This window comes from Vombatus ursinus, unplaced genomic scaffold, assembly GCF_900497805.2.
Source record: "Vombatus ursinus unplaced genomic scaffold, bare-nosed wombat genome assembly UNPS02014820.1, whole genome shotgun sequence".
In the NCBI taxonomy this organism is placed as follows: Eukaryota; Metazoa; Chordata; class Mammalia; order Diprotodontia; family Vombatidae; genus Vombatus; species Vombatus ursinus.
Window position 1 is genome coordinate 23,661,718 of NW_020954598.1, and position 60,948 is coordinate 23,722,665.

The 60,948-nt window shown below is 45.0% G+C and overlaps 2 protein-coding genes across 2 annotated transcripts; both read left to right on the forward strand.

The window, feature by feature from the left end:
* The first annotated feature begins 25,448 nt into the window (after positions 1-25,448).
* Positions 25,449-27,794, forward strand: LOC114024062 (actin-3-like). Its single transcript, XM_027836898.1, has 2 exons — positions 25,449-25,736; positions 26,403-27,794. The coding sequence occupies exons 1-2, from the start codon at positions 25,449-25,451 to the stop codon at positions 27,792-27,794; spliced, it is 1,680 nt and encodes a 559-aa protein (XP_027692699.1).
* Positions 27,795-36,219: 8,425 nt separating this feature from the next.
* CAMKV (CaM kinase like vesicle associated) lies at positions 36,220-60,468 on the forward strand. Its single transcript, XM_027837203.1, has 11 exons — positions 36,220-36,303; positions 54,059-54,166; positions 54,567-54,698; positions 55,302-55,376; positions 55,996-56,134; positions 56,951-57,071; positions 57,422-57,497; positions 57,610-57,746; positions 58,015-58,093; positions 59,480-59,567; positions 59,881-60,468. The coding sequence occupies exons 2-11, from the start codon at positions 54,072-54,074 to the stop codon at positions 60,466-60,468; spliced, it is 1,530 nt and encodes a 509-aa protein (XP_027693004.1). The 5' UTR covers positions 36,220-36,303; positions 54,059-54,071.
* The last annotated feature ends 480 nt before the right edge of the window (positions 60,469-60,948 follow it).

A 60,948-nucleotide genomic window follows, 5' to 3' on the forward strand; every position in this document is an offset into this window, starting at 1 on the left:
GTCTGAAGCCGGATTTGAACTCAGGTGCTCTATCCACTGCACCACCTAGCTGCCCCCCCAGATCTTTAAATTACTACCAGCTCAGGCTTTGCAGAGTGCCTTGCACATAGTAGGTGCTTAATAAATTAAATGCTTGCTGGCTTGATTGTCAACTGGAAGAGGACCTAAGCCCTTGGGCCTTAAAAATAAAGAGTTTATCTTGCAGTCTACAAAACAGTTGTCTCACAAGAACCCTGTGAGGTGGATTGTGCAAAGATTATTACCCTCATTTTATACATGAGGAAACTGAGGTTAAGATTGAGATTTTGGCTACTTAAATGCTGGAAATGCAATTAAAATTGAAGTCTACCCAGATTCCAAGTCTAATGCTCTTTTTACAGCACCATTTCCTTCTCCACTTCTAATACCTCTCTGCCTAAAACCAGACCTTCCCCTTTCCCTTCACAATATAACCCTAACCTGACTCCATTCTTCCCCACCCCCAACTTGCTTACCTTCTCTAGCCAGACAGCTTTTTTCACTATCCCCCACTGACTTTAGGTTTATTTCTGGTTCAATGACTTTGCTTTCTGTTCCCCCTGCTGAAATACCATCTTCCTACTTTCCATAAATTCAAATATTACTCTTAGGTCCCAGCTGAGGTTTCAAAAGTCTTCTCCCACTTTTCCAGCACACAGTTTTGTGTCCTCAGCCATATGAGGAGTTCCCAAAGGGCAGGACCTGAGTCTATCAGGACCCTTGGTCTTCCATGGGATGGGATGGGGGTGGGAGGTAGAAATCAGAAACGACTTGCATTTGGACCTTTTATGGATTTGGCCCTGCACCAAAACAATGTAGGCATTTGACATCAAAAGAAATAATTTTCTTTCTTTGGATCTCAGTTTCCTCATCTATAGAGTGAGTGGGTTAGACAACTTTCTAAGGAAACTTCCAGTTCTAACAGTCTATGTTCTAAGGTCCTTTCCTGCTCTGAAATTCTATGTTCTAAGGGCTCTTCTAGCTTTCAATCTTTTGATCCTATAAAAATTCTTTCCTCCATTTTTGGGTTTTCTAAACCTCTCCTTCCCCCTCCCTAACACTCACACGAATGCCTCAGGCTAAGCTCTGGGACTCAGCTAGAACTGGGAGCTGGAGCCCCAGGGGTATTGAGAGTAGAGGGGGAAAGCAGAAGGGGAATTGAGGGGCCGTCATGGAGTGCCATTGTTAGCTAAATAAATTTGCCTGTCAGTCAAGTGGAGATGACAAGCCATTCAGTTAATGGGGAACCATACTGAAAACTAGGGAGGGAGCTGTGCTTAGGGACAGGGTTCCCTGGTGGCAGTCTGTCCCATCCGGTCTTGTCCTTCTGCTTGGATACCCATACTTTACCACAGGACCTCACTGTTAGCTCAAGTAGGGTAGGGGAAGATGAGGCTGAGCTCCTGACCCTCCATCTTTGTTGTTGCGGTTGATCACTGTTTCAGTCGTATCCTGCTCTTTGGGACCTCATTTGGGGTTTTCTTGGCAGAGATACTGCAGTGGTTTGCCATTTCTTTCTCCAGATCATCATGGCAAACAGAGTTAAGTGACTTACCTAGGGTCACAAGGATAGTAAGTGTCTGAGGCCAGATTAGAACTCAAGAAGATGAGTCTGCCTGACTCATCTTCTATCCACTTCATCCACTTTGCCACCTACCTGACCTTTGATCATAGTTCACCATTTATAATGCTTCTGCCTAGCACTGCAGATTCCCCATAATTTATGTACTCTGCTTCTCCACTTCTCTCCCCAACACCCTACCTAAAGTTCAACCAGGTGGACTGTGCTACCCCCCTTCTTACATGCTAACAGGAAGGAAAGAAGGAAACAAACATTTATTAAGTCCCCCTACTATGTTCCAGGTACTGTACTAAATACTTTACAAGTATTATCTTATTTCTTACAGCCATCTTGGAAGGTAGATGCTATTATTATTATTATTATTATTATTATTATTATTAGGTGAGGCAATTGGGGTTAAGTGACTTGCCTAGAGTCACACAGCCAGTAAGTTTTACGTGTCTGAGGCCAGATTTGAACTCAGGTCCTCCTGACTCCAGGGCTGGTGCTCTATCCATTATGCCACCTAGCTGCCCCAGTAGGTGCTATTATTATCCTCTTATTATAGTTGAGGAAACTGAGGCAGAGGTTAAGTGACTTACCCAAGGTCACACATTTAGTTAAGTATTTGAGGCCAAATTTGAATTCAAGTCTTCCTGACTCCAGGTCTAGTATCCTACAAACTAACTGCTTCTGATGGGGTCATAAATCTGTGATTTAAACACGGGAAAGCTGGTTTTAGGGAGTCAGGAGATATGATTCCAATCCCAGCTCTAACATTTAGCTAGCTGTATGACCATGGACATGTCACTTAACCTCAATGATCCTCAGTTTCCTCACCTGTAAAATGGGATTAATAATACACTATTTAACTCATGGACTTGCAGTGGGGAAAGTACTTCAATAATCACCTTACAGCACTATAGAAGCTATTATCATGATTTGGTCCTTCACAGATTAGGGACCCATCTTTAGGACCTGGCTATATCACAGCACACCAAGATCCCTTGCTCAATTCCTTTCCCTTGTCTGGGAGTCAGTTTGTCCTTCCATAAAGTAGAGAGCATCTCAGTATACTTACCCTTCTACTGAGGGGGAATGGAATTTAGAGTGTGTGAGGTGTGCAGGGCTAGAACCGTGAAGAAACTGACTTGGGACACTATCAGCTCTGCCTCCTGAGCTGAACTAAAAATATTCCCTGCATTTGGGAAGCCAGCTCCCCAGGGAGCAGCTGGGGGGCTCCAGAGCCTGAGGCTGAAATTGAGGTTTGCTATGAAGGGCTTGGAAGGATTCACACTGGAAATGCCACACTTCACCTGATCTGTGGGCAGGGCATGGGGGAGAGACTGGACCAGGCACCCTTCATTCAGAACATGGGGAACATTTAGAGGAAGCCCTGGGCTGGGAGTCAAGAGACCTGGGTTTATAGGATTCTAGGATGTGAATTAGAAGGGATCTCAGGGATCATGTAACCAAATCCCTTTTTTTATAATCCAACAAGCTTTTTTATGTGCCTACTACATGCAAGACACTGTGCTAGGCACTGGGAATATAAAGACAGAACAAAGTACAGTCTGTGCTCTCAAGAGGCTTACACTCTACTTGGATATGACGTATAAACAGACAAATATGTAGATGATAATTTGAGGAGGAATGAGATCATACTAATAGCCAAGGAAATTAGGAAAGGCTCTTTCCCCTAGTGAAACTAGGAATTCCAAGAATCAGCATCCAAAAGGGGATGGAGTCCAAGCATGAGGAATGGTCTGTATAAATATGCAGAAGCAGAAGATGGTGTCAATTTCAGGGAACTGTCAATTTCAGGTCTATTTATTAATAGATCACTTTGGCTGGAATATAGAAACAGAGTTATATGCAATAAACCCGGGAAGGTCAATTGGAGCCAATCTTGGAAGGGCTTTCCATTGGAGGGAGGAAAAACCAGAAACCAGAAGTCTAATTAGGAGGTATGTGGAGCAAGAAGGAAAGAGAACCTGAAGGAGGATATTGGTCATTTTAGAAGAGAGAAGTGCATGGATGTGAAAGGGGTTGTGGAAGTAAAATTAACCAGACTTGGCAACTTATTGGATATGGGGGCAAGTGGGATGAGGGAGAGGGAAGAATCTAGATGCAGATATTGAGGAGCAGAAAGATTAAGTGACTTTCCAAAGGCCATGCAGGTAGTGAGCAGCAAAGTGGGAGCCCAAACCTAGGTCCTCTGTCTCCAAATCCATCCTATCAAACTGTCTTCAAGTCCTGGCTTTGCCACTAACTCTATAATCTAGAGCAAGTTCCTATCCCTTATTAGGTCTTCTTCATTCTCTGTAAAATGAGGGACCTCGAAATCACAAATAATTAAAGAATTGGAAACAAAACCAACTCTGAGGCTCAACCTCACACCCTCACAACCTCAACTTGGCAAAGTTGACAAAAAAAGAAAATGGCAAATGCTGGCGGGGCTATGGGAAAACAGGTACAGTTATCTCTTCCACATCACAACTTTCCCCATTGATGTTTAAATAAACCACAGTTCAGCATAAGAATTAAATGGGAATTTGGGGTGAGTTTTGTGGAAGCTGCAGACAACACACAAAGCCCAGTGGAAGAGCCTATCACCAAATACTTAACCAAATTTTACAATAAGGTACTATATATACCCCACAAAAGAAAAAGACAACATTCAGACTTCTCTGGTACAAAGAGAGGGCCAAAAAATTGTTTTACAGAGATTTACCAGATTACAGAGGCACTGCTCCTGTAAGCCAGGAGATGTGGAAGCGATAACTCTATATTGAAGCATTATTGGTGGAGCTGTGAACTGGTTTGGCCAATCTGGAAAGCAATTTGGAATAATGCCTAAAAAGCTATTAAACTGTGCATATCCTTTGACCCAGCAATACGACTGCTAGGTCTATACCCCAAAAGTGTATATATAAAAAAGAGGAAAATGACCAGCTCTATTTGTGGTGGCAAAGAATTGGAAATTGAAGAAAATGCCCATCAAAAAGGAATGATCAAACAAGTTATGGTATACAAATTTTATGGAATCCTATTGTGCTGTAAGAAATGATGAATGGATGGTGTCAGAGAAACCTAAGATTTTTATGAACTGATGGAGAGGGAAGTGAACAGAACTAGGGAAACAATTTATAAAATAATAATATGGTAAAGATAAATAACTTTGAAAGACTTAGGAACTCCGATCAGCATTATGACCAGCCATGATTCTAGAGGACTCATGATGATGAAACATGCTACCCACCTCCGGAGAGAGAGCTGAAGCACTCAGAGTGCAGATTGAACCATATGTTTCGGGGACATGGTCAATGCAGGAATTTGTTTTGCTTGACTATGCATGTTTGTAAGGTGTTTTGTTTTTCTTGTTTTCTCATTTGAAGGGTAGAAAGTGGGAGGGAGAGATGGTGGATCTTTATCTGAAAAAAGAATTTTTAAAAATGAGTGGTCCCTAAAAGCTCTGACATTCTATGACTTTATGGTTCCACTTCTCCTCTCTCCCCTAAAACTCCAAGAACAGATCTGAGCATGTAAGTAGTGATCAAGGAAGGATGGAGGTGGTAGATATGAGAAAATGAATGGGAGGGCAAGGATGTTGACCTAAAATGACTTCCCTGTGAAGTAGAAACCAACTGAGATAGACTCAGACAGATTAGGAGTATCCTCTGATATGTCCCCAATAGCCTGCTATTAGCATCTTTAGGACATTTATTCTCTTAAAGATAATGAGCACTATCTTTCCTTTAATACACATTTATTAAGCACCTACTGTTTGCAGAATTGGGTGCTAGATGTTCCAGAGACACAAAGATAATCCCTGTCCTCAAGCACTGTAGATAATAGGATTCAGAAGAGACTTTAAAGATTATTTAATCTTCCCTGTTCATTTTACACAGGAAGAAACTGAGGCCCAGGAAAGTTAAGGCATTTCAAGTCAATCAATCAATAAACATTTATTAAGGACATACCATGTGCCCGACACTGCACTGAGCACTGGGGATAGAAAAGAGGCAAAAGACAGTACTTGACCTCAAGGAGCTTACAATCTAATGGCAGAGACAACATGCAAACATATGTATACCAACAAGTTATATACAGGATAAATAGGAAAATTGAGTTCTGTTTTGGACATATTGAGTTTAAGATGTTTACTAGACATCCAATTCCAGATGTCTCAAAGGCAGTTGGAGATGTGAGATTGGAGGTCAGCAGAGAGATTGAGGCAGGAAAGGTAGATTTGAGAATTATCATCAGAGAGATAGTAATTAAATCCATGGAAGCTGATGAGATCATTAAGTGAAGTAGTATATAGCAGGAGAAGAGAAGAGGGCCCAGGACAGAACTCTGTGGGACACCTATGGTTAGTTAGAGGGCATGATCCAGGAGGAGAATTCATTAAAGGAGACCAAGAGGGGTTAGTCAGATAGGTAGGAGTAGAACCAGGAGAGACTATCAAGAAGGAAAGAATATTAAAGCCTGCAAAGAGGTCATGGAGAGGTCAAGGAGAAAGAGGATTAAGGAAAAGCCATTGGCTTTGCCAACTAAGAGATCATTGGTAACTCTGGAGATAGTTTGGGTAGAGTGATGCAGTTAAAAGTCAAATTGCAAGGGGTTAAGAAGAGAGAGAGAGAAGAGAAAATGGAGATATCTATTGCAGATGGACATTTCAGTGAGTTTAGTTACAAAAGGCAGAAGAGATATAGGATAATAAGTAGCAGGGATAGAATGATGAAGTAAAGGTTTTTTTCAGGATAGGGGAAACATGGCCTTGTTTATGTTGTCATTTAGTCATTTCAGTCGTGTTCAACTCTTCGTGACTTTCTTTGGGGTTTTCTTGGCAGAGATGCTGGAATGGTTTGCCATTTCTTTCTCCAGCTCATTTTACAGATGAGGAACTGAGGCAAACAGTTAAGTGACTTGCCCAGGGTTACCCAGCTAGTAGTGTCTAAGGCCAGATTTGATCTCAGGAAGATGTGTCTTCTTCCTGACTCCAGACCTGGCACTCTATCCTGTACCCCCTATCTACCTGGGCATGTTTGTAGGCAGTAGGAAAGGATCCAGTAGAGAGGGAGAGATTGAAAATAAGTGAAAGAGTGAGGATGACAGGGGACAATCTGTTGGAGGAGAGAAGATAACTTGAGCAGGACGAGGGGTTAGCCTTGGAAAAGAGTAAGGCCACATTATCACATGAGACAGGGGTAAAGGAAGAGAAAGTGACAGAAAGGCACCTGAGTTATAGGAGATAAGGAAGAGAGAGAGAGCTCACGATGAATAGCCTCAATTATTTTTCTGTAAAATATGAGGCAAAGTTCTCAGCTGTGAGGGGTGAGGGAGGGGAGCCATGGGAGATTTGAGGAGGGGTGAAAAGGTTTGGAAGAGCTGCTGTGGGGGGGTGGGCTAGGGAGTTGATAAGGGGGGTCTAGTAGGATTGCTTAGCAGCAGTGAGGACCCAGTTGAAGTTTCTTAAGTAGCAAATCAAGGATTCAAATTCAGTTCTTCTGCCTCCAGATCTAATTGGGAATGGGAGCATCAAGTCCTCACAGTAACAGGTGGCCTGCTTGGGAATAGAAGAAGACAAAAGGAAATAAGCATTTATTAAGCTCCTACTATGTGCCAGGCACTGTGCTAAGCACTTTATAAATCCTCCCAACAACCCTGGGAGACAGGTGCTATTATTATCCCCATTTTATAGTTGAGGAAACTGAGACAAACAGAGGTTAAATGACTTGTCTAGGGTCACCCAGCTAGGAATTGTCTGAGACTGGATTTGAACTCTGATCTTCCTGATTGCTGGCTCACTTAGTCACAAAGGGAATCAGTTTTCAAATCAAGAAGGGAAAGGAAGGAGTTAGTACAGAGGAATCTACCCATTCATTCCCCAAACTAACAGCTAGAGTGTTCTGTGAGAGATGCCATGTGACTCTTAACTTTCCCAAGTGTGTTATTTATTTTAGGCAGTCTGTTTCCTGGTCCTTAGGAACAGTAAAAACACTGTGATACGCTCCCCAGGGAGAGTAGGGGAGAAGAGAGCCAGGAGACTTCATCTTGTTGTAGGATGCAGCAGTGGACAAGGAGCCAGTGAGCCAAACCCTACCTGGAGCCAAGGGGAGAGAAGAGCAGTTGCTCAAGAGCTAGTTCAGGAATTAAGAAGCATCTTCTTTCAGGGCTGGTACCATCAACAGACCCCAGGTTGAGCTTGGCAAAAAAGCTTGAGGATGGTCCAGGAGGCTCCAGTGGGAGAAGGCCAGGACTGGAGCTGGGATGCCATGGGATCTAATCACATTGGGGCCTGGAGCTTGAGGGGAGATTAGAGAAGGTACAAGCTCTACTGGGAATACGTATGGGGAGGGGGAGGAATGAGCTTGCTTAGAAATCTACTTCTCTTCCTTCCTCTTCAGAGGAAAGGACCTAATCTGGATAGAAAGGGGATTCACACTCAAGCACGCTCAATTCCTGCCAAAGGGAGCTTAGACCTGGAAATGGGAGGGGATGGAGGAATGGGTGGGAGATGAGGAATGGAGCTGGGAAACATAAGGAGCTATTGTTTTCTGGAGATGGGGGAGGGGAGGCAAAGGGAGGGCTCTGCCCCTGCTGGGGACTGAGGGGGACTGAGGAGGCCTGAGGGCTCCCTGGGAGAGGAAGCCACTGAGCCAGTGTGGTGTGGTATGCTACCGAGAAAGGAGTACTGGGCCAGGGATGGGAAGACCTAGTTTACAATCCTGACCGTTCGTATTAGCTAGGTAACCATGGGCAATCTTCTATTCACCTCTTTCTGGGCCTTAGTTTCCCCATCTGTAAATTAAGGGGGTTGGAGTAGGTGGTCTTTGAGATCATTTTCATCCTTGATTCATTAGGATTATCCTGACAATAATGGGGCCCCACTCTCCCTGCAGCTGGGTGGGCCAGGACCCAGGCTGTCCTCTCTGCCGGCCTTCCTCTCCCCTTAATCTCTCCGTTACCCAGAAGCTGGGTTTGGCTGAGGAAGTTGGTTTGCTCTGTGTGTGTGTCTGTGTGTGTGTGTGTGTTGGGGGAGAGTTGGGGGGACAAGAAAAAAAAAAACTCTGAAGTTACCATGGGAACGGGCAGGACTTGCGCAGTCCTGGTTCCTTAACTCCCTTGAATCATAAATAGAAATGCAATTCGGGCTCATTGGGGAGATAATGTAAACAAAGCTGATTGGAGGAAAGGTCCATAGGCTAGGGTCTCTCCACCCCTCTTCTCCAGAGGCACTGAAGTTGGGGGTAGGCAAGGGAGTCTGTTGATTTAGGGGCCTTCTAAGTCCACCCTGACCCCAGGCAGGAGAGCTGCCTCCACCGATTCTCTCCTCCAGAAGTCAGATCCAGGGGGGCTCTGGGTCACCCTGGAGATTCAAATCTGATCTCTGTTGGTGTTAACTCTAACCCCAACCTGAACCTCCCTACTTTCCTATTCCTGTCTACAAAGGGTGTTTTTTTTCAAATGTCATTTACTCCTTTGTCAGTCTGGTGAAGCCTATAGACCCTTTCTCAGAATAATATTTTTAAATAATCAAAGGCAATACTAAATTTCAGTTAAAGATTAATGAAAATAAGGATGTAATTTTTTATTTATAGTCCAAGTTCACAGATCCCCTGAAACTGATCCTCTCTTGTAGAAGGTAAAGCAAGCACGTTCATGGCTGCTGTAACAAATTACTGATGTAATGATAGGAAGTAAGGACTGGGGCAGATGGGGATAGGGTGGGTGAAGGGGCAGAACACAAGTTTAAATCGTCACGTTTACCCTGAAAAAACTACTATGTCCAGACCTTGGCTCCAGTGGATTGTGGGGAAAACTGAAGAAAAGAATCTGAGGGAGTCAGAGAGGAATCAGACCCAGGCTCTGATTTGAGAGGGCACACAGTCTAGGAGCAGAGTGGACGGTAGCAGCGGGTCGGAAATGCCCTCCAAGGGCTCAGAAGAGGATCACACCTGTTCTTTATCCTCAGGGACTGCTCAGTCTTCTGCGGAGACAGAGGAGCAGACCTGTTCCTTGCCCTCAGGGAGCTCCCAGTCTGGGGAGGCAGAGGAGGCTCAGGAGAAAAAGTTTAGAATTGGGGAGATTCTGAACATAGGCTCAGATAAAATAGACCATGCTTGATTTGAAATGATGACCTTCCAACCTTAGGGTTTCTGAGACATGTCCCCTGAAATGGGGAAGGACTGAGCTTGCTCTATAGTTTGCTTTGGGACTATAGGTATGTGTTTATTAAATGTTCACATCAAGCCTGCAATTGAGATAAGCACTTAGCCTGTTTCCTTCCTTTTGCTTCTACTCAAGTTATCTTTCTCTCAGGCTCTAGGGGCCAACCTCACAGATTCTTTCCTCCCTCACTTTCTGCCCCTGACATGAGTTCTCAGTCCTTAGCAAGCTGCTCCAAACAACAAGAAAACAGATGGGGTAAAATAACAGTAAGAAGAATTTTTACCAAGTCACAGGTCAGTCCAACAAGTCCTCCTTGGTGTGTGTTGCAATGTCAATCACTGGAACTTGGTCTCATATCACTAGTTGCTTCATTTCAATTTAATTCTATTAAATGGTAGTAGTAGTAGTAGTAGTAGTAGTAGTAGTAGCAGCAGCAGCAGCAATAGTAAGAATAATTCAAAGCCCAACCAATTGTTCATGTAAGGGGAGGGTAATGGGAAAATTAGCCAGCAGGATGATGTACACTGGGGTCTCTGAGTGCCCCTAGACCACTCACTATAGTAGTTATGATGGCCTGGCAGGAAACCTAAAACTATGGCCAATTGGGCTCTAGTGATGCCACTAATTGGGTTAGCACCCCAAGCCTTGCAGGTTGGCCCAACTTGGAACCATCTTGAAGATCACTTTGACACCAAGAAGAGTAGAGCATGTGGTACTTTTTTGTATTCTGGTTCCACCTCAGGAGAAGGCAAAATACTTGGAATGAATCAGAAATACTAATAACCCACTTGCAGGAAATGTTTCAGGACAGATGGTACTGGCCACTAAAACAGGCAAACCACAGGTGGGCAGGAAATGAATTGAAGATGTGAATGTTTCTGGAGTATTATGAGCCATTACTACATCATAACAAACTTGGAAATAATCTTACCAGTTACAGACAATGACTTTGTATCACTTTTTGTCAACAATACCCTTAGCTCCGAGTCACACAGCAATATATTGCAGATCTATGCAGGCCAAGTAGAAGAAATAACTTCATTCCTAAACCTGAATTAGATGAAATGAGTATTCGCTCATTGACTTGTTACTTAAATCCAAAGAAGGAAAATTTGAAGCGTCTGAAGCCACTAAAAACTTACACTTAACACAAAGTACCAAAAATCTTGCCCAATGGTGAAATGAATAGCCAGAATAACGCCTATGTCTCAAATAATTTTGAAAAGGGGATGGACATATTAAGACTGAAATTTTGAAAAGCCCTTTTTTGAGTTTAATACTGTGAAGCCACCTAATAGCTCAGCTATGCTAAAACAGTTATTTTTGAAAATCCATTATCAGCTATAGCCAGAATGCATTTCCCCACAATATTTGACAGAGTGTAAAAACATTTCATGACCTGCACACAAGAGTACACAGTACAGTAAGAGCCATAGGATAAAAGGGCAGAGTTATATAGAAATAATCCTAAGTCCAAGAATCAAATACCACATAATGGCAATTCGATGATTATTGAACAAGCCACCTGAAAGCGCCATAACATTCACACTACCTTTTTTGATCATCGAAAAGCCTTCGACTCAGTTCTACACTCATGGCTTAGTCATCAACTGCAAATACATAAAAATTGCAGGGCTGGCAAGAATCCTAGAGTATTTGATGTTCATAAGGAAAATTGGTCTCTATTTAAAACATACCACACTAATAATACAGTAATGTTAAGAACAACTCATATAAAATGTGGTAAAATCTTCCACGGAGACAATCTGAGCCAAGTAGGGCTCTACTTAGACTTAAATCTGTTATTAATTATCCCTCTTGACTAGAAATGATTATTGATTTCGCGACAAAGAAGGAATTGTACCAAAATATCTTTTTAATCACTTGAAGTACATGGATGACTCCACTAAAAAGCATATTAAACAGCTTCATCTCATGAAAGCTCTCTTCAATGATATAAAAATATCATTTGCACTTGATAAGTACAAAATTGTTCATCTACACCAAGGAGTGATAGAGACTGAAGGCTTTGAATATGAATTCAGAGACCAAATCGAACTAATGGATGAAGTATCATGTCTATAAATACCATGGTCTTCAAGCAAAACACATCAAGGGGCAGCTAGGTAGCGCAGTGGATAGAGCACCAGTCCTGGAGTCAGGAGGACCTGAGTTCAAATCCAACCTCAGACATGTAACACTTACTAGTTGCATGACTCTGGGCACTTAACCCCAATTGCCTCACCAAAAAAAAGAAAAAAGACACATCAAGTATAAGTCTGTCAAGGAGAAAGCTAAGGCTGTATATGTAAAGAAACTGAGAGGCATTTTGAAGGCAATGTGTAATGGGAAATGCACATTTAATGCAATTAGCCTGTGCAAAACCAGCCAGCAGATGCTTTTGGCACAGTAAAATGGAAGACAATAACTTTAAAGGATATTAAAAAAAAACCCACTCCCTACAATGCTAATGAAACACGAGACATCCTAAGTGCTGGGGCCTGGCACACAGTGCTTAATAAATGTCTGTTGACTGATTAATACTTCAAAAAGGAAGACGATGATTCATGAATGTTCTCAGAACACATAATAAATAGGTTAAAAAATAAACAAAATACTTTTGGGACAAACCCTACTTCATGAAACATTAGTAAAGTATATGCACTTAATTTAAAAACACATATGCATGTATACATGTATGTGTATATATGTATACACATAAAACATGTGGTTATATACCAATAAATCCAGTGGCCTGTGTAACATGTATGCATATATACATTTATGTAGTGTATGTGTGTACATACACGTGTGTCATATGTACATACATACATATACACCCCCCCCACTGGATTTTTTATTTTGGAGTAAGGCAACTGGGGTTAAGTGACTTGCCCAGGGTCACACAGCTAGTAAGCATCAAATGTCTGGTCTGAGACAGCATTTGAACTCAGGTCCTCCTGACTCCAGGGTTGGTGCTCTATCCACTGTGCCACCTAGCTGCCCCCGGATTTTTTTTAATATAACCGAAAGTGTTTTATCTCTAGTCAGTGCCTATGAAATATCTAAGATCCAAAAGCAGAATGGAATGGTATTCCACAGATGATATCTGTATGAATGCAAACAACATGTTGCAACAGATTTTGTTGTTATTCAGTCATTTCAGTTGTGTCTGACTCCATGACCCTGTTTTGGGTTTTCTTGGCAAAGAAACTGGAGTGGTTTGCTATTTCCTTCTCCAGCTCATTTTATAGATGAGGAAACTGAGGCAACCAGGGTTGAGTGACTTGCCCAGCGTCACACAGCTAGTAAGTGTCTGAGGCTAGATTTGAACTCAGGAGGATGACTCTATCCACCAGCACCACCTAGCTGTCCCAGAAGCATGAAATAAATGACTCGGTCATACAAATTTATTTATAGAAATGGAGAAGTTTATGCTAATAATTTAGGATCATTTGTCACTGCCATCAGAAATGACAGAAAAGTTATCCATAAGGAAACCAGATTCATTGATTACTAAAGATCTTGTAATGAAATGGGTGAAATTGTACATTTCATTGCAGGTTGCAAAAATAGAGCACCCCGAGGATACCTAAAAAGTAACCATTTGATCGAATGGCTAGGGCTATACAATTGAAGTTTGATATCCTATATAGACTAACAGATGACAGATCCCTGTACTACAAACACAAACCCCAAGATATCCTTGAGAATTCAGGAAATAAACAATCCTAGAATTTGAGCATCATTTAAAGACAGAACTGTTGCTCACAACTGCCTAGACATGACATTGGCTGGATCACAGAACTTTAAGTAAGGAAGACCTGAGTTCAAATTCCTTCTCAGATACTTTGAAGCTTATGGCTCTGGGAAAATCACTTAGCTTCTCCCAGGATTCGGCTACCTCTTTTATGACCTCTATGGTCCCTTCTACTTCTAAATCTGTGATCCTATGAAAACTCATATGATCTCTAAGTGACAGTACATGGAAGGAAAAATTTTCAAAACATAGAGATGTAGCAGAAGAAATTAAAATCATGTAGGAAAAAGACAAAGTCTATTATGCGGTCTACCATTGGATTTTCCTCAGATACTTTCAGTGAATCTACAGAAGATGAGCTTACATTCCAATACTCTTGTTTAGTTACAACAAAGTCATTTATCTACCTATGCCATTATCTACAAAACATTAAATATAAAAGAATAATAGCAATGTAGCAACCAATTCTCAGACCATTTATATCCATATCTAATTTCTTAAAATATGAGGATAAGGTAATAGTTATAGTAATAATAATGACTATTTTCTATATTTCATTACATGATCTGTGTGAAATCAATGAGTTTGGATTCTTTAACAATTATTATTGTTATATAACTATTACCTTGTCTTATTATTATTATTATTATTATTATTATTATTATCAATACCTCAAGGACTAAGCTCTTATTGTATATTTTAAGAGACTTATTGGCATTCTGCAGTTAAAGCCAAATAGGAACAACACATTTAGAGCCATTAATAACTTCACAATAACATATACTTTTGAAACAGTAAAGTGGGCTACAGATTTAGAAAGTATCCATACAATATTAATGAAAAAAAGGGCCCATCACCCCAAGAAAGCATAGAAAGCATAATACTTTGTCTTCAAAAGGAAGAGAACTATTCTCAGATTACATAATAAACAGGTAGAAGTTTAAGGAATACTGGAATTTGCCATTTCACAGAGATCAATAGTTAAGGCTGAAAATAGGGATGTGTCATTGGACTTACCAAATATGACTTATCTATGTTGGTTTACCTCCAGATGGAACCTACGAGACCTCTTCGTTTTCAAAGAGGATCAGTGACATCACGGAGTCATGTCTTGAGTTGCATGTGAATTGGATTTAAGTGAGGCAGAGTTGCACAAAGTCATCAGCCTCACTCTCTCATCCTGAGTAGTCAAAGTCCAGCAGCAAAAGAAAAGTCAGAATGACTGGCAAGGGCCCAGCATGCAGTAGATGACCTTGGCATCTTCAGTGTCTGACCAGGCTCTAAGTGCTCTATAACGCCTACTTTAGCTACCTTCATGGCCATTGGAACAAATTGTTGTTATCATCCATTATGCCAAGGGAAGTCTTTGTATGTTTGGGGTTCACATCTTCCTAACTCAGTAATGGGGTTGAGGTCTATCAGTTACTTGAAACCTGGTTTAGCCCATCTGCCAAGATGGTTTTACCATCTTTACATATGCCACAGCTTCTTGGAGCAACAAAACCTCTAAGATCAAAGAGTAGAGCCAAAAGGCTGACCATAGGTGACATTTACATGAACTCAACCAACAAAATGTCAACAAAGAATGGAACAAAAGGTGGAGTCTTGTGTATTTAGTTACAGAAACAGAGGGGTTTATTATAGCCTTTGGGCTATACCATCCTCCCCAGCTAGCATTCACAAGTTGGGTTCCCTGGAGTTAAATACTCCAGGTTCCAAATACTCTATTTCTGTCCTCCTAGCTCTCAACCTCTCACCAATGTATTTCACTTTGGATAGTCAGAGGACACAGTTAACTCAAAACAAAGGCATTTTATGAATGACAAAGTCAGAAAAGTAGCAACAAAACACCTCCCCCATAAACCCATGGTGTGATGTCCTACAAATACACAGAGTGTTAGTGGGAAAAGTGGATGCCCAAGGAGTTCACAAATGGAGAAGCACATATGTTGGGAATACGTATGGCCTAAGCAATTTAGAGCTCGAGTGCTCCTGTTTTTCCCATGTGTTCTCAGGGTGTCTTCCAGTTGCTCCTTGTAGAGGGTGTGGCATCTTTGCTGAGTGAATCACTAGATGCCTCTCCTTAGGCGGGCATGTAGCATCAACACTGGGTCATAATTGAGCTTTAGCTTCAGGTTCAGCTAAAATCCTGGCCCAGGATTCCAGCCATGTTCTCTTAAAGAATTAGAATCCATCCCATCCTAGGGCCAGTAGACTCTGGGACCTGACATCTCCTGAGGAGGATTGTAGCTCCAGTTGCTGACTCTCGACTCCCCTTGCCAACTTGTAACATATGGTGCATGTATAAAACCAATCTACCATTAGGTAAGCTTATTAGGACTGACAATACATTACTAAGACTCACACTCATGAATGCATCCAGTGAAACTGTATTGACTTTTCCATAATACAAACATCAGACCCTCTGGGAACAGACCACCAACTTGATTCCTAAAGGTCCTAGTAAGCATTTCTTAAATCAGTGCTCATGACAAGGTTCCCACTCTTCCCACTCAGAGGAAATATGGCAAGGCTCTGTTGATCAGAATTGCCCTCATGCTTACATTTCCAAGTTCAGGGAAAGCAGGAGTTTGTGGTAGTTACGACACAGGAGTAGGTTGACGTCTGAGATCTCCTGTGGGCTTTTCTGTTCTAGCTAAGAGCATTTACAAATTATATCTAAGTTCTGATTGATGACCTTTACCTAAGCTTATGAAAAATGGAAACTCTTGATAAAAGCTAAAGTCATTAGCAGGTGTTTATCTGTGCTTTTCAAGATTTGGGAGGGACACATGCCATTAGTAATTGTTTGCCAATTTTGGTGGACGTAGATCACTGCCAAACTGTACAGCTTATCTTGATAGAGAAAAATACCTTACGTAACAAGTACTTAGTCACAAAATGGAGTTGTTCATTCTATGTTATTCCGACTAGACAACTACATTCAACATGACTCCACAGCTGGATTCTCTCCACTGGATGCTGCCATATATTTCTGCTTCAAGATACCATCACCAATGGTGGAGGAGAGGAGAGAAAAACCCCCTCTTCCCTTGTTAGACCTTCCAAGAGGCACAAGGGGAAAAGTGAAGAACAAATAAATTCTCAGCAGCTGAGGTCTTTTTCCATAGCTGGAATTTTTCCCTCAACTCTGCCAGGGCTGGGTCTCCCCTTTTTATATCCTCATACCAAAGCTTTGTCCACCCCATGGGCAAATCCATTGTCTCTGTCAATCTTTAGCCACATTTTCTGATCCTTTCACATGCAAATGACCCACTCGAAGTCTGAAAGTGACCCATCCTTACCCCTGCCCCTTACATCCTCAAAGTCTGAAAGATTCTTTAATTTTGGAAATGCCATTTGAGGTTTACAAGGCTCTTTTTCATCCAACAGCTCTAGCAGATAACATGTAGTATCCTACCCATTTTACAGATTTTCATGCACTTTTACGGGGCTTATAGAAAGATACTAGGATTTTAGATTTGGAAGGGACCTTAAAGATCGTTTAGTCCAACCTTCTCCTTTCACACATAAGGAAGCAGAGGCCCTGAAGTGGGAAGGGATTTACCTAAGATCACACAGAAAGTGAGTTACAGATCCAGAACTCGAACATAGGTCTTCTGACTCTTAAGTCCAACGTACCTCCCACTACACAACAATTACGCATTACGATATTCAAGCTGACTCAATTCAACTAACTCAGTGACCTACGGACTACACCTTTGTTGGGGGTGGAGTGTTACAGAGATAATAATAGCAACGTTACATAGAATTTAAGGTTTTCAAAACAGTTTACAAATACTACCTCATTTGATCCTCACAAGTCAGCCCTAGGAGGTAGATGCTATTATATTTAAGGAAAACGAGGCAGAGAGAAGTTAAGTGACTTGTCTAGGGTCACCCAGCTTGTAATTGTCTGAGGCTGGATTTGAACTCAGGTCTTCTTGACTTCAGGTCCAGCATTTAATCCATTCTTACATCTTCTTTCTTATTTTGAAAGTCTGGGCCAGCCTTTGGTTCTTTTTTGATGACCCAGGAAGTGACTCTTGGATTCTCCCCTGACATCCACGCTGATTCTTGGCCCTGAAGGATAATACTACTGAAATACCATCTTCCACAGGAAACCTTCCCTAACCTCTCTTAATTCCCATGCTTTCCCCTATTTAATTATTTTCTATTTATCCAGTATATAGCTTGCTTTGTATATGTTTGTTTTCATGTGGTTTTCTCCATTAGAATGTAAGCTCCTTGAGGGCAGGGACTGTCTTTTGCCTCTTTTTGCATCCCTAGTTCTTAGTACAGTGTCTAACACATTGTAGGCACTTAATAAATGTTTATTGACTAGAATAATACAAAGGGAAGGCTAAGAGAAAGGCTCACAAAAGCCAGTGCTATGGTAGGGTGTTGGTGATACTTGGGCTTCATGGGAGATGCTGCATTGATAATTCTTCACAAAGAAAGAACTCTAGTAGAGTAGACACGGGGTCAGGAAATCCGGGGTCAAACCTTTACTCCAACACTTGTTATTATGGGACCATGGGCAAATGACTTCACTTCTCTTAGGTTCTTCATCTGTAAAATGGGGATAATTATATTTGTACTCACTCTTTCCCTCACAAGATATTGAAAGTATCTCAACCAGACTCCAGGTTCTCTGATTCAAAAACCAGTGCTTATAGTGGACTATATCATAGGGTTCTAATTTTGGCTAGACACATAGGTCCTGCTTTCAGGGGGACCACCTGGGTGGCACAGACTGGGGAGAATAGGGATGTAATGGACTCCATTAGGCAGGGATGGAGGGAGCCTGAGGAGTCAACTGAATTTGCTTCAATTCCTCTGTATTTCCATGCTGGTAGACGTCTGACTTTCTCCTCTGCTTAAAGGATGCTCTTTTCACACACTGATGGGGCTGGTGGAATCTGTTCACCAACAAAGTTTCTGACCTGGGACAGAGATAACCCCAGGCCCTCCTTTGGAAATCAGGCCAGGATAGACACAAAGACATGCAGTGAATATGAACTGGGAGAGCTGACCAGGAGAAAGCTTTTTATAGTGGAAAATTCATTTCCTCCTAGCCCTAAGATGTATAGGTTACCATACCTCTGGAATGATCAAAAAGAACTCCACTGTCCTCTTGGAGGCTTACTGACTGGAAAAGTGGGTAACAAGCCCCCCATAAATGACCTGAGAATCCTAGACCACTGGCCACACCATTTTGTGTTCCCTTGCTTGTGAGCCCAGGTGTTGGGGCTGGCTGAAAACACAGGGGTTGGTGCATAAGAGACAGTGGTCAAGGAAGGGTGGGAAGAAGAACGGCAAGCAGAAATTTGATAGGCACATGGCTGGTGGGCAAAGAATGGGCAGATTGGGGCAGCTAGGTGGATAGAGTACTGGCCCAGGAGTCAAGAGGACCTGAGTTCAAATCTGGCCTCAGACAAATAACACTCACTGGCTGTGTGACTCTGGGCATCACTTAACCCCAATTGCTTCAGAAAAAAAAGGGGCAGACGGAGGTCTGGTGGATCTGGCAGACAGAGGTCTTTTCAGGAAGGGACCAATGGTCAGGGAGCCGGGAATCAGGTTGGCGATGAGTCTGGTAGGTAAGGAAATAGCAGGCTGTGGGTATGGGGTAAAGGGGCGGGTGGACAGAGGAGCTGCTCAGGAAGGAGACCTAGAGACAGGGGGCAGGTAGATAGGGGTATGGCAATGAAGTTGGTTGGTGAGGAAGAGGCTAGAAAACAAGGGGTTGTGCGAGAAATGGACTTGCAATGCAAAGGGAAGAGGGTGACCAGGGAGGTGGCTGGGCACAAATCGAGCAGGCAGGTGGCAAATAGGGTTGGCTGGTCAAGGAAGAACTGGGCATCTCGTCCTCTCTTGATTCCTCTGGGCTAAGCCTTTAAAATGGCTTAAACAGATATGACACAGAGTCCTGAACTGTCCCAGTTTTCTGCTTAAAGAAAAATCCAGCGAGAAGCTGGAGAGACAAGAAGGGCCAAGCTAAAAAGGAGGAGAGGAGAGGAGGCTGAATCAGGGATTAGCTAAATTGCTCCAATTATGCAGATGTGAATTCAACATCTCTTCTGCTGGTGCTAGTCCCCTGGTATCCCTGGATGTTGGGATGACTAGTCTCTATTTTTAGCCTTCATGTAAATACCACTTTGGAGTCGAACTGGACTTGGCCTTGGGAAAAAAAAATCAAACAGAAACAACCCTGTTTCCAGAGTAGAAATACTGAGGCCTGGGAGAAGAGCAGGGCCCTGGAAAGAGAGGGAAAAGACCAGCGGATTTAAAGCTGGAATGGGTTTTGAGAATCATCTAGTTCCACCTCTCACACTACAAATGGGGAAATTGAGGCTCTGAAAGGTTAAGTGGCTTGTAAAGGTCATCAAAGGGGAATAAGTAGCATAAAAACTGGAATTTGAGATCTGGGTCTCTGACTCCAAGTCCAGTACTCACTGCACTATGCCATAAGACAAAACAACACCACCACCTCTCTCTTTAGTATTTTGAGATTTATCGCGTTCTCTTCACAACAGCTCTGGGAAAAGTCAATAAAAATTTTGAAAATGAGGAAAGTGAAGTTTACACAATTTACTTGGTCATACAATTAAGAAATATCAGAGTCAAGATCTGAACCTCAAAGGGACCCTCCTTCCCATTCCCCTCATCAGTACTTGAGGATCCTTTGGAAGGAAAGAAACAAGTATTTATTAAGTGCCATGCACCATACTAAGCACTGGAGATACAAAAATAAGCAAAAGAAAAGTCCCACCCATTAATTTTGCTCATGCTTTCAACTATACAGTTGTTTGTCGGGCATATTAATACCCATCAGAGATTTCATCTGCATTCTCCAACCTGCTGGACTGAAAAATCTGGTTGATGAACTTATGAGAATGGCAGAGATTGAGTCCATCATCAGTATGGATGTGGGGGTCATGATGGTACATCAATGGCATGGAACCATGATTCTGTAAAGATGCTCCTTTTGGCAGCTGGAACATCTGCCTTTGGAAGCTCAGTACAACATGATCTTCTTCTTGACTGGCCTCCAATTTGTAAACTGATTATATTGGCCCTCTTCCCCCATCTCAGGGTGAGAGGTTTACCTCAACAGCTTTTGTCGTGATTCAGTTGTTTCAGTCATGTCTGACTCTTTGTGACCCCATTTGGAGTTTTCTTGGCAAAGATATTGGAGCGCTTTGCCATTTCCTTCTCCAGCTTATTTCACAGGTGAGGAAACTGAGGCAAAGAGGGTAAAGTAACTTGCCCAGGGTCATGTAAATGTCTGAGGCAGGATTTGAACTTAGGTCTTCCTGACTCTAGACCTAGCATTCTAGCTACTGAACCACCTAGCTGCCCTGCCTTAACAACTGGGGATCTTATTGAGGACACAGGATTGCAGTGCCAGTTAAGTCTGCCACCAGGCCAACCACCACAAAGCTCTTACAGAATAAAACTGTCTTCCTTGTGCCTTTCTCTGCCCACCCTGTACCGAGCATCCATTTTACCATGAAGAAGACATGAGACTAGGCCCACCACCATCATATTATCTGGATCTTCCATCTTCTAAACTCTCCCCGTGCAGCTGGAATCATTGAACGCTGCAGTGAACTCTTTAAAGTGCACACTCCTCCATCATCACACCCTTGATTTTGAGGGGTAAGTAGCTTACCTCCCAGATGCTGTTTTTGATAAATCAGCATTGCCCCAAGAAGAGGTAGGGCTCTCCAGCCCACTGGTTTCTCTCAGCCCCCATGAAAGCATTCAGGCTAACAAAACGCCAAACACGTGATGGGCTTTGGTTAACGTGACAAAAATAAACAACGAAGAACTAGCACTCAAGTCCTCAAATAGTCATGACAACTTTGCTCCCTGGCCCCCCACATCCCTTTCAGTAAGTCTTTGTCTCTTAGGGACATTTACAAGTGTCTAGACTTATAGGACTACCCTAGGTAGGTCTCTTCTCCCCTCCCACCCTAAAAAGCCAAAAGCACCCAGAACCAATAAAGGTGTTGCCTTACCTTTCCATGTGCAGTGCTCATAACTCGCAAGGTCCAGGTTGGCTGCTCTGCATTGTGGCTCCAGGCCCTTACTTCCCTGTTTCAGTTCTTTTTTGGTCCAGAAACTTGGTCCAGAAACTCTCCCTCTAAGTCCTCCTCACCTGACATTGGCAGGTGGTGGTGCAGTGCAGCACGCTATCAAGTGCTGGACCTGGAGTCAAGAAGAGCTGAGTTCAAATTCAGACTCAGGTACTTACTAGCTGTGTGACCCTGGGCAAGTCATTTGACTTCTGTCCACCTTAGTTTCTTCAACTGTAAAATGAGGATAATAATAGTACTTACCTCTCCAGGTGATAAGGATCCAGTGAGATAATATTTATAAAGTACTTAGGCAGTGCCTAGCACATAATAGGCACTTAATAGTCTCCCTTCCCACTTCTTCAATTCACATGGTTCCTTAGATATATGCCTGTTTTTCTCCAGGAAACCCAGTCTGAATCTGCAAGTAGCCTTTCCTCTCTCTCTATATATATATGTCTTCAATTCTCTGATATTTCTAGGTTCTATTATTATTTTTTTATTTTATTTTTAGGCAATTGGGGTTAAACGACTTGCCCAGGGTCACACAGCCAGTAAGTGTCAAGTGTTTGGTCTGAGGCCAGATTTGAACTCAGGTCCTCCTGACTTCAGGGCTGGTGCTCTATCCATTGTGCCACCTAGCTGCCCCTTATTTCTAGGTTCTGGACCACATTTGAAGACCAAGCCCAAGCTTACACAGTTCAAGTATATGAAATCATCCTAAATTAGCAAACAACTCTTTTCCAGCTTAGGACAATGCAAGTTTACACCTTGTCAAAGAGTTAACCTTATGAGGAGGGGATCTCACCCTTTGGGAAGGAGCCGGTAGAGAGAATCAGAATTCTCTTTTCTTGCTCTTCAATTCGTCAAATATTAATGGATCTACATGTTACATGAGGAAGCGGGACACTTTGAAAAGAATTCTAGCAAAGGTACCTTATTCAACATACTCTCTTGGCCATACCTCACCTTTATTGGGTGAGTACTGATATTTGGGTTTGAAGCCTGGATTCAGGACCAGCTCCCAGGCTTTGTGAATGAACAAGTCATTTCATTTTCCTCCTTACTTTCACATCCTATCTCACAGGGTCATTGTTGAAGAAAGTAAACCTTAAAATAACAAGAAAAATAGAGGCCATTATCATATTTTTCTTGGTGGGGTGTTGAAGGTTGGAGAAGGGACAGAGAGAGATGCTTTGGGAGTCTTGCCACTGGAATCTCAGTAGATCAGAGAGTCATATACATGGCACCCTACTCTTTGCTCTTCCTTCCTTTTCCCTGGGTTATAATTGAAACAGGGAACACAAACTGCTGGGCCATTGCAAGGACCTACTGAAGGTTGCATTCTCACCCACTCCCACCGATCTGCCACACGAGGTCTTTCCTCTCCCAAGAAGCTATCCCTGGGTTCTGCCACATGCATTATCTCGGGAAAGAAAAATTTGGGTTCTCCAATACCTCCAGCTGGACACTTGGTCCCTAGGAGCTGTTGCCCTCATCCGCCCTAAGGCTGTGATGTGAAATATTGCCAGGGTTGTGTTGGATAGGGCAGCCATAAAGAGAGGGATCCTGAGTTTTCAGATGAAGAAATCAAAGCTATCTATAGTCATATGAAAAAAATGCTCTAAATCACTATTAACTAGAGAAATGCACATTAGAACAATTCTGAGGTACCACCTCACATCTATCAGATTGACCAATATGACAGAAAAGGAAAAAGACAAATGTTGGAGGGAATGTGGAAAAAAGTGGGACACTAATACATTGTTGGGAGGAACTATGCCCAAAGGGCTATAAAACTGTGCATACCCTTTGATTCAGCAATACCACCACTAGATCTGTATCCCAAAGAGATTTTTTTAAAAAAGGGAAAAGAACTTATTTGTACACAAATATTGATAGCAGCTCTTTTCATATGGTGGCAAAGAATTGGAAATTGAGGAGATGCCCATCAATTGAGGAATGGCTGAACTGGGGCATCAAATTGTAATAGAATATTATTATGCTATAAGAAGTGGCGAGCAGGATAATTTCAAAAAAACCTGGAAAGACTTAAATAACTGAGGCAAAGTGAAGAGAGCAGAACCAGGAGAACATTGTACACAGTAACAGCAATATCGTAAGGTTAATCAACTGTGAATGACTTGCTATTCTTAGCAATGAAATGATCTAAGACAATTCCCAAGGACTCATGATGAAAAGTGCTATCCACCTCCAGAGAAAGAACTGATGGAGTCTGAATGCAGATCAAAGCATACTATTTTTCACTTTATTTTTTCATAGGTTTTTTTTTTGGTCTGTGTTTCACAACATGACTTTCACAACATAATATGGAAATATATTTTGCATGATTATACATGTATAACGCATATCAAATTACCTCTTCAGGGACGGGAGAGAGGGAGAGATTTGGAATTCAAAATAAAAAAATGAATATTAAAAATTGTTTTTATTTGCAATTAGGGAAAAAATAAAATTACATGTAATTGGGAAAACACCAAAATACTATTTTTAAAAAAATAAGATGAGAGCCTGCAAGATCTATGGAATCTATCAGGAAAGCATTCCCCATCACCAGTAACCAAGCCCTTTTCCCTGAATCCCCAGTGTTCTGGAGAGTAGCCTGAGGTGGCCACAGCCCCAGGCACTGATCCTTGTAATTGTAGGTCTGCAGGCCCCATTTTGGAGTCTATACAGAAAGCCAAAGCCTACTCCCCTGGCCCCTGGCGGCAGCCTAGGAGTGGCTACTGGGATCAGATATGTGGAGCAATGACCCAAACTGGGCCTAACCTTATAGGTGCAGGGTGGGAGCTGAAGCTATTTCAGAGAACATTGAAAAATATCTGCGTACCCTCCTTACTAGCTTAGAGTCGATGGGAAGGATGGACCCACAAGCATGAGGGTCTGCTGATGTAGGCAAGGGAAGTCAGGACCAATTTTGCACCTGGACATCCATTTAAGAGGCCTCTACAAAAAACTCATCCCCCAGCCACATCCAGTCTTACAAAACTGCTACCACTACTATGCCCATTCTAACCAAGTGAAACCTACTAGGATCAAAACCAGCAGCAATATATGCGAGCAGTTGCTCCTAAGAGCTTTCCTATGAAGGGAGAAGAAATCAAGGAACTAGGCAGAGTCTTTACTGGTTGGAATACAAGTCAACTCGGGCCATGAAAGACAGGTCAATGTTGTTGGAGACAATAGACAGTTCAATTCTGCCTCACTCATTCATGGGGCACTCATTCAAGGTCAAACTGGGAGCCTAAGGCTAAACATTGCCAGTCCTAGAACAAACCAAATTTTCTTCTACTGGTTAAGGAGCAGTCAGAATAACAGGTTAGAGGTCGGTTCCATCCAGTTGACACAGGCAACACTTGGAGAAGCAGGCCATTTTGATGGTGAACGTGACAATGCCTATGTTGTCCATGAAAGTGCCCATGGTACCCACACCAATGTCACTGGTATCCATGGTAGTGCCTATGACAGTGCCTCCAGTGGTGTCCATGACATTGCCCATGACAGTGTCCAAAACAGGATGCCCATCCCTAAAGATCCCCCAGACCACTTTAGGGAGAGAGTGATTACCATATATTCTGGTCCCAAGTACAACATTTTCTCCAGTGGAACCAAAACCATCAAGAAATCCAACCTCAAAAATCCAAGCTTCACTTACTCCCAAAATCTGAACCCAAAAGTTATTTTTGTCGTCATCCCCACCAAGGCTGGGGTGGACAACAAAGACATAGACCTTTGCATGGTATCTACTAATAAAGAATTCATATAGGACTCCAACCTTGAGAACCAGGCCATCTACATCAGAGACAAAAAAGTCTCCAATTACCCCATGGCCACATGCAGCATGGATGGTCGAGAGCTGTGCTCTAGGCAGCCCCCTCAATTTCAGGCTCCCCGTACCCTGGGCTCCTGCCAGTCAGACAAGGAGAGCATGATAATAGACATATGCACTTGTGAGACCAAATTTGGGGTTGTGTGTGAAGGAACTAAATTTCATAGGGAGAATCACTGCAAGGACAACCTCAAGAGCCTTACTCCAGGGGCACCGCCCATTTATGTCATGGACAATGTGGTCTGCTCCCGATCTCCAACCACCCTGACCATTGAGTCCCAGCAGGTTGAGCTTCCCAGCAAAGTCCAACCCTGGGCCACCCTCCCTGGTCCCTCCCAGACATCTAAGGTCACAGACAGGAAAATCACAAAGTCAGTGACAAGGAACAGCAATGCAAATCTGGAAGAGAAGGGCAGGTCTATTACTCTTGTGCCCACAAAAACTGGACTGCTTAGTGGTCACATACCCCTGGAGCCACCCTACTTTGTTGGACAAAGTATTCTAACCTACCAGAAGGAAACCTGCTGTCCCTGGGCAACATCAGACAAGGGGAATCCTACACTCTCCTTCTTGGCCCCACAAACCTACTGATCATCAGACATCTCCAAGAGGTCAGTGACTATGGAGCACAACAAAGGTGCCACACTCAAAAGCCAATCCGAGGAATCAACCTCCTATGGCTCAACCAGAGAGGAAGGGTTCACTGTCTATTCCTATGAGAGCAGTATGATAAGGGGTGTTTCTAATATAACTGAAGTCCCCAGAAAAAACACTGAGTCCCTCCAACGTGCTCCCCTCTTCCACAAGGAATTAGGTACAACTACGGTGACCTACAGCATGGGCTCTACCCAACCATCAATGCAAAACAAAGGTACATCTGTGCTTCTGTCCACACATGGAGGTGCACTAAGGATGCCCCTCTCACCAAAAACCCATTTCTATTCTGGAAAGGATGGGATGAGTCAGGGTGTGACAAGTCAGAATATTAACACCAAGACCTCATGGGGTAGAGCCAGCAGTGCCAGCTACAGAAAATCCTCTGATAAGAACCTGTCCATCGGCACCTACTACTACCCTGGGGCCACTTATAAGACATTGCCCATGGCTCTGGTGGACAAGGGGTCTAATTATACCAAGTATTCCCTCACTGACTCAAGTGAAAACCATACAATGACCAACCACTTTGAATCATTCCGAGGACCCTGTTCTGAACTGGCCTCAGGAGCTGATTTCCAAGAGCGTTCCCCTGCCCACATGACCTCCTGCCATACAACAGACCTCTACAAAAGCCTGGCTGCTGTGGTGATAGACACAGGAACAGGTTATAGCAAGTGTGGTCTGGCAGGCGAGGATCATACACGCGTCATAGTACCTACTCGGGTGGGGATACACCGAAACCCCAAAGGGGACACAACACCCTACTACATCACAGAGGACATAGAGGCAGCTTGCTCTATGTTGATCCGTGGTGTGGTTACTGACTGGGATGCCCTTGAAGCCCTCTGGAGCCATATCTTTTACAGCAAATTATGCGTGGCACCTGAAGAACTGGCTGTACTGGTAGCTGATTCACCAGTCTCTCCCTGTACCAATCGTGAGAAGGTCGTTGAGCTCCTATTTGAAGGCTTTGGGGTGCCTGCCATGCAAACTGTCCATCAGGCATTACTCACCCTCTATGCCTATGGTCGCATCACAGGACTGGTCATAGGTAGTGGGCATGGCACTTCCTATGCGGCTCCCATCATCACAGGCGAATTGGCACCACTGAACGTCTACCGTCTGGATGTGGCTGGGAAAGATCTCTCCGAATACCTCTCCCAGCTGCTTTTGGCTGGTGGGCAGCCACCACCCAAGGCTGAGGTGCTAACTCACATGAAGGAGACCTGCTGTTATGTGACCCTTGACATGGTCTCTGAACTCTGCCAAATAGAGGACAAGTCTCGGCTTGACTTTGTACTCCCAGACAAGCACGTTCTCTCCCTTGGGGCTGAACGGTTCTGCTGCCCTGAGGTCTTGTTTAAACCGGACATCTTGGGCCTCGATCAGCCCAGTCTACCGCAGCTGGCCCAGATTAGCATTAGCCAGCTGGAGCCACACTTGCAGGAACAACTGTTGGCTAATGTGGTTCTGGAAGGTGGGACCACCCTGCTGAATGGCTTCTCTGAGAGGGTCCAGCAGGATCTGGGGCCCACAGCCACAGTCTTATCCTTGCCTCACCGTGCCATGGCTGCCTGGTTAGGTGGCTCCATCATCGCCTCCCTTGATTCCTTCCAGACTCTGTGGTTGAGCCGTGGGGAATACCAGGAAGAGGGCCCGTGGGCCATCTATAAGTACCACCTGTGATAGTCCTGAAAGTATAAAGTTACTCTGGAAGTCAGAGAGGGCTCTGGGTCTCTGATATCTGTTGGGGTCATAGGATTCCAGTTGCGGTAGGGTGGGGAGGCTTCAAGAGACATAATGCCATGTCCTTGCTACTAAATGCTCCAACCTTGCTGAATAGGGGATCTTCTCTTCCTTTCCCTATCTTACCTGGTGACACAATCAGTCTTCCCCATTCCACTCCATCCTCTCTATCTGGAGTCAAAGATCCTTCAATCCCCACTAGATATGAGAGGAAAATACAGGCTCCCACCAACAGACCTAGTGTCTAGCCTAGCCTAGCCTAAGCAGGCTGAGTTTCCCCTTCAGCTCCTGATTCTGGGAACGCAAAGATAGTGGCACCCCAAGAAATGTCAATCTGTCTTCTTCCCCTCCATAAAGGACAACTATCCGGAACCCTGGGGGCCCAAGGAACTGCTTCTTCTCTGGGATTTGCCCCGGTTGCCCAGGCGACCAGCACAATTACCCTTGATTGCCAGCTGGTTGCCATGGAGATTTCAAACACAAAGTAATAACCCACACAGCATGCCAAATGACTCATAGCTGGGGGGTAGGGACAGAGGGAGAGGATCCTTCCTTTCCGATGGCATGCAGGATTGTGGTTTGATGGGGGGGACAGCCTTTCACCCCTCCAGATCCAGATGACATGGATGCACTCTCATAACACCCAATCCAGAATCCAACCAGCCAGCCAAGGAACTAGGCCCTAGCCTCTGGCCCTTTTCTCCTGCAGGACTTCCGTCATTCAGCACCATGGAAGACTCCATTGACCAGGAAGCTATAAATCAGAAAGGATCCTTCCTTGTTAAGGGATGCCCAGCAGGGATAAGAGGGAGACATGGGGCACAGGGGGGTGAGTGTGGCTTCTCCTACAAGCAGCATACCTTAGGGACATTTTTCTGGTGTAGAAGAGATGGAAATGAAAAATCAGGTATGGAGGTAAATAAATACCAGAGGAAGGAACTAGAAAATAGGGCAAGTAGCATAATATGGGAGCAAATACCAGGGAATGGGGGAAGGGTTTAAATGCAAGTTAATCATGTCAAATACTGGGGAAAGGGGTCAAATATGAGAAAAAAGGCACAAATGTCAAAAAGTTGGATGAAAAAAATGCCAAAACCCAAAATATTAGACTAGGAGCAAAGAGCAGAGAATAGGGATAAATGTTAGGACATGAGGAGTAAATAAGAGTAAATGAGGTAACACAGAACTGAGTAAATACCAGGAGATGGAAAAAATAACAAGGCACATAAAAAAGGCAAGAAATTGGGGCAAATATCAGAGTGGGAGCAAATACGGGGGAATAGAAGGTAAAAATACCAGAGCATGGAATCAGGAAGACCTCGGTTCCAATCCAGCCTCACTCACTTACTATCTGTGACCCTGGGAAAGTCACTTAATCACCATTCTCTCATCTATAATGCTGGATTCAATGACTTCTAAGATCTATTCCAGTTCTGAATCTATGATCCTATGAATGTAAATAACATTGAGTGAAGCAGTAAATGGTAAATATCAAAGATTGGGGTGGCAGAGAGCAGCAGCAGAGGTGTTTCTATCTTATGCTCCAAAAACTCCAGGCCAGGCAGCGGGAGATTTCAAAGGTTCTTTTGTGAGTGGGTAGTGTGCCCCGGCCATAATTTCAGATGTAGGGTCATGCTTGCAACTCTTTCCTCGGACTAGGCATGGATACCCCACTCCTCACCCTACCAGACACTCTGCCTTCAGCTTTGGAGGACCCCTGGGGAAAGAGAAGGATACCCACCCTCCTCTCACTGCTTGAAGGGCATGCAATCTCTTTATTAGGAGACAAGCAGAGATTGAGCTGATTATGCAAATTACCCTGGCCTCTAGAGAATTGGACAGAGCTGGGACAATGCATCTGTAATCTGGACAAGGTTTGAAAATGGTACCTCCTGTACATGATTGCCCTTCCCCCAACCTGCCACCATCAGAAAGCTTTGAGCCTGCATGATTAACACACAACTGTACCTAACACAAAATAAATACGTGCCCTGGAGAGAGGAATTTTCAGGCATTAAAAATACATGCTTTTATTAAAAGTCACATTTAAAAGTCCTCCTCACCACGTGCACATTCTCCTTTGTGCTATATTCTGGGTGTCTGCTTGCCTTGCTTATATACCTAGAAGCCTTGTCCTCTGGAAGTCAGGAAGCCTGGGTTCTAGTCCAGGCCTAACTCATTGCACAACCTGGGCAGATCCATTCCTTTCTCTCTTTAGGGTTCCATTTCCCCTATGTAAAATTTAGAGGTTTGACTATGTAATCTTTTATTTCTTTTCCATATCTGATATTCTAAGGTTCCACGAAATCAAGAAGCATATTGACATTATTATAATTGCCCTCCACACACTCTCCAATTTATCCATACTGGCTGATGTAACATTCTCCCCCAGAATTCTCCAACTCTCATCTCTGTGCTTTTGAACGTGATTGTCCCCCATGCCTGGAATGCTGTCTCTCCTCTTCTCACCTTCCCCCTCTTAGAATCCGTGACTTCCTTCAGGACTCTGCTGAAAACATTGCCTTCTGCAGGGGGCCTTTTCCAGTTTCTCTACCCCCATTCTGTTGATGCCTTTCCCTTCAAGTTACTTCCTGTCTACTTTGCATGTAGCTTGTATTTATTTACATGTTGTCCATGTATCTGGTAATTGTCCACATTATAACAGAGTTGTTGAATTGTCCTGGAGGGCAGGAATGGTTTTAACTTTTTCTTCCTATCTCCAGGGCTTAGCATGGTGCCTGGTATATAGTAAGTGCTTACTTAACAAATACCTGTTGATTATTGATTCATTAAGGTATATATGACTAAATAGTAAGGCCTTTTCCTGAGAAATTTTATTGGGGAGGGAAGCAGATGGAACACAAGTTCAATGTATGATTAAGAGGAGAAAAAAAGGGGGAGGGAAATGTGTGAACCCAGACCTAGGAACAGACTGGCGGAAAGGCCCATCTTGGAATTCTGAGGATAAACTTTTCAATTTTAATGTGGAAAATAAGATCTATTCTAACTGCAAGTCAGGAAATAGAGATGGAGGGGACAATATTAATTATCTGGTTTGTAAGAGATAGTCAATAAATACTTGTTGAATGAAGTTAGGAATGATTAAATACAGCATCATCAGTGTTAGGAAGATGGATTGGGAGATCTTAAGGCTTCTGCCCTAGGAGAGGAGCAGCCAGGGCCTAAACACCCAATCTAGGGACTGACTGCCTTGGAGGTGGAAAGATAGCTATTCTCTTCTGGGTTAAAGAGGCTTCTTGACAAGCACTTATAGAGGATTGCTGAGAGCCAGGGTTGATGCCTTCCTAAAGTCAGGCAATGAAGAATGGGTCATAGGATTATTTAGAACTTAGAAGTGAAAGGAACCAGAGAGATAATTTAGTCCAACCGCTCCTTTAGAGATGAGGAAACTGAGGCTCAGATATGCAAGTGATTTGCCTAAGGTCACACAGACAGTAAGTAGCAGAACCAAGATTCAAACCTGGGGCTTTTACCTATCCATGCCCAGACAAGAGTGAGGGAGTAGAGTTCTCACATCCTCTTACTTGACAGGGAAGAATCCAGCTCTGGAATGATGGGTCCCCACCCATAAAAGCTGAGAATGGAGCTGAGGTGAAACTTCAGCCTTCTTCTTGCACCACTCTTACCAGAATTCCTTGCTTTCTCAGTGGTTAAATTCTGGAGAGGCCCTTGTTTTCGTATCCCTTCACTTCAGGGCTGGTTGGGTGGTAGTTATAGCAACATTGACTTGCAATCTTGATCCCCTAAGCCCTTCTTTCCCCTCTCTGTCCAATTCAGCAAGGGGACTTCCAAACATGAGACATCTTAGTTCCCTTAAGCCTTGGCTGGTCAGACCCTCTATGGGTCATCTGCTCTCTCCCCTAACCTTCTGAAGGGTCTAAAACAGTTTTTTTCACCTGGTTCTTGCTGACCCCTGACCCATACCCAGGGTATAGGAGGGAAAGCCCGAATTCCTGACAGGGGAGCTGCTCCTATGACCCTAGGTACTTTGGCATGTCAGTCACGCATTGCCTTTTCCCCTCTCCTGCACAAACTGGAAAAGAACCTAAGGTCCCTGGAGATTATTCCTCATTTATGATCTGGATGCCGGTTTCTCAGAAATGGGGAGAGGACAGTCCTGGGGATTTGTGTGTGCAGTCATGCACACACAAAAGTGCACATTCAATTGGATGCCCAGGGAATTAGAGAGAAGCAGGCACATGTGCACACACTCGTGCCAACATAGGCATGACTGAACATAGATATATAATCATGGTCAAGAGTTAACATTCACTGAGTGCCTACTGTATGCAGATTATCTCCATATACTGGCATCCATCTATATTCCTTAAAAAAACATCCTCAAGCCTTCCCCCATTGGTGCCTAGGGAACTAAATAAGGGTAGCCTCTACAGAAGGTCCAGTTAAGTCCCCCAAAATCCTGGCTTTTTTCCTATCTCTCTCTTTTCTGTGGACAAGAGGAGAGAATGTATCAAACTAGGCACAAAAAACCAATGACATTTACCAAAGAATATAGTCTATGCGTATTCAATGTGAAGATAGCCAATCCTCGTCATATACGTACAAATCACCACACTGTTGTTATTAGAAGCACCACAACATAGTAGTCAGAAAGCTGGACTTGGAGTTAGGAGATCTACATTCAAATTTCTGCTCAGACACTTAATTATCTGTGTGACCATGAGTAAGTCACTAAACCTTTTAGAGCCTCATTTTACTCATCTGTAAAAATGAGATAATAATACTTGTGCTACCTGCCTTACAGGGTTGTTGTAAGGACTAATCATCCAATTCAATAAACATTTATTTGCCAGGAACAGTGGAAGAAGCTGCAGATACAAAGACAAAAACAAAACAGTCCCTGATCTCAAGGAACTTAATGTTCAACTGAAGGAAAGGGACAGCATATAAATATATAAGTAAATGCAAAATATATAGAAAGTAATTTTGGGGGGAAGGGAAATACCAACAACTAAGGAATTCAGAAAGACCTCATAAAAGATAGGACTTTACCTGAACCTTGAAAAGGTCTTGGGATTCCAATAGAAATGAGGAGGGAGAACATTCCATGATAGAGGACAACCTGTACAAAGGTGGGAGATGGAATGTCATGCATGGAGCACAGTAACAATTTGGTTGAAACACAAAGGTAATGGGGGAAAGGGATGTGAAATCAGAAGAAGAGTTTGTATTTTATCCTAGTGGCAATGAAGAATTACGGAAATTTTTTTTTTTGCTTTTTGTTGAGGCAATTGGGGTTAAGTGACTTGCCTAGCATCACACAGCTAGTGAGTTTTATGCGTCTGAAGTCGGATATAAACTCAGGTCCTCCTGACTCCAGGGCTGGTGCTTTATCCACTGTGCCACCTAGCTGCTCCCCTGAAATTTCTTAAGCAGAGTTATGGTGTGGTCAGACCTGTGATTGACAAATATCAGTTTGGTAACTGTATGAGGGTAGATTCAAGGTAAGAGAGACTTAATGCTGGGAGAGCAGTTAAGAGAGAAGTGAGGAAGAACTGAATTTGGATAGTAACTGTGAGGGTGTAGAAATGAACAGGTACAAGAGATATTGTGGAGATAAAATCAACAAAACATGGTAGCTAATTGGATCTGAGGGGTGAGCAAGAGTGAAGGGTTACAGATGACTCCTATATTGTGAAGCTTGGTAATAGAAATGATGGTGGTGCCCTTGACAGAAAAAGGAAAGTTATATATAACTATATGAATGTGTGTGGCTACTGGTGGGTCATTTGTGGCTGGCAAGGACAGCAAACTAGAAACCAAAAGAACTTCCTTAGTGATGTTTAATAAATATGAAGTTAGTTCTCAATTACCTGCACGTAGATTATGTGAATAACACAGATTCTCCACTCTGGGCACTTGTAAACTCATAGAATGGAAAGAAACATATGCAAATAACTTTTATGTAAGGTAGAATAAGTGCAAAAGAGAGATTACAGGCAAAGTGATGAGAATTTTAAGGATAGATCCTACTGCATCACCTTCCCCTGTTATCGGTCTCAGTGAAACTAGGAAAGACAGGCCGTGTGCAATAATAGTTAGAATCAGATAGGATGGGGAAGATACATCTGCTTCCTTTCAAATTGTTTAAAGCATTCTGAAGCCAAAAGAAGTGCTTTGGGGGATTATCTATGCTATGGATTATCAGTATCCTGAATCCTCTCCTCTTTAGTGGAAAATTGAGATCTGGTTGTATTTGTCCAGTGCACGTATCTAAGTCTTTATTAGCATGGCTCATAAACCCCCCCAAAGCAGGGGTAGTGCCCAGGATGGACCATTCACAGAGAGGCCAACAGCCTCTGATTCTGGACCATGGGATCAAAGTGGTGGCCAGTGCAGCTCCTTAGACACAGAATAGGGGGAAGGAGTCAGGGAGGTATACAGAGCTTATAGTAACACCTTCTCTCTCCCCAACATTATACCTCAGTTATGCTCAGATCTGCCTGGAGATAAAGAGGTGGTTTAGATAACTTACATAAGCGCCTTTAAACAGCAGGCTTCAAAGTCCCTTCACACCAGAGAACTGGCCTTTTGTATTCCTGTCTCTGTGGTTTTTCTCCTCCCTAGAATGCCCTATCCCCTTCCTTCTAAATTCTATCTGTGCTTCAGGGCCCAGCCCAAATCACAAACTCCTCAACAAAGGCTTCCTAGACCACTCCAGTCCACAGTGATTTCTCTCTTTTATGAAATTTTACAATCCTGACTTTCTATGTGACTTATGAGGCACTTGGCGTACAAGGTTTGACAACTTTAATTTTGTCCTGTGTTGCTACCCTGAAAGGCACAGACCTCCTTCGATTTACCTTAATCCTCCATAGTTGGGAACCTGGATCAAAACTGATGTTCAGCAATGTCTTGTTGATTGATTAGTCACGGAAATACAAGTTGTCCCAAAAGTCTAAATGCAGTTTTAACATATTAGAGCCTAAATCTTTTTAAAACAAAACAAAACAAAAAACCTTAAAGTTTAAAACTGTACTAAGACTTTTGGGACACACCGTATATTGCTTTACTCTATTTTAAAGTATTTGTTTTAAATTTGGAAAATTAATACGGTACCAGGGAACCAGATTCCAGTGTGCTATGGTCACATCATCTGAACCCTGAACAGGCACCAAAGGCAAGAGACCTAAGAAAAAATGCGATTCTGTGAAAGGGCGTGCCTAAGGAGCTGTCCAAGTACTGAACCGAGGGCAGAAGGCTGGAGGTTGCCAGGATACAATTCAATTCAGCAGCCTTTCAAGATAGGGTACCGTCAGGTCCTTAAAGTCCGATAAGGCGGTTCTCAACTCAGTCCTTCCCAACTACTGTCTCCTAATATTATCCAGAAGCGACGGAAGGGAGGTGGGGAGAGACGATTAGTATAACCAGCTCTCCAATAGAGCTCCTAAATGTCAAACTCACATACTCTAGAGAGTATGCGTCTATTGACGCATACACAATGTATGAACATATCTATGTGGACACAATATACAGAAACATACACAATAGTCACATGCTCAGATATACATACAATGCCCACCAATTCAACGCACATCCATGGAGACACATACACATTTGCATCCCCAACACACGCTGATGTGCGTCAGCACAGACACACCAACATGAATTACATGCATGTTTTCTGTCTTTGTCTATGTACACACCCAGCCCAGTCTCTGCCCCAGGGCTTCCTCTCCTCATTCCAAATTCTCAAGTCCCTCCTCATCCCTGGAATCTCCAGGGCAAGACATCTTCAGTGTCCCGATCACTGACTAGGGACTGAGAATCAGGAAAGGGCTCAAGCAGTCTGAGCCCCTAAGGAGGGCATCCTGGTTTGCTGAGCTGCCCTGGGCAAAACCTTTCCTTTCTCAGCCTTAGTTTCCTCTTCTGTAAAATGGGTACGTGGACGTTTAGCCCTGCTGCTCCCTGCTCCATGGCAGGCTTTAGAATTCTTCCCTGCATCCCAAATGAAGGAGGGGCTGGAGAGCTGCGGTGAATGGAAAGTTGGGGAGAGGGGTCCTTTCTTGGTCCAGGACTCGGACACTTCCAGAACCTCTCCTGAGAATTAGGGTCGGGGAGGAGGCTAGGCATACTGGGTGAGTCACCAGTGCATTTTGATTCTTCCCCACCCCCCACCCCCACCCCGCGCCCAGACTCATGGCTCCTCCCCCACGGGGGCGGGCCCGAACAGTATAAAGCTCCACCCCCTCTGACCCGCCCCCGGCCCCCGGTGCGAATCTTGCGCTGGGGAGCGGCGGGCGATGCTGGAGGCGCACGGAGCTGGGGAGCGGCTGGACTCGGCGCCGCATCTCCCCCTCCCGGAGCGGACTCTGTCCTGCCGCCGACTGCGGCGTCCCTGGACCCTCCGGAACCCCTTGAGTCTCGAGCCGGCAGCTTACTCCTCGTGACGGGACAGGCGCTGCAGGTGGGTCCCTGAGACCAGTGGCGGGGTAAGGAGCATCCGCGACTTAGCCTTAGGGAGCAATGAGGACCCCTGGGCTGGGTGGGTAGAGAGGTTAAATTCGTTCATGTTCGAGGTGGAAACACAGCCACCGGAGTGGTGTGTGTGTGTGTGTGGGGGGGATTGTTCTGTGGCTTTCCGGAGCCCTAGAGTGGGAAGAACTGAGTCCTTCTAGGGAGGGGGGCAGCGAAGACTAGCAGCCTGTTAGGCTGAACACGCGGGCTCCCCACGGGATGGGGGAGGGGTGCTCCGTGCCCAGAGAGGGTCTGGGAGCAAAAGTTCTGTGGAGCAGCTCCCCAGAACGGCAGGTGCTCCGACACATCCCCTCACCCCATGGCCCCTCCTTACACCCTTGTCGCTGGACATGTAGGACCCAAAGCCCTGGATACAGAAAGGCTAGCTCAGCTGTGAGCCAGATCCGATGCCAACTGACCCGTTTATACTGCCAGATCGAAATTCATTTAAATCAGCATTTGTAGAGCAGCACCTACTGTGTGCTGCTCCGATGTCCCGGGAGGGTCTGTTTTGCTCATTTCCCTTCCCCTTGCTCGGCTCCCCAAGTTCCATCCCCCAACCCCTTCCTGTATCCCCAGAGGGATCCCCCAATCCTCTTCTCTCTCTCTCTCTCTCTGCTCAGACCAGGCACTAATTTCCATGACAACCAGGAGTTCTTTATTGGTGACAAAACGCCCAGGGGGCTGGAAGAGAAGATTTGGGTGGGGGCTGGGAGAGAAGGAGTTAACCCATTTTGGAATCCGGGCTATGGATCCTCATCCTCACTCTGGCCCAAACCTTCGAGGCAGGGTTGTTCTAGCCGCAGCCTAAGGTCTCGGTTGGGGCTGGGGTGCTCACGTGTAGGCCAGGTGCCCATGAGTGCGGGTGTCCATGTGTTCGGGTCGGTGATGGGGGGAGAGGGGCGTGGGTGCAGACACATGTGCACGAGTGAGATGGGGGGAGGGGCTAGCAGGCACATGTTTCTGGCGAAGGGGAGGGGGGGTTAGGGCTCATTAGTCTGTGCATTTGTGCACTGTGCATATATGTGCATGTAGGGGTTCCATCTATGAGGCAATTTTCCTAGAATGGAAGCTGAGGGTGGGGGGAAGGAGCAGAGATAACTGACCTATCAGGCTGGAGAAGAATCCTCAGGGTCTTGAGGTTCTCAGCTTGTTAATTGGAGAGCTGTACATTGTGTGTATGTATGGGTGGGGAGGGGAAAACGGGAGACGGGGAGTATGGTTTTCTACCTTTGGCAGCATGCCCAGCTGTGAACTTCCAATTAGACCCCTCCCTAATGTCTCCCACTTTCTGTCGTGGGGAACCTCATTTCTAGAAACGTTCCCCCTCCTACCCCTAGAACCCTTGGAACCGTCATTCTAGACTACCTTTGTCCCCACTACTACTCTGCCCAAGGAACTGTGTCCCCTTGCCTCCTGGACAAATTCCCCCCTGATGATCTGGAACCCCCTCCCTCCCAGAAGAGTAGCTTTCTCTTTCTATCTCCCTCTCCCCCTCCCCCACCCCTTCCAGCCTGGTAACAGTGGCATTACCCTTGCACTGGGCCAGAGATATGGTATTCGATCTCTCCGAAGAACTGGGAGTGAGGGGCAGAGGCTGGAGGAAGGACAGGGGCCTGAGGGTGTCCTGTGTGTTCCAATTCCTGCAGAAGCTCTGTCTGTTCCGTATTGGAACCTAAGGAGGCCAGGATATGATGGGGTGGGGCCTTCCAGTGACAGCATGGGACACCTTTCCACTCCCCAGTTCTACTGGGGTTGGATGATCCTCTGGACAATAATTACAGGTAGAAAAGGATAATTGGGGAGCACTGAGGAATAGAACATGGCTATAGCCCTCCTAGCAGTTGGGGTGAGGGAGGATTGTTTCCTGAAATACAGTCTCATTCTGGAAGTTAGGTCCTGGGGCTCTGATCTCTCCCCTTATGAAATTAATTTCACACTCTCCCTTCTGGGTGTTCAGCAGTGGAATGCTGTCTGGGGGATGGGGAGGAGGAGTAGAGGGTGGGAGATGGAGAATAGACAGCCTCTCTGTCCTCATTTCTGGGGGCTGTTGTGTGTGTGCAGGGGGTGGGGTTTGGTGGCTGTATTGCGTCTTGGTGACACTACTATCCTGCAATGTCCTGTCTGTCTTCCATCTGCTCTCTTGAATCCCAATTCTTCCTCCTCCCCCACCTCTCACTGGTGTATAAGGAGAAAATCTTTTATCTTTGAGAGCCATACACACAGGATAGGGAAGAAACTGAGGCACAGGGAAGGAAATGAGATTATGCAACTGACATTACTATACTTTGAGCCACTGGAGAGACTCGTCCATTTTCCTTCTTTAGTTACACCTCCCAACAGACCCCTGGAGGGGAGTGCCTGCTAGTCAGATATGGAGACTGAAGCAGCCCTGGTGACCATAAGCTTTGTTTTCCCCCAGCTTTCAGTTCTTCAACCACACCTCCTGCTCCATAGTTCTTGCTTTGGGGGCTGGGGATGGGGAGGAGGAAGAGGAGGCTTAGTCCGCAAGGCCTCAGGCCTGAATGATTCTAGGGAAAGTGTTCAGGGCAGATTCAGTATGGGAAGGGGAAGGGATGAGCAGAGAAAGTGGTAGATCTAGTTTGGGGCCTGGCTGAGATCTAGACTCTCAAGTACCCCTATTCCCTCCGACATGTTGAAGCTGACGACAAATCCGAGATATTTTTCCTCCTGAACGTCTGTGATGGCAGGCAGGAGATGGAGTGGGACTAGAGTGGGTGCTGAAGGTAGCGCTACAGCATCTGCTAGGTGAATTGGGACCGACCTGCCCCTGTTTTTCCAATTCATGGCCCTGATGCAGTGTCAAGACCCAAGTTGCTTTTCCATCCTCTGGGAAACGTTGTGGTACCAGGGGCTGGAACAGTTTAAAAGCAACTGGCTGCTCTTCCTGCTCCCAAATGTGTGTGTCCTGGTTTGGAGGTTTGTTTGGGACCTCACTCCTAGCTCCAGGGGATGAGAACCCAGTGCTTTTTCCATCCACACCTTCATCTCTACTCCTCTTTCAGATTTTGGGGCTTGAGGAGGGGTGAGCAACCAGCACTAGAAAAAAATAGGAAGGCATCAGGAGGGACAGCTTCCTATCCTTTTCTGTCTTCAAGGGCTGGAAACTCCACACACTTTAGGGGTTCCCTAACGTGCTCTGAGATCACAGATCTGATGGCCTTCCCACAAAAAAACAAACAAATCGGTGCATTCAGTGGCTCTCCCTCTCTCCCTTCTCCCTCCTCCCCTCTGCCATCACTCTGTGCTCTTATCCATTTTCTCATTCTCTCTCTCTCTCTCTCTCTCCCCAGTTCTTTTGGCCACCCTCCCTCTAATGCTTTTTCTCATGCTACATCACCAGTACTAGTGAGTATGTTCTCTATAGTCCCTACTCCCTACGAAGTTCCTTGATTTGTCACTTTTTCCTCTCCTTGCTTTCATACAACTGTTCTCAGTCTCTCCATCTCTTCCTATGTCTCCCCTTTGTTCCTCTTTACTTTCAATCTCTGCCTTTCTCCCTTCTCCCACCTCTCAGCCTCCCTAAGAATAACAGAAACTAAGAGTTAGAAGGGAATATTATCTAACCCCTGACTCTACTTCTCCTCCTCCTCCCTGCCTTCTCACTCCTTAGCCCCCTCTTAGGGTGGCTGGGTTGTGGTGTGAGAAAGAAACCTCACCCAGCAGTGACAGCATTAGATACCCTACCTAGTGACAAACATATCCTAGGCAAGAGGGAGCTGACTCCCTTTCCCCCACCCCCTCCCCTTCTTTTAAAACTTCCATTGCCATAGAAACACCTGCTCATGTTTCCTGATGGAGGTTCATCCCCTTTCTCTTCCCTGCCTTCCAGCAGATTCCCCCCCCCCCCTTCCACGACTGATTGAAAAATGTATGTGGTGGTGGGGGGGAGCTCCCTAACTTCCTTGGGATGAGGAAACTGCTTAGGTGGCTAAGGGAGCAAGGGTCAGATCTTAGTACCATGAAGGGTCACACCTCTAGTCTTAGGTTCAACTTTCTCCTTCCATCCTTATAGGGGAGAATTATAAGAGTTACTGGAGGGAGCAGGATATGAGGACCGCCCCCCCCCAAAAAAGCCTCCAGCTCTGAGGAAATTGAATGGTTGGAAGGATAGAGTGAGAATTATAGGGAAAGCTGGATCAACCAAAGCAAATGAGAATAAGACCATGGAACTCAGAGCAGAAAGAAACTTAGAGATCATCAAATACAACCTGTTTAATTTTACAGAAGAGGAAACTGAGGTCCAGAGAGGTTGAGTGACTGGTCAATGTCACATAAGCAGTAAATAGCAGGGAAGACACTGGATCCTGGGTCTTTTGACACTCAAGTCCAATGATCTTTCCATTACATCATGATACCTACAGAACTGACCAAGAGTCTTGCTTTACACATTCTCCCTTCCCCTGGGAGGAAGCTGCAGGGGCCTAAATGGATGCTAAACCCTAGTTACTATAATCAACTGGCAAGGAAACTGAACAGATCCCAGTGACTTGAACTGCCCTGGACTGTGGTGCTCAGGGAGAGACAGGACAGTTCATATAATCAAATCAGGTCAGTTTTCCCTTCCTGGAGGCAAGGAAGACCCCATGTTGGTTGAAGAAAGGAGAAGAGGAGGGGCAGCTAGGTGGTGCAGTGGATAGAGCACTGGCCCTGAAGTCAGGAGGACCTGAGTTCAAATCTGGCCTCAGACCAAACACTTGACACATACTAGCTGTGTGACCTTGGGCAAGTCACTTAACCCCGACTGCCTTACTACAAAAAAAAAAAAAGAAAGGAGGAGAGGAAAGGGAGAGCTGCCTATTGTGTGAAGGCCCTAGAACAATATGGTCAGTTCTCTATGGAGACAGGATAGGAGTTCCTGGGTCCCTAGAGGTTTTTCAGGGTAGGTGGGGGAGGCCACAGGCAGAGATGATATTCACAGCTGCCACTAAATCAGGAGGTGTCGGTAACAGCAACCACAGTGAGAAGGAGCAGGGGGCCCTCCCTTCTTCCTTCTTTCCCTCTCTGCCTCCCTCCCTGTGACCCAGTGGGAGGGGAGGCAGTTGGCTGTGTCTAAATAATGCCAGCTCATGCAGGGACTGACCCCCAGGCAGCCTCAAAGTAAGAGAGAATGAAGCCGTTTTGGAAAAAAAAAAAAACAAGAGAGAGGAAGAAACAAAAGGACCTTTTGCTAGTCCGTGGCCCAAGAGAAATGGGTAGATCATAGGATTTAGAAAGGAAAACTATCTTAGAGATTATGTCATTTGCCCCCTCCCCGTTTCTACATGGAAGAAGCCCAGACCCAGAGAGACTTGCCCTTAATGACAACATGAAGAGCTAGGACTGGCATCATGGAGAGAGATGAGGGCAGAAATAGATTAGACCACAGAGACGTGCCCTCCAGAATTAGCCAGGCCAGGACTGAGAATCTAGAGGCTCAAGCTTCCTCCCTGGGTAAAGATTCCCTAGAGCACACTCACAGGTGAGTCACTCACCCTCCACCCCAGGACAGGTCTCTGATTCAGAGGCGCATCTTTGAGCATCCTTGACAAAGATTTACTCCCATATCCCCTGGTCCTTCTTAAATAATCCAAAGCTTGAGAGGGATTGGTCAGGCTCATACCCTTGACCTTAACAACATCTAAGGCTAGGTTAGAGGTGGTTCATTCCCTGCCACCCTGCACACTCACCATGTTAAGGGAAGGCCAGTGTGCATTTGGCAGGGAGTATGTCTTAGGGCAGAAAAAATAAACTTGGCCTATTTCAAGTTATGGCAAGGGAGAGCCCTGGAGAGGGGCAGTCTTTTGGGAGGGTCATAGGATACTAGGATTTAGAGCTTGCAGAACTTTAGTCCAACCCCTCATTTTACAGATGAAGAAACTGAGCCCCAGAAAGATTAAGTGATTTGGATACACTCAGAGCCTCAAATCAAGATGGATTGGGATGAGTTAGGGCTTGGGGATCATCTATCAGGGGAAGGTGAGGACTAAGGTAGGGGATGGTCTTAGGTTAAATCCTTTCTCCACCTCCCCTTTCAGCTTCTCATTTATTGTTTTTTCCATTTCCTTTTTTTTTTAAACAAAACAAACCCTCAGGGCAGTAGCACACCATTAAAATACACCGTTAAAATATGGAAAACAACCCTCAGCAACAGGCAGGATGTATCCCAGGGTAACAGAGGAGCATGGATCAGTGACAGACTGGCTCCCCCTCATCCTTGCCTCCTCTCTTCCCTTCTCTGGCTTTCATAATGGAGAAACTGAGGCCTGGCATGTAAAAGTGCACTTGTGAACCCGTGTTGAATATGTATCTGTTTGTCGAACAGATATCCCTTTTGTTGATATCCTATCACTTTATAGTGGGAGATGAAGAGAGAGGTCTGGTCTCAGGAGGGTTCTGCCTTTCACAGTGAGAAAACTATGCCTGGCATGTAAAAGTACACCCATGTACCTACATGAAATACATGTTGTTTAGCTGTATACATGTCTTCCTCATGTTGACATTCAACTACATAATAGTAGGAGATAGAGAGGTCTGGTCTTAGGAGTATTCAGGGGCTTTCAGTATTGGGACCTCTAAACTCACCCTATAGCCTAGAGGGAGGGCTAGAAGCAGCCCTTAACTTCTCCAAGTTGGAGGGAGGAAGCTGAGATGCTACTTGTTCAATGTGCTGATGGTGGCCTTGAGTTCCATGCGCCACCCCACTCCCCAATTGTGACGATAGCATGGGCACCGAGTTTTGTGGTGAACATGGATTTTCACTGGCCAGCAGGAGGTTAACCTCACAAGTTCCAGGGAAGAGGGAATTGGAGGGGGTAGTGAGTTTTAAGAGGAGAGCAGACCAGGGACCAGGTTCCAGAGGTGAGAACAGGCCTGGAGGCAGTTGAGAGAGGCAGGGAGGGAGGTTTAGTGAGTGCTCAGTATCTCAACAAGGCATCAATGCAGTTGGGGAGCAGATGGTGAGAGTGGGCGAAGAGTGGGGAGGGGGAGGGGGCATAAAGAGGGCCTTATTGTTACCCTGGGAAGAACCAAAACGCTCCCTGTTGTCTGGCTGGCTGTTTTGTTCCAGTGTCTGAGACTGGCCAGGCTGTGGCAGGAAGGATCTGGTTAGAATGAAACAGGTTTACCATAGGGAGGGCCCTTTCTGTTAGGTGTGGATCCTCTCCTGGGGAACAAAAGACCTTCAGAAAAGCGAAGACCTCTGGCTGAGGGTGAGGTAGGCTCTGTCCTGCCTGAATGCGGGACTAGACAGATGGCCTTCTATACATTTGTCCTGAGGGGTTAGGTCTGGCAGAGCCTCCTGAGAAACTGCTTCAGGGGAAGGCCCCCATCTCCTCATAGCAGATGGAGTTGTATTATCTGGGGTCATCAAGATGGGCTTTCCAGGAAGATGAAGAAAGGGAAGAGATTTTGTGTAGAGAAGGTTCTCTTGACTATGGCAGTCCATTCATTTGCATCAGTAGGTGTCACAGGCAGAGTCTGGGTTTCTACGTGATCATGAAGGATTCTTAATATCTCACTCTGCAGAGACAATTTTGGCATAGTAGATAAGGTGCTGGACTTGGGATCAGGAAGACCTGGGTTCAAATTCTGCCTCTGACATTTACTGACTATGGGCAAAATCACTTAACCTTTCTGAGCCTGAGACACCCTCCTAAGATTTATTTCCTGAGTTTTAGAAGGGTTCAACCTGTTGGTGAAAAAAGTTCCCACATTGAAGAAATAAGCAAATTAATAAAATCATCGATACTTGACTACCATCTGGAACATCATAAAATAAGAATACCTAGAGCTATATGGTACCTTAGACATTATCTGATCCAACTTCCCCCACCCCATTCTGTAGATGAGAAAACTGAGGCCAAGAGACACATTATCCAAGGTTATACAATAGGAAATAAAAATTTAGATTTTGAACCCAGATCTTCTGACTCCAAAGCCAGCATTTTTTCCATTACACCATCCCACCAGGCTCCTTCCCTGCCTGCCATTCTCCTATCCCCACGGTTTCATTCCATAGAATCCATCAAATGCTTGTGGACAGGTAGCAGGAGCTGAAAGGGAGACAGAACTGAGTCAGATCTGGTCCCTCCCTTCCAGGAACTTCCAATCAAATAAGAATAAGACAGACACAAACCACTACAAGGCAAAATGTAATCACTGCCTTTAGAGAAGTAGAGAAGGCAGTAGAGAGCTTAGAGCAAGGGTTCTCATCTTCTTCCATGCCATGGACTCCCTTTGGTAAACTGGCAAAACCTACAGAATCTTTCAGAATAATGTGGTTTTTTGTTTGTTTGTTTTTTAAGATTGGGTCTTCCTATCGTTCAAGTAGGGAATTTAAATCTGGCCTCAGACATTCACTAATTGTGTGACCCTAGGCCAATTATTTAATCTCGTTTGCCTCAGTTTCCTCATCTACAAAATGGCCTAAGAGAAGGAAATGTCAAACCGCTTCAGCATCTTGGCCAAGAAAACTCCAAAATGGGGTCACAAAGAATCAGACACGACTGAAATGACTAAACAACTCCCTATTGTGCCAAGGCTGGGAGTGAAGCAGCCTATTGCTGACCTGCTCTGTTTCCAACCAAGGTTAGTTTGCTCCCTTCTTAGGCAGATTGGCAGCTCCCTGTTACTGGGAGCTCACCATTTTGGCACCAAACTTAGTGCAGACACCCCATTCAGCTTTAGCCCTACCACAGCTCCAGTGATCTACCAGCCCCAGGAGCAGAGATTACACGTGGGCTCACCACCCCCAGCCAGAATAATGGGTTTTTTTAATGCATAAAATAAAATAAAATAAGCAGGATTACAAAGGAAACCCATTATACAAACAGTAATTATATATTTTTAAACAAGTTCATGGATCCCTGGAGAAGAAGGAAAGCTCTGTCCTGGTTGTGTGGTAGGAAATCAGATGGGCTTCACATAGAGACTATTTAAATTGGGACTGGAAGGAAATGTAGATTTTTTTAGGTGGTTAGAGGGAGGCCATTCTAGTCAGAAAGAATGGTAAGAGCCTAATGCACAGGGCAGAGCCACCCTTCTGGGGGGAGGGAATGTGGGAGCAGAAGAAACAGCGGAAGATAATAGGAGCCATTGAAGTCCAGGGTTATCATCGCCTCTATCCTCCACCCCAACTGCTTTTGTAGCTGCAAATAGAGCCTTATGACGCCACTGCAACTGGGACCCTGGAACCCTGGAACCCAGAGAGGATGGGGCAGAAGGCCTGCATTCAAGAAAGCTCCCAGTTGCTGCCTTGAATGCTCTGAAGTATGGTTATAGTCAATTCTCAACTCTGTGCTAATAGAGAGAAGCCAATCAATCAATCAACAAGCATTTATTAAGTACCTACTGTTTGTACTGTGCTAGGTGCTAAGGATGCAAAGACAGAATTTAGGTGGCCCTTACGGAGCTTATCTTCTATGGATGGAGATGAGGGTGTGTGTGTGTGTGTGTGTGTGTGTGTGTGTGTGTGTGTGTTAAGCATATATGAAATAATATAAAGTAATTAGACAGAGAGAGACCCTAGCAGCTGGGGAGATTAAGAAAGGCTACTCCAGAAGATGGTATATAAGCTTAATATTAAAGAAAGGCAGGGATTCTAAGAAGCAGAGAAGGGGGAGTACTTCAGGCATGAGAGAGAGTCAATGCTCTGGAGGGGCAGCAGATGGGAGGCTGTGTGTGAGGGTATCCAAGAAAGTTAGTTTGGCTGTACCAAAGATTGTGTGAAAGGAAACGACGTATAAAAAACTTGAAAAGGTGGGTTGGGACCAGGTTGTGAAGTGGAAAAAAACCTCAGACAAGAAGGTTCCTAAAACAGTGGATAGTCTCTAAATCTTTTAATGTCTGACTGTGGCTTAGCACAGAGTAGGTGCTCAGCCAGCATTAGCTGAATGGAATGGAATTATGTGATGGGTTTAGCCTTGTTTTATTACAATGCCTTTGCTAAAGTCTTTCTCTGCTGCCTTGTGACATGCAGAGTAGCCTTCGGCGTTGGAAGGCTACACTGGTCTTCCAGATGGATGGAGCTAACAAGCAGAAAAGGCTGCCAGGAAGGCTTGGGTGATGGCATTATACATCCGTTGTTCGAGGACTAGCCTAGCTATGCTCATCACCAGAGGGCTGTCCAACAAGTGATGAATTGTTCTGGTCACTGTAACCCAACAAAGACTGCCTCCTAACGATTGAACTTAGGCATTGATCTGCCCTTGTCTGTGGAGGAAATGTCCAGAGAGAGACATAGTACAATGAATTTACACTTCCCCAATCTCATGCCAAGAAGCGTGTTGTTATTTAGTCATTTCAGTTGTATCCAACTCTTGGTGACCCCATTTGGGGTTTTCTTGGCAAAGATACTGGAGTGGTTTGCCACTTCCTTCTCCAGTTCATTGTATTGGCTGAGGAAACTGAGGCAAACAGGGTGAATGACTTGTCCAGAGTCACACAAATAGTAAGTGTCTGTGACCAGATTTGAACTCAGGAAGGTGAGTCTTCCTGACTCCAGGTCTGGCACTCTACCCACTTTGCCTTGTAGCTGACCCCAAGGAGCATGTAGGACTGGAAATCATAACTCTGGGGCACCAGGCATATCATCCCATTTGGGGAAACCAGAGTTCAGCTTGAAATCTCCCCTCCTGCTTCCATTTCCATGTATTCTTTAACTATTTCTCTTTTTTTAATTAAAAAAATGTATTGATGTCTTTTTTTTAATCACCTTCCCTTCCAAACACATTCTTCTACCCTCGCTTTTCTAGCAAGTCATCCCCTGTAACAAGAAATTAAAGAGAAAGAGAAATCAGAGCTGTTCAACAAAATTAACCAATGCATCAAGTGAGTCTGACCCCCAGAGTCCTTCAACTCTACAAAGAAGGAAGGGTGGTATTTTTTCTAGAACTATTTCTAGAGCTCTGGACCCAAAAGTACCATAGACCTATTTATGGCCCTGTTCCAAGCAAAGCCTGTGGCAGAGTTTCAAAAAATTACAAGTCTCTATAGATGAGCCACTAATGGATGAGTGATTCCCAGTTGCCACTATATGGAAGAAGGCAAGCAGCTGAGGCAGGGGTTTTAAGGAAATCAGGGAGGACTCTCATTTGTGTAACCCATTCAAGCTTCTCAAGTGCTTTTCTCAAAACAACCCAGGGAGGCAGATAGCAAGAATCTTGACCTGATTTTACAAAGGGGGAAACAGAGACTTTAAGGGACTTGATCACAGTCACACAATTACATAAGTTCCAGAAGTGTCGTTTAAAAGCCAGGGCTATATATCAGATTGCACCCTGTCTTGTGGAGGGAGATGGAGAAAATTTAAAACTCAAAAGCTTACGGAAGTGATTGCTGAAAACTAAAAATAAATTAAGTAATAAAAATTTTTTAAAAATAAATATTTTTTTTTAAAAATTATACCATTGACTATAACTGCCCTATTACTAAAACTAATTCACACTAAGGTGTTAGAGAATAAAATTCAATTCAACTCATTTACTGAGTGCATTCTATATGCTAGTCTGAGAGCTAGGGGAGATTCAGAGATAAAATCAGACATGGTCCCTGCACTTAAGGATTTAGAATCTAGTAGAGAAACAAAGAGAAGCCCATTTGATTTCTTTGATGAATATATGATCTCTTGCTTATGTGGGTACTCTCTTCATTACTGCAGATTGAAACCAACTTCATCCTGTTTGATTCTTTTCCACGTGCTTCTGTAAACTATACATAGATAATGCACCCAACACACCAGAAACCATCATTTTTGTTTTTGTTTCTAATATTCTATGGAGCAAATTGAAATAACAACAAAACAATCATACATGATTCTATGAAATTATAATGATCACGCTTACCCCTTAGTAGAGATAGGAGAAGACTCCTCTTGCTTTTTTATAAGAGAAGGGTATGGAACGGGTATGGAACTTTACATAAAATGTCAGACTTTTTCAATGTGTGGGGTACTTTTTCTGAATTGGTTTTCCTTCACAGAAATTGGTTTTTGCATACATTGCGAAATGTTGGTGATGTAAAAACAAAAGCTATTAATAAAAATTTGTTTTAAAAAATGCCAGTGCTAGAGACTCCAGGCCTAACCCACTGACCACTGTGCCACACCCTCACAAGACTATGGGTCTTTGTTTATGCCATAATTTAGGGTTAGATGCCTGACAAAGGGCTTGATACCCTGTTTGTGTAGCAGTAATCACAAATATTGCTTTTGATCAACCATAACTGATAGGAATAGATGGTATGTTATGTAAAACCCTAAAATGTATGTAAATTGTCATTTCAGAGGGTGGAGCAAGGAGGGCAGATCTTGAATTTTGTTGGTGTAAGGAACTCCGAGAATGGAAACTCCCTCTACCAATGCAGATTGGCAACCGTTCTATCCCTGTGGTCTTAGAAAATTATCTGGGGACACTGAAAGCTTCTGTGACTTTTCCAGGGTTACGTGGTCGGGTTGTGCTAGAGGTCAGACTTAAACCCAGGCTTTCCTGACTCCAAAGGAGACTCTCCACTGTTGGATAGGATTTGATGACTTAGAGACTTAGAGGAGAGTGACCAGGAGATTATGTCCTATGAGGATCCATGGAAGGAAATGAGGGTGCTTGGCTTGTGGAAGAGAAGACTTAGGAAGGGACATGAGAGCTGTCTTCAAGTATCTGAAGGGCCAGTGTGTGGAAGAGGGGTTTAGTTTTATTCTACTTGGTCCCAGAGGACAGAACAAAGCAGAATAGGGGGACAATGACATACATTGGCTAAGTGCAAGAATAAACTCATCTCAACTCCATGCCTATGCTCATGTTAACAGTAATAGCATTTATATAATACTGTAAGGTTCACAAAATGACTTCCAAATATTATCTCATTTGAGTCTCACAACAACTGTGGGAGCTAGGGGTTATTATAATCTCTGTTTTACAGATAAGGAAACTGACTCATAGAGAAATTAAATGACTTGCTCAGGGTCACATAGTTAGTCATCTGAAGGAGGATTTGAACTCAGGTCTTTCTAGTTTCAAGTCCAATGCTCTATCCATGGCTCTTTCCTTTCTGTCCAAATCCCACTCCTGCTTCAAGGCTTGGCTCAAATGCCAGGCCCCTCCTCCATCAAGCCTTCCTTGATTTCTCATCGCCCCCTTTGAATTACCATAGAACTTGTTTGTATCACTCATATCTTCGGGCTTGTAATAGAATATATGTTTCTTAAGGGAAGGGATGTTTTATCTGTCTATCTCGTTATCTAGTTATGTATTTATTTATTTATAGTGTATATGTATGTCTCCAGACCACCCAGCACAGTGTCTCGTTCATAGTAGGCATTCTAAAAATGCTTCTTAGAGTGAGAGGATGGTAAATAAAAACAATTAGAAATATCCCAAGGTGGAATGTTGGTGGGGGGGGTGTGGGGAGAAGAGGAGGAAACAGAGGGCATCTGGTGTCAAGGCCATGGACAGGATAGATGCTCTCTGAAGTCTTTTTGACTCTGAGATTCTGGACTCTGAATTTTCACCCCAGATCTCTATACACCAAGATTACTCTGGCCTGGTAGATGCCCCAAGGTCTGGACTACTTGAGTTTTACAGTGGCAAGATGGTCTTCTGGTTTAGAATGAATTCTAAGATGGTTGTTCCTTACTGAGACAGATAATTGAGCACTATCTGAAGTTACACTTTCTTCCCGGGCCCTTGAGAAACCCAGAATATTGTTGGCCTCCCAAGGGTGCCTAGAATTGGCTGCTTTTTATTTGCTAAACACTCTCCTATCTTTCAGTCCCACTGGCTATAGCCCTCAGGCATTGTTCAACCCTAAAACTTCCAAGGGACCTCCAAAACCCTTTCATATCCATTGTCTTTATTTCATCCTCACAACAGCTCCTGCAGGGTAGAAATTATTATTATTATTAATTCCATTTTTCAAATGAGGAAACAGGCTCAGGCAGGTACAGTGACTTGTGCAATTAAGTTCAACAAACATTTATTAAGCACTTACTATATGCAAGGTTTTGTACTTGGCTGTTGTTGTTTTTTGGTCCTTCTTTCCGAAAGAGGACCTTGACACCAGGAAGAGGATGCCAAAACTTGCAAGTGAATTGGATTCAAGTGAGGAAGGGCTGTGCAAAGTCACCAGCCTCACACTAGGCACCAGGAATAAGAAGATGGAAAATGACACAGGCCTTGCCCTCTAAGAGTTTATACTCTAAAAGGAAGGATGAAAACACAGACATAAACAAGTGGGACACAAAGTAGAATGTGACAGGGCCAAAGGGAAAATCTTGACAAAGCACTCTGAGAATATCAGTGAGGGAGATGATTAATAAATGACCAAAGCCCAGGTCTGTGCTTTCAGTTACATCTCAATTTGATGTGCTCTGTGCCAGGGAAGGCACTTTGGAGATTAAGAATCAATCAATCATTCAACCTGAAGAATGAGGGGAAGAAAACAAGCATTTATTAAGCACCTACTGAGTGCCAGTACTAACTGCTTTTACAAATACTATCTCACTGTGATGTTATTATCTCCATTTTACAGTTGAGTAAAGTGAAGCAGGCAGAGGTCCAGGGTCACAACAGCTAGTAAATGTCTGAGGCTGGATTTGAACTCAGGTCTATCCTGATTCCAGGCCTGGTACTCTATCCACTGCAACACCCAGCTGCCTCTGATGAATGAAACAATCTTGCTTTCAAGGAACTTACGTTTTTAATGGAGGTGACAAGTACATATATAAATATATACAGAGTAAACATAAAGAGAATAAAGACAAATGAATAGAAGTTAAATACAAGGTAGTTTGGGAAGGGGAGGCTCAGAAGGGGGTGCTTAAGCTGTATTTTGAAGGAAGAAAAGGGTTGTATCAGGTGGAAGTGAGGAGGGAGTACATTCCAGACCTGAAGGATGGGGTGTAATATTGTGTGTGAGGAACAGAGAGCAAGAAGGCCAATTTGACTAGATAGCAGAGGGCGGGCCGGAGGTCAGACTGTCCAATGAGGCTGGAAAGCTAGGTTGAGAGCAGCGCAGGGAGGACTTCAAAAACCAAACAAAAGAGTTTGGTCTTGAACCTAAAGGTAATAGGGAGCTATTAGAATTTATTAAGAGAATGATATAGATCTGCCCTTGAGGAAAATCACTTGGTAAGTGCTGTGGAGAATTAGCAGGAATAACGGAGAGATTTGAGGCTAGGAAACCACTCATATGTAGGGGGTAAGGATTTGGGTTTCAAGGGTATCTGGTGGCTGTAGAGATAGAGATGTCAGGGTGGGAAAGATAAATTACAGAGACTCTGAGCTTCCTTAATTCTTCTTCTTCCCTCTGGACAGAGGGGCCCTCTGACAATCTGTGGGGAAGAGTCTCTAAACCTTTCCTACCCAACTGTATGATGGATCAAGGGAGCTGAGATGCTCCCTCTTAGTTGGGCCTGTCCTCAGGAGATGGGGGCATACAGAGACTCAGGACTTTGCTTCTTCCTTTCTCTTGGGAAAACTTTAGTACCTTTAGTAATGGACAATTCATTGCTTGCCTCAAAGGTTCTTGCCATAGTTGGAGACATCCCAGCAAGAGGCAAGTCAGATATGGGAGTGGGGAGGGAGAATAGCTTCCACCTTAATGGAAGGAGAATGAGGCCTGTGTTGCTGGCTCCCCCACCTACTTCTGATGGTCCCTCACTATTGCAGAGGTGATAGGTGTTCCAGTTGTGCTGAGGAAACTGCCCAGAGAGCCATAGAACCTATGTTGCATTGGGCACAGATCCTCCCCATGGGCCCTTTTTACAGCAGTGCCAGAGGAAGAATGAGCTTGAGTTCCAGGATAGACTCCCTGGGCCCATCCTTTAGGGGATGGCTAATCTTGAATGGGGTAGGGGTTTTTCCCCATTCCATCCAAACTAACATTGGGGCAAGATCTCCTGAGTTCAGTATTGCAAAAATGTACTTCTAGCTTACTTGTCTATTTACATGTGTAAATTCATTTGTTCATTCATTCAACAAACTTTTCTTTAATTGACTGTGTGCATGTTCGTAAGGTAGGTCCTGGGCAGAGACACAGAGATATCTTAGAGCTCGTAGTTTAATAGGGAAGGTAAGACATGTAAACAAATAAATTAATACAACTTAACATATGATAAAATGTTATCAAATCAGATGATCTCAGTCACTTATTGGACATATGTCTTATATGAGAGGCAGTCAAGTGTTGTAGATACTTAGCTAGCCTCAGTGTCAGAAAGACGTGGGTCCAAGTCCTACCTCTTACACATAATTACTGTGAGATCCTGGGCAAATCACTTAACCTCTCAATGGTCCAGGCAACTCTAAGACACTAAGTTTCAGAAAAGATGCTTGTCTGCATTGGAAAATGAAAATCTTCACTGCAGGTTCCCTCTGTCAATGAAATTGTAGGTCAGGTAAAAAAAAATGTATTATGTATTTATATCCTATGTAACAATTCAAATATTTATCAAAGGCATGTTGTGTACAGAGGCTGGGGAGAAATACAGACTTTAGAGAAGACTGCCTATGAAATTAGCCTGATATTTGCTCTCAGAGTGTAAGCAGAGGACATTTGTACAGAACTAGGCACAAAGAGTGGTTTTAAAAGGTGACCTTGTCTTATTCAATAGATTTGTTCCTGAAAAAGTTGCATATAAATAAAATTTATGTAAATCAAATCCTATTTTAAACGCTCCTTTAAAAAAGCCTGGGAGTGGCATCGTAGAAGCAGCTCTGACATCAGAGGACTGAGTTTGAATGTTGGCTCTGCTACCCGCCAGCACCTCTCTGGGGCTCTGTTTCCTCACTTGTAAATGAGGTCATTGGACTAGATGATCTAAGGTCCCTTCCAGGCCTAAAGCCTGTGATCTAAATCCAGACAGAAACAAATCCTGCACATTGAAGGACCTGTGTAACAAATCCTTTCTAGGAGAGAAGAACCAAGCCCCAAATTCCTTTGTAAATCTAGATGAAAAATCTGCAGGTCGTTTAACTCAGGGCCCAATGGGACAGGTTTCTGGATGGCGTTTGAAGCACAGCTGCCATAGGCCTGGGTAGGCAGTGTGGTCAGAGGCAGGGAGGAATAGGCCCAGGCTAAGCAGGTGCTGGGCTGAAGGCAGGGTTCTGGGAAGGAGGCATTATACTCAAACCAGCCTCTGAGTCAAAAATACATTCAAGTCAGACTTCTGGGTTGGGAGTTACCAACTCCTATTTCTGGGCTCTGCCCAGCCTCAACCTGGCAGAGAGAACACATTTCTCAAAAGTAGCATGTTGCTCAGAGAAAAAGCATGCTATAGTCAAAAGTGGCCTTGGAGTTAGGAACTCTGGGTTCAAATCCACACTTGGACACGTATAAGCTCTGTGACCTTTTCTGAGTATCAGGGTCTTCATTTGTAAAATGGAGATGATGATGTTTACATGATTTACCTTATAGGACTTGTTTTTGAGGAGAGAATTCTGCAAAGCTTAAAATGCTGTGGAAATGGAGGTTGTTGTTATAGTTATAGAGGAAATAGCGAAACAGTCCTGGCCCAGAGAGCTGAAGGAAAAGAAACAAGTGGAGTCCTGGGCTTGAGAGGCATCACATTTTTGCTTGGACAACCATGAACTGGCACTGTGGGATTGGTTGAGGGATCTGTGGGGTTACCCATGCTCAGACTCAAGGGAAGGTGCACTATGGGTAGGGAGGACCCCATCCTCAGGAAAACTATGCTTTTGCCCTTCCTGCAGACCGGGCCCGGCAATGCCGTTTGGCTGTGTAACTCTGGGAGAAAAGAAGGACTATAACCAGCCATCTGAGGTGACAGACAGATATGACTTGGGGCAGGTCATCAAAACGTGAGTGCTGGGCCCTGGAGAAAGGGGGCAGGGTATCTTGGAGGGATAAGGCACCAGTAGGGAAAGAGGAGAAGGAGAGAAGAAGAGGGAAGTCATCTTGGTGGGGTGGAGGAACAAGATATATGGAAAGAGAGAGAGAGAGAGAGAGAGAGAAAGAGAGAGAGAGAAATGGATTTGAAATTAAAGAATCTTGAGTTCTAATTCCTGCTCATTTGTATGACCTTGGACAAATCATTCCATCTCTCTAGGCATGTTTTTCCTCACATGGATAATGAGATAGGTTGGACTAGATCTCTAAGATCCTTCAAGTTCTAAAATCATTTGATTATATGATCCTGGGGAAGTGGGTGGGGGTGGAAGGAGGGGATGAAGCTGGCCTAAACAGGGCCCTGGGCTGCAGGGAAGAGTTCTGCGAGATTTTTCGGGCCAAGGATAAGGCGACAGGGAAGCTGCATACCTGTAAGAAGTTCCTAAAGCGAGATGGGCGGAAGGTGCGCAAAGCAGCCAAGAATGAAATCATCATCCTGAAAATGTAAGTGCTAGGAGCTGACCTCTAACCCCCAGCCCTGGGACTGAAGGTCAGAAGTCCGGGGGAGGGGGGAGAGGGAAGGGGCAAGAGCATGAAGATGAAAAACAAGAGGAAGAGGAAGGCAAGTGGAGGGACAAATAAAGGAGAAAGAATAGAGGCAAGGAGAGGAAGTGAAGTTGAGTGAAGAGTAAGGATGGAGGCATGGAAAAGGAAACAAGGATTGAAGAGAATGGAGGAGGAGTGTGGGTCAGGAATAAGAGCTTTCCCCTCACTCGTCCAGATCTCTGGCCCCTTGACTTGCTCTAGATGGCTGGACACCGTCCTTGGCACCTGGTAGTTTTTTGACCCCAGCCTTTACTCCCATGCCTGCCTCCCTGTCTCCTTACTGCTCTACTAGCTTCCCTTCAGAAAGAAGAGCCCCAGGCTAGCTCTCACACCACCAAATCCATTGCAGCAAAACAGTTCAGGGCCTTCCCAAAAATCACCCCCCCCCCCCGCTTCCTGTTGTAGAAGGATCTTATGTCTATGTATGAATTGGATTGTGACCTTGGAGGCCCTTTCCAAATCTGAGATTCTATGATTCCCCACCCCCGCCTCTGGCCTTAGGGTGAAGCACCCCAATATCCTGCAGCTGGTGGACGTGTTTGTGACCCGCAAAGAATACTTCATTTTCTTGGAGCTGTGAGTAGGGGAGGAGGTGGAGTCTGGGGTCCCTAATTATCTACTCACCCATAGCTTAGCCCCAAAATCTTCCTCTGCTCCATCCTTCTACAGCTAATGTCCTCCCCCTGCCTCCTGGCCAAAGGCTGAGTTGCAGTGGCGTGAGAGCTCCCTGGCAGACAAAGTAAAAAGCTGTCCCTAGATTGGCAGTGCCCTAGAGAGAACCTGGTCCTTCTGAATTCTTTACCATTTATACTCTGCCAGCTCCCCAAGAGGAGTTCCAAGAGCCTGCCTTTCTCTGGGAGAATGGTTGGCAGGCTCTCTTTTCTGGCATCTGTGCCCCTTTCCCAGGCTCTCTCTAGGCTCCAGCACATGTGGGAACTTCTCCAGGTTAGCCAGCCTCCTGCCTTCACGCTCATTGAGATCTGTGGAATCTTGGGTCAAACTGGGAGCAGCCTAGCTAGTGAAGACATACTCTGGTCCTGGCATCAAAGTAACTCCTCCAGCCACACACACAAATCCACAAAGTATCCTCCCGGAGGTTTTAGTCCATCCCTGTCCCTTGGTCTGCCATGTCCAACTTAGAGGGTATCTCAGGAAATACACGTGGGGAAAGGACTCAAGTTTCATTGTCCCACAGGGCCACGGGGAGGGAAGTGTTTGATTGGATCTTGGACCAGGGATACTACTCAGAACGAGACACAAGCAACGTGGTGCGGCAAGTCCTGGAGGCTGTGGCCTACCTGCACTCCCTGAAGATTGTTCATCGAAACCTCAAGGTGTAGCCCTGGCCCAGGGTGGAAAAGGAACCAGAGGGGATGAGTGACCCAGGGACTTGTACCGGGGAGACAAAGGCCCTGAGTTGTAGGCAGCTCTTACTGGTCCAGGTTTCAAACACCTCTTTTATGAAATAGCTGGATAAATTTGTAATCTCTGGCTGGCTCTCTCTTACACTGACCCCTGCCATCAGGAAGTAGGTACTTGGGGAGACATAAATTTGTGTGATTTAGCCTGAGCTAAAGTAATCAGGAAAAATAATTGCTGGGAGTGGTGTGCATTTAGATAACAAATAAAAATGATATCCAGAAAAATTAGTGAAACATGTTTGGGAATTAGCCATTAGTTTGGATTATGTATACCTCATAATGGAGGTCCTTTTCCATTTGCGTGGATAATTGAGAGCTGGCTCTATAAGGAAGGGGTCATGGCGAGCTGGGCTGTAAGGATTTGAAGGCCTTAGAATAAAGGTCCTAGATCTGAAAGACCCCTAAATTTGGAATCTGGGCACCTCAGTTTGCATCCCAGTTCTGCTTTTTCCTTCTTTTGTGACTTTCCATATCATACCCTCTCTGTATCTCAGTTTCCAACTCTGTAAAATGATGGTGGGAGGGGGGAACTAGATAATCTCTAAATCTATCATTCTACTAAATTAAGCAGGGGAAGGAGAAGAAAGGAATGGTAGCTGGGGTGGGAGACGGTGTCACTGGCAAACAGCATGGTATTCCAGTGGTGTAGGAAGAGGTGGGTCTTTGGGGCACCAGGGTATTTCTCAGGATCTCATAAGATCTTCTCCCACTTATGTGGTCTGGTGGTAGTTGGAGAATCTGGTGTACTACAACCGGCTGAAGAATTCCAAGATTGTCATCAGTGACTTCCACCTGGCCAAACTCGAGAACGGACTCATCAAGGAACCCTGCGGGACCCCAGAGTACCTGGGCAAGGAGTGGGAACTTTGGGGTGGGGGTAGGGAATGTAGAGAAGGGGGGATTAGGGCAGGGTCCAAGGAAGAGAGGGGAGGAAACAAGCCTGGGCTGAGATACCTTCCCCAAGGGCTGCTTGGCTGCTCCTGAAAGACAGGTCCCTACCACCACCCTCTTTACCCTCAGAAACCCCCCCCCCAGCCCCATACATATCTGGATATGCTTTGGGACATTTCTCCCAAGATCCAGGTGGGCAGAGAGGGGTATGATGTAGGATGACATCAGCAGAACCCAGTGGGTAGGGGAAGAGGGGAAACTCAGATTGGGTTAGTTGGGGCATGACACTAATGGATTCCATGGTTGCAGCCCCTGAGGTGGTCGGCCGACAGAGGTATGGACGGCCCGTGGATTGCTGGGCAATTGGAGTCATCATGTATATTCTGTGAGTGGGAAGAGTGAGAAGAGAGGGAGGTGAAGTGAAGAGGGAAGGAAAAAGAGTTCTAGCCTTCTGGTAGGCTATACTTAGGGATTCCTCTCCCCACTCTGGACTGTAGGCTGTCAGGAAACCCCCCCTTTTATGAGGAGGTGGAAGAAGATGAATATGAAAACCATGACAAAAACTTGTTTCGCAAGATCCTTGCTGGAGACTATGAATTCGACTCCCCATACTGGGATGACATCTCACAGGCAGGTGAGAAGGCCACGTGGACCCAAACTCTTGGGGCCTCCTCCTTCATACTTCATTTTTTGTCCCATCTCCCACAATGCCTAACCCCCCAGCCATATCTCTTGGGACCTCTCAGGTTCCGCTGAGTAAGGACTCAGACCCACTCTATCCTGGACAATCTCCCAGATCCCTCTCTTCCTTTCTAATGGGTTGTCATACTCAACTCACCTTTTCCCACTCCCCATCTCTCAACTGGGACACAAACCTTCCTCTCCAACTTGGGTCCCTACAGCCAAAGATCTGGTGACCCGATTGATGGAAGTGGAGCAGGACCAGAGAATCACTGCTGAGGAAGCTATCTCCCATGAATGGTGAGTGGGCCTCCCAACCTTCTTTGCTATGTCCAAGTCAGGGAATGGGGTATGGGGTATGGGGTTCATGTCCCACAGGACTATGGGAAGAGTGATGCTTGAGTGGGTCTTGATGAAGGATACTCCCCAGAGCCTGAAATGAACAACAAGAGTGGCACATTGGAGGTTGTACCCTACCAGGAGTAGAAAATTAGGCATCAAGACCTCAGGGTATAACCTTGGCCTAGGACTGGGGAAGTTACTGGAAGGGATGAAGGTCAGTGTTGGGGGCACCACAGGCTAGCTTTGGGGAAGACAAGACATGTAGTATGGGGTACCACTTGAATAGGGCAGTGTAGAGTTACTTCTGAATCCTGCATGTTGGGAGCAGGTTATAATTAGGAGATTGGTGGGCTTGGGGTTGGTCCCTAATTAGAAGTGAGGAGCCTCCTGGATTTCCTCTTAATGTCAATTCAGGCCATTTTGGTTTGCTTTATACTCTTTGCTAAAACTCCCCTGATTCTTGAACGCCAAGTGAAGGCCTGTAGTCTCCTTGTTCTTCCTTGTCTCTGAGCTGACTTAGTTCCCTGAGTTCAGAGATCTGTTACACGTAACCCCTAAGTACTTGTCCTTCTGTGTCCTCTTGCTACTACCACTGTCTCTGCGTTCCCTTTCCTTGCATCTGATCTCTTTCTTTTCTATTCCTTGTTTCCACACACTCCAGAGTATGTATTGACAAAGAAAAAGGGTACATACAAATTCAGAAATAGTATGACAGGGTAAGGCAATTAGAAGAAGACATATAAGAAATCTACCCAGTTCCAGACCAGGTGACCCTAAATTCCTAATGCAAGTTCTCTCACAGCTAGCTTGGCCATTGGGATTTCTCTTGGGGCTGAGATGAGAGTAACAGCATCATGGTTCCTTGTGAGAATTACATCCTATCTCTAAGGATACTCCAAAGCAAAATTTGGGGTTGACCCACCTGTATTTGAAGGAGCAATCATACTGATCCACTTTATAATAATCTCAGTTTCACTTAGGAAGCTTCCTGAAGACAGGTCAGTCTTGTGCTGCTGTAATATAATATAATATAATATAACATAATATAACATGACATGACATAATATAATATTTTGCATTATAATACAATACAATATAATATAACATAATATGACCCCTTAACTAATTATCCATCTAACTGTACCTCTCTCCCATCAGGGAATTTTACCTCTCTAGGGATGTTTCTTCATCTCTAAAATTGAGGAGTTAGGATGTCTTCCAAATCTCAAATCTTATTCTTCTAAATCCTCAGTAGGGATTTATCCCAACCAGGATGCTGACAACTTGGGAGCAGGGGATGGGCACCAGAGAAATCTGTGCATTCACCCCTTTACCCTCTTCTAGGATTTCAGGAAATGCTGCTTCAGATAAAAACATCAAAGATGGAGTCTGTGCCCAGATTGAGAAGAATTTTGCCAGGGCCAAGTGGAAGGTATTGACCAGGGAGACCTCTTTCTCCCTCTGCACAGCTGCTTTCTTTCTCTCCCCCTGCCTCAGATATTTCTGACCCTGTTCCCCATGGATTTTTCTCTTCCCCAAGGACTGATCCTCTGAATCACCCCTACCCTGGAGAAAGTTACCCACGTGCCTTTGTGTAGTCCAGAAGTGGTTGCATGAATAGAGCAAAGGGCCCAGCAAAGGCCCTTGGGTCAGTGGTCATTGGAGAGTTTTTCCAGTTGTCATGGGTTCCTGCGGTTAGGGTTTGCCATACTTTTTCTTCACCTGCGTTCTTTTCCTCCTTCCAGAAAGCTGTCCGAGTTACCACACTCATGAAACGGCTCCGGGCTCCGGAGCAATCCAATGCAGCTGCTGCCCAGGCTGCTCCAGCCACGGACACTGCCAACCCGGCAGCAGTTGGGGGAGCCACATCTGCAGCTACAAGTGGCACCAGTGCAGCTCCTGAGGGCAGTGCTGCTCCAGCTGCAGAGAGCACCGCCACATCAGCCGCTAAAAGTGGTGACACATCTGCCACCGACGGGAGCGCCACCCCGGCCACTGACGGCAGCGCTACTCCGGCCACCGATGGGAGTGTCACCCCGGCCACTGATGGCAGTGTCACTCCGGCCACCGACGGCAGCGTCACCCCGGCCACCGACAGGAGCGCTACACCGGCGAGTGGAGGGAGAGCCACCCCTGCTACTGAAGAGCACACTACACCAGCCCCCAAAAGCAGCAGTGTGCCCACTGCCAAGGCAGCTGTGTCCCCCGAGCTGGCCCCGGCCCAACCGGACAGCACAGCTTCGGGGGTCCGGTTGGTACAGGCTCCATCCACGTGTAAAGGAGAAGAGGCTGCCAGCCCCGCCCAGGAGGCGAGGAGCGAGGAGACCGGCTGAGCCGGGCAGGGGAATGGGTAGGGGGAGGGTGAAGGGGAGGGTGGGCATGGGGGAGGGTCTCACTGTACATAGAGTCACTGGCATGACAATCCCTGTTTCTTGGAAGGGCCACAGCCTAGCCACATTATGTGGCTGCCTGTGGTCAGGGGGTGTGGCCTGGCCCCCTCCCCTGTGGGGTGGATCCCTAGGGGCTGCAAGAGAGCTGTTTCTTCCTCTGTATGTGCGAGTGGGTGGGGGAGGCCCTGGCTGGCCCCGGCCCCTGCATGGACTTTTTGTGGCTTTTTTTTGTCTTTTGCTGGCTTCTCCTATTTCTGTTCCTTGCTAGACACTGCTCTAGGGACGCTGCCCCCCCAGTCCCTTCCCCTCTTCCCTCATGATTCCCCTAGGCCCCACATGTCTTGTCCGCTCCCAGGTCATAGCCTTTGGTGGGGAGGCTTCCCCTGAGAGCTGGTCATGTGGTGAGGCTGTGGGGTGAGGGAT

Bases quoted from the DNA above. Each gene is read 5' to 3' on its own strand.
- LOC114024062 (XM_027836898.1), top strand. From the start codon at position 25,449: ATGGCCACATGCAGCATGGATGGTCGAGAGCTGTGCTCTAGGCAGCCC. The intron at 25,737-26,402 runs GTTGAGCTTCCC...TATTCTGGAAAG, and splicing joins TGACCATTGAGTCCCAGCAG to GATGGGATGAGTCAGGGTGT.
- CAMKV (XM_027837203.1), top strand. From the start codon at position 54,072: ATGCCGTTTGGCTGTGTAACTCTGGGAGAAAAGAAGGACTATAACCAG. The intron at 54,699-55,301 runs GTAAGTGCTAGG...CTCTGGCCTTAG, and splicing joins GAAATCATCATCCTGAAAAT to GGTGAAGCACCCCAATATCC. The intron at 56,135-56,950 runs GTGTAGCCCTGG...GTCTGGTGGTAG, and splicing joins TTGTTCATCGAAACCTCAAG to TTGGAGAATCTGGTGTACTA.